Here is a 65,817-nt window from a genome sequence, read left to right on the forward strand (position 1 = left end):
CATACTACAATCTCAACATAGTTTTACCATGGCGACACATACTACAATCTCAACATAGTTTTACCATGGCGACACATACTACAATCTCCACAGTGTTTTATCATGACGGCACATACTACAATCTCCACAATGTTTTACCATGGCGACACATACTACAATCTCCACAATGTTTTACCATGACGACACATACTACAATATCAACATAGTTTTACCATGGCGACACATACTACAATATCAACATAGTTTTACCGTGGCGACACATACTACAATATCCACAGTGTTTTATCATGACGGCACATACTACAATCTCAACATAGTTTTACCATGACGACACATACTACAATATCCACACAGTTTTACCATGGCGACACATACTACAATCTCCACAATGTTTTACCATGGCGACACCTACTACAATATCAACATAGTTTTACCATGGCCACACATACTACAATAGCAAGATAGTTTTACCATGACGACACATACTACAATCTCCACATAGTTTTACCATGACGACACATACTACAATATCAACACAGTTTTACCATGACGACACATACTACAATCTCCACAATGTTTTACCATGGCGACACATACTACAATCTCCACAATGTTTTACCATGACGACACATACTACAATATCAACATAGTTTTACCATGGCGACACATACTACAATATCAACATAGTTTTACCATGGCGACACATACTACAATATCAACATAGTTTTACCATGACGACACATACTACAATATCAACATAGTTTTACCATGGCCACACATACTACAATCTCCATACAGTTTTACCATGACGACACATACTACAATATCAACACAGTTTTACCATGGCGACACATACTACAATCTCCACATAGTTTTACCATGGCGACACATACTACAATATCCACACAGTTTTACCATGACGACACATACTACAATATCAACATAGTTTTACCATGGCGACACATACTACAATATCAACATAGTTTTACCATGGCGAGTCATACTACAATCTCCACACAGTTTTACCATGGCGACACATACTACAATATCAACATAGTTTTACCATGGCGACACATACTACAATATCCACAATGTTTTACCATGGCGACACATACTACAATCTCCACAATGTTTACCATGACGACACATACTACAATATCAACATAGTTTTACCTTGGCGACACATACTACAATATCCACAATGTTTTACCATGGCGACACATACTACAATAGCAAGATAGTTTTACCATGGCGACACATACTACAATCTCCACAATGTTTTACCATGGCGACACATACTACAATCTCCACAATGTTTTACCATGACGACACATACTACAATATCAACATAGTTTTACCATGGCGACACATACTACAATCTCCACAATGTTTTACCATGGCGACACATACTACAATCTCCACATAGTTTTACCATGGCGACACATACTACAATCTCCACATAGTTTTACCATGGCGACACATACTACAATATCAACATAGTTTTACCATGGCGACACATACTACAATCTCAACATAGTTTTACCATGACGACACCTACTACAATCTCCACACAGTTTTACCATGACGACACATACTACAATATCAACATAGTTTTACCATGGCGACACATACTACAATCTCCACAATGTTTTACCATGACGACACATACTACAATATCAACACAGTTTTACCATGGTGACACATACTATAATCTCCACAATGTTTTACCATGGCGACACATACTACAATCTCCACAATGTTTTACCATGACGACACATACTACAATCTCCACAATGTTTTACCATGGCGACACATACTACAATATGAACATAGTTTTACCATGGCGACACCTACTAAAATCTCAACGACCTATCAACGGTTTAAAAATTGTAATTGTTTTCTCTGTGATCCAAGCGTTTGTATTGTAAGTGCGTGCGTTTAGGAGACTTCGGCATGTTCGTATAGATTTACTTGAGATAGCACGAAAACTATGCCGACTTCATATGTGCAACCTTAGCGATGTATACTGGCGAAGCTTATTACACCGGAAAATGGAATAAAATAAATATTCAAATGAGATCATGATGTCTACTGGAAAAAATCCCCATAGTCTCATTAACCTGCGCCAGTAGTCTTCGAATGTCGGATCAATTGGGACATGTAAAATCGCAGGTAGGGGAAGCAGGTATGTTACTATCTAGAAAAGGAAAATTAACATATGAAGAATTGAAATCATCATGCGTATTGTGCAGCTTTGTTGTAAGTATCGATCGAAATAAGCGGCTGATGTTGATGAGTCTGTATAGTGTCCCTGATTTCAAATTCTACATGGTATAACCGATTGATTAAGTTTTTTGTTGTCTAATGATATCATATATCATCATTACATTGTATATCTATACAGGAGAAAATGGAGGACTACAGTGTCAGCAAAATAAAGTTAGGCAGTTATTTACTTATTGCTCGGTGTAAGTATATCCCCTTTCATGTATTTAAGCGTTAGGTCTGACTCGCCCTGTCAGAGATGCTCGGCACCAGATGTACTCATCAGCATACAATATAACCGAATGTTGAACAGACGAACGTGTAAATTACACGGAGCGGTCTGACGTTAAGTGGTAGATCAACACTTGTAGGTCTGTAAAACGGATTAAATATTTAACACTTCCCCAAGCCCTATGTCAAGTCTATCGACCTGTACTTCCAGTACCTATACATGTACATGTATATATATATACCATATATACCAGGACACGACTATTGCTAGGTTAAAGAGTCATGTTTTCTATTTAATATTTTTTCATTTTCAATTGAATTTTTTATTTCAATGGGTCCCTTTTTCACCATTTCAAAGGAAGAATATAATCGTGAAATATAGATACATCTTAAATAAAATAACAGAGAAAATTACAACACGTCTCATTATTTCCGCGAAAAAATCATCCTTTTGACTTCAAACGTTTCTAATACTAGAATTGTGCAACTTTTTTTTTTTACGTTCGCCTAGCTTCGATAGAGATATAAATACTTTTTGAACAAAAAGGATTATGTTTCAAGGGTTGTTTTAACTAACGTAATTTTATCTGACAATTACTTTCACCGTATCCAATTTAGTCTGGTATTGTCTCCATCCAACAATATGGTCATTTAAGGACGGCGGGGTATCATTTTCGCGATTTTTTATCATTCCCAAAGAAAGCGAAAATATAGCCACTTGGAAATTATAGGGTTACAAATTTTTTTTTTTTTTAGACAAATTTGCTTTTGATAAAAAAAGCTGAGTCACATTTATAGTGACTGCTATGATCACATTGATCATAATGTATATATTAGTACTAGTAAATAGTATGAATACGTTGTTAAAAGTATATTCTCCATGGTTAATAAACCCAGATATTGACCTCATCAAAAGGCTATTACTGTATAGAGTATACGTCGTTGAATTCCTACATACGTGTTGTATAGCATTCCGTGGTTACACTTTCTATAAGTAAGCAATGATGAAAATGGCTGTACAGGTGCTACATATTTAATAAGACGAACGATTATATTCTTTAAGTTCAATAGATCAATTACCGTTTACTTGTAAATTGTCGTGAAACACGTTGCTTTAAAATTGTCACCAGGAATAAGAATGAAGAGCCTTGATGACAAAATACACATGGCTACCTCGAGTTTATCAATATTTTATAACTGAGACATCTACCGAGGTATACGTGTACATTTTATAGGTGTGTTGTATTACCGAGGTATACGTGTACATTTTACAGGTGTGTTGTATTACCGAGGTATACGTGTACATTTTACAGGTGTGTCGTATTACCGAGGTATACGTGTACATTTTACGGGTGTGTTGTATTACCGAGGTATACGGGTACATTTTACGGGTGTGTTGTATTACCGAGGTATACGTGTATATTTTACGGGTGTGTTGTATTACCGAGGTATACGGGTACATTTTACGGGTGTGTTGTATTACCGAGGCATACGTGTACATTTTACGGGTGTGTTGTATTACCGAGGTATACGTGTACATTTTACAGGTGTGTTGTATTACCGAGGTATACGTGTACATTGTACAGGTGTGTTGTATTACCGAGGTATACGTGTACATTTTACAGGTGTGTTTTATTACCGAGGTATACGTGTACATTTTACAGGTGTGTTGTATTGTTAGTGTACAAACTAGCTGACACAGCCAGAATTAAACTGGATTAACGATTTATGGTCTTAACGCTTTAACCTACAGGATAAAGCTAAGGAAATTACCATTGTTTACAGGGTATTATAATCTCCTGCCGTTAATGTCGTCGTGTAGAGCTATACCAGTGGGGGTCTCACCCAGTGTTAAAACGAACTGCAGAAATATCATTTCTGTAATAAGGCGGTGTTTTCCTACTTTATGTGGAATGGAGGTAGTAGAGATTTAACACGTGAATTAGCTGCTGAGGATTAGATCATTGAACACAATACATTATATCATACGTTAGATCGATTTAAACTTGACTGATGTTACTTTAATTCGTTGAGTGAAAAACTGGATAAAAAAACTGGATAAATAACTGGATGTCGGTCAGGATCTATAGAGGGAGAGCGCCGTCAAAACTACTAAGGATGACAATCGCCATCCAAAGACTGACGAGGAACAAAAGGACGAATATCTACCGATTATATATGTAAGTGAAAAACATGATTCTGAGGACGAACATCTACCAATTATATATGTAAGTAAAGAACATGATTCTGAACCAAATAGCTACGACGGCTGTTAATCATTGGCAATTACAAGAAAGTTTAAATCAGAAAGGATATGAAATAATTTTCCATCACGTGTCAAGTTAGTAGGTTAGAACACATCGTAGAAACGTTAGACGGATTTATTTTTGGCATACTCCAGTTTTTACACATCATTTAACTTAACAGATAAGTACAAGGATGACTTCACACATTATCTGTTACAGACATAGTCATGTGTAGTTAGTGAAGTCATGTTTTAGAGCAATATTTACAACATTAAAATAAAATTACCGTTAAAGACATATGCTAAAAGCTAAAACCATGTAAAGAAGACTGTACATGTATTTAAAATATTGATTTTTTGAAATTTTGCATTAGTGTATACTGTAACAGTAACAATAGATAGAAAACAAATACAATGTGTAAACATACATGTACTAATTATAACAGGGATAATTTTGAATACTGCGACTCCTTAATTCACATTATCAACGAGAACATTTATCAACGGCCTTAACACGTTCCATATCTACCTTACCAATAGGGCATGCCTTTTTAAAAGAGTCATATATAATTTATCTTATTCGATATATTATTATTTGCTCTGATAGGTAATCCGTTCATATCATAATTTTCTCATACCAACAGGATTGCTGTTACGGTAATGTGCATAATCAAGAATGTTATTACCAAAGCTTAAAGATGGTTTCACGCGTTATTGCGCGCTAGTTTTGTTTTCCTTTTAGCTTTGCGTTCATACCAATTTTGTAAAGTAACTCGCTTTTAAGTGATAAAATGAAATATTTTTTTCTTTGATTTATTTATGTTTTTAAAGACAAAAAAGTAAATGTTTAAATTAGTTGTTTATTCATTATTTATAATAAGAGATAATAAGCACGTGCTGATAAATCCGTTTATCGCCAGGTAGGAAAGGTGACTGTAATATTCCTAATGGCTCACCAGCACAGAAAGTGTCATTAGGGTAAGGAAATGATGGAAACACAGTGTTCCAAAAGGAAAAATTATCAAAGTGTGAATTAAGAAGCATATTGGCACAATTGAGTGCATAATCTAAAATAGCGTAAATGGCCATTTTAAGTCAGATCTTGTACAATAGATCGTACACGTAGCACAGTTCGTTAAGTGCTTTAGACACCAATACAGTGCGAAGAAAATTCTGAAACCGAGGCATATTTCTCTTATCCCAGTTGGCTCCGTGCCACCGACCGTGAACGTTCCACGCAGCAATAGAGCATGGCCCTTGTTCATTTTGTATGCGTTTAACGCACGATACAGATGACTGACGATCTGGTTCACCAATCTCTCCTGGAAATAGTTAAGAATGGTATCAAACTAGTCGTCATAGAGTCTGCGATGAGGGAGAGAGAGAGAGAGGTACGTGAGATGAAATATCAGTCTTACTTTCGGATGAAACTTCCTGTCGGAGGAAAATTTTCACGTCTGCTCGGGGAATCGAACTCCGGCCGTCTGGGTGTAAGCCAATTGCGTAACCATTGTGCCACCGAACACCGACCACCCAAAGTATATTAACGTGGTTTAGTTTGGATGTATTTGTAAGACAGGTTCACGTGTTTCTCTGAACTTGAGCCAATTTGTTGCGGTCAAAGTGGTTTGACCTATTGGACCGGGGTTATTTAATTGTGAACTTGTGGTCATATTTTGCTTGCAATTGAGCCTTGGCAAAACCTTGATGATACGTTATTAAATTAATCACCAATCAGGTCGTCCTCTTAATAGGAAAAGGGTCCCATCTTATTGTTGTGTCTCGATATAAAAAAGAAATACCAGTAAGCATCCGAATCGCCTGTATCAACGCCTGTATACGGATAAAGACGTTAACACTATTTTATACATTTGAAGTTAAAAGTAATTTGAAACGCAAAACGTGTTGCTTGATAAATAAAGCATTATTGTAACACCGTCGTTAGAATTTACAGATCTGCAATACACAACCACAGAAATATTTACAAGCGAGCAGGTCATTTCCAATGTCAGGGGATCTAATCAAAGGAGAATGGTTCCGGTGTAAGGAATGGTTATTAAGCGACGAAATACCATTGATCGGGTAGCAACCAACAATGTCAATCTAATCGCGTTTCCAGTACGGAGGAGTACAATAGCTGTCGTATTACAGAAATAGGCGTGATTCATCCCCGGGAGGAAACTGTGTTCTGTTAATTGATTTGGTACATCGATAACTGGCCTGTAGCATGATTTAAACAAGTTGTTTCTTTGATCAGTCAAATCAGTTAGGCTTACAAAATTCTAAAAACTCTCCCGGATATAGAACCAACCCCGGACTACATCACAATTGTCTACATATTAATTATCAATAGAAATTGTTTTAGTTTTATTGAGTTCATCGCATAAATTGTCTTGTTGAAGCGAGTTTCCCTTGTAGTAGCTTGTGTCTACCACACCGGACAGCACGCAGAAAACCCGTCGTATGCCATCCAGCGTAATCACGGCAAAATGTCTTGTCTAATGACAAAACCACAACAGCACAAGACGGTTCGTGACTCAGCTTCGAGGAACAACACACGACCTCGGGTAGGGATCGAATCTTCGTTAGATGATGTTCTGACGACTAAACTATCGCGTCCCCGGTGTCAGTGACTGTCTTGTCTACATACCTCGTATTCATGGTAAAACGCGAAAACTCAAATCCCTGTTAGGCCGACTTTTTATGTTTCCATGACAATTGTATGACGTCATATATCGATAACGTCACACTTGTCTTACAACATGAGTGTCTGACATCATCTTTGATATTTCCGTACTACCTGGTGGACCAGGACAGTCGTTATACGGATTAATTATTTTCTTTTCGTTTGTATTTTAAGGAGTGTCGACCTCTTGTCAACATTCTCACTACCAAATCCACCATTACTAAATTCCTAATGACCATAGCTGTCGTTATATACATGGCGTTAGATAAAATAAAATACACAACCAAAATTTTCAAATGTCTAACAATACTTTAAATGCATGTAACGTCCAGCTAGTCCCCAAGTCCCTGTGGCCATGATATATCCGAAGTGCTTATAGGCAACAACCAACCAATTGAAAAATAGACTTTGAAATAAATTTGCCTCTGCACCTGTGTATGAAAGATTATGTTTGGTCAGTACATTATGAAGCTCCAATATTGATATGTAGCCTGATAGGTACTTATTCATAGATATTGTTAATTTAGATTTGGTAATTCAGATTGATTTCTTTTTTGTTCAAAAGTTCAGGTCATAGTAATTAATATGGAAAATTTAGATTGTTTTGAATTTTTAATGCGGAATTTATCCAATTTCAAAATGTCTACCCTAGAAAAATTACGCTGAATGGTCCCATCTTTTCATTAAATGTTATGTGAGACCCAAACGTTTGTTTTAAATCATAATGGCAAAATTGAATTCAAGAGTTTTAATGATATATACTGCAGAGCTTTTACATTGAAGTTTATGGAAAAATAACTGGTTGGTTGGTCTCTTATATAGGGTTGTATATAGAGAGAGAAACCCTTGGATTTCGGAGCTGGCCGACTTTATACAAGTATATTTAGTATAGGTATGGTTGCACTAGAAGTTAACAAAACCCACTCGTTGTAAAGCATGACGTCATACATAACTACAAAAACTAATCAGTCGCGTGACTTGAGAAATTGGTCATAATATCTATATACATATCAAGTCTTATCGTGACCTATTGACCGATAAACTTTCGGCTTTTTAAATATAGTCTATGCTAAAAAGCTCATAAAAAACCAGTAATTCGTTTGATGATTTTTATTGATATAATTATTCGTTTTATATTTACCTAATTGGTCAAATAACTCTTCAACACGTACGTTAAAAATGTGTATGAAGGAATTTAGGTTTAATATGGGGTCTTACATTCCTATTCAACCGACGTTATAAGATTATTTTTAGACTTATAAATCGAGGGGGAGTCGTCAAATAAATCTATAAGTTCGACTTTGCATTCTTAGCGCTGTAGATATACCTATGTAGTATTATATTGTGGAACTTAATTACTTAAAAGTATCACAGGCGTCTTTGTATACTGAAAATTATTGCTATATATAACAACATCGCATACGCCTATTACTACTGTTATTGTTAATATATATGCATAATTATGCAGGCGCCTGTGCTTTTTGTAAACGGCTACTCCGTTCATAGATGCCTGTGTTTATTTAAATTAACACTCCGTTCATCAGTATCACAAGTGCCTGTGTTTAGTGTAAACTATTATCGTTCATCAATCATCACAAGTCCCTGTGTTTATTGTAAACTATTACTCCGATTATCATTGTCACAGGCGCCTGTTTATAATGTTTTTATCACTCTCTTAAAAATATCACAGGCGCCTGTTTATAATGTTTTTATTACTCTGTTAAAAATATCACAGGCGCCTGTGTATATTGTAAACTATTTCTTATTTCAACAATATCACAGGCTACTGTGTATATTGTAGACCATCACTCCGTACCGTGATATCACATGCGCCTCTGCACCATACCCCTCACCTAGCGGTTATAAGGTTTGTGTACGATGATATGGGGCACAGATTTTAATATATTGCAATGATCACCAATCTTGGCTCAGAAAAAAACCCTTCACTCTAAAATATTATTTCTTCAATACTTGCACTTGAAGCTGTTACGTAATTTACTATCAAATTACAGTTGTACCATAGTTCTCCGTGCTCAGATATGAATGTTTCTCCATAGAATATTTTATCACAAAATCAATTAATTTGAATAAATTCAGGCTCAATTTTTATCATGTATTAACGAAGATTTACATATGAAAGTGCTAATTGTTATGCAAAGAACGTATAGCTGTATGTGAAGCTATGTTTGTACAAATTATACAACAAATGTTGACAAATGATGAGGTTTTCACATCGATTAAAGGGATCCTTAACCCACACCTCATTTACATATTCGATCTCGTGTGTCTTTTTCTAAAGCTCCTTAATATGTTTAAATCGCCCTTTACTGCCATGTGCTCGACATGTATACGGAGGTTTTAAATTGATAAGTAGTCTGTTTATACGAGCGGAGTTTTAATAAAGTTTATATTTATTTAGTCATTCGCCAGACAAAATGAACACTATCGCCACCTACTTGAGTAAATCCAATGTCTGGAATTTCAATTGCCCGGCTGTTTGACTCGACAATGGAGACTTGTGTGGTCGACAGTGTACGGGACTCTCAGTCAATTCAAACATATAGATGTCAAAAAGTTGCATGAATATACAGCAGCGTTTTTAATATCTGTTATTGAGACAGATTTTGGTTGTTGAAGTATATTCTAACTATGATACGCGTCTCAAAGTTACGATAATAAGTTTCAAGTAGCATATATACATCGTTTGGCAATTGTTCTAATCGAAGCAGCATCAACATTTTGTTGTTGTTATAAACTGATGACAAATGATGTTTGAATATTATATTATCCTTAATGTAAATAATTCAGAACGGTTTTGTGACAATGTTTCAAAGTATTGTACAAAATATTGAAACGAATCCCCATTATTCCAGATTATGGTATACAGGATGATTAAATTGATATAATTCTTCATTTACACTTCTAAGTTCAAATGTAAGTGTGCTGTTATTGGATTTGTATACGCGACAACACACAAGATTGGCAGTTTTAGACTAATATCTTGTTTTATTTTAAGCACTTTCAGGGAAACAATTGTACTGATTATCATCATAATCATTACAAATTAGCTTAATATATATTATAATTGTATAGGACCTATAAGCTCTGGACAGGGTACGTATCAAAGTTGTCGGTATAAGCAGGACCATTCCAACAACACTGTGTATTACCCTTCCATCACACGGATGTCACACTTAATTATAAAGGTTATTAATTCGGAGCAATTAGTCAACGATCGAATTCACTGGACTTTAAATTGAGATATCCATTTATAGGTACTTATAAGTTAGAGTATGACATCAAAAGAACTTTAAACTTCGGAGAAGAGATCGTCCATGTCTCGAGGTTTTACAAGTATTTCCCATATCGCTGTCCATCCAGTTGGCTTTTGCTTGGCCCTATAGGTCCAAAGTCATCAGTGAATGTTGACGGGGTATGTTTAAACGAGCACATTCAATTATAAACGTTTAATGTATACATTAAATGCCAGGCTATTATATCGATATCCCGGTTAATTCAACCGTTCGGAATACACACTATACGTATACATGTATTAAAGATAACATATGTGACCGGACTTGTTTGGTTACCTAGAAAATGATGTCGGTTTATTGTGTAACCTTTATATTTATTTATAATTCCAGGTAGATGGGATCATAAACATCCACAAACAATAGCCACGTGTTTAAATGTGTGAAAAGGCCCGATTTTCCGCCGAGGGAAACAGAGGACCCTGAAACAACCTAAGGACATTACCTTCAGTGATTGACATTGAATCTAGAAATCTCCAGATTTGTTCGTGTTTGCTTACACTGTAAGAAGAGATCAAATTTAATCTTATCAAGAATTTTTATACACTCAGATTTATAAGTCACCAACGTATGTTATAGACATTGTGTAATTCACTGTAAGGCTACACAGACATTCACTGTATTGTTAGTTTAACTGGTAAACAATGATATGATTTTAATATTTTGAATAAATTCTCAAATTTAAACCTTTTTATATAAAGGACAAACGGGACCTCACGATCAAAACACAGTCCTTTTCAAAAGTTACAATATAAATATAGTTTGAACGGACGATTAATTTCTTGATATGTATATTCTCAGGTTTAGGTGAACAAAACTATCATCAATCTGTTTTATAATATTTACTAATATCTAATATCTTGTGTATAGAGAAGGTATGATCGAACACTTACACCAATATATTATATTACCTCCCAGTAGTATTTCGTAGTCCAGTAGATTTATGATTGGAAATCCTGTGGCCAAATGCCAGCTATACAAATTGTAAATAAATCGTGGTGTTTAGAAAAATGGATAAAGCTTTAATCAATTATAAGAAAGCTGCTCATTGTAAACTGTCGAATCCTCGAGCTGACGGACCCGCACATGCGCAGTCTGTTGATTTTGCTCTCAGTAGAGTTAAAGGACATCGGGCAGTACGTACATGTGTCAGGGGGACTCTGGATAGTTTAGTTAAATGTCCGATCTGTAACACTCACATAGTCGTGCCTGAGTCTGCCACCAACATGGATCTAGACAGGGCTAATATGAACTACAAATCTACAAAGAGCAGCAATGCATACGTCCCCAAGCTACTCCTGTCGGCGGAAAATGGTCTCCGACATTTGTGTGACACGTGCAGTAACGACGAACAGGAAGTCACATGTATTGAATGTGATCAGAACCTCTGCTTTGATTGCACGAGAGTTCATTTAAAAACAAGTGCAACGAGGCGTCACCATATAACAGGGCTCGCTGATTCTGCAGGTTCTCCAAGGCGTGAAAATGGAGAAACAACATCTTTCACGAAGGATTTGCTCACTTCGTTGAATGGTTTGACGTCTTCAACGTCGGCTCTTAATTCGGTGCTCGCGTCCGAGAGACCAAAGACAGTACATCCGGTGACTTCACAATTGCGTTACAGCGATCTGTATCAAAGAGGAAACTCGCCAAGACCAACTGAGAAAAGAAAGCGGTTTGAATTTAAACAGCTTAACCCAAAAGGATGGGGGACTGACTTTACTCTCGTCACAACGTTTGACGTTGGAAGTTACGTTCTGAGCATGTGTGCAGCGTCACGTGATCAGGTTTGGATATCAGAAGCTATGTCATCTGCGATACATCTATACAATATCGAGGGACAGAGACTTAGAAGTGTCAATGTCCACAGTGAGGTGAGGGACATGGCGCTCAATAAAGCTTCTGACGAAATTTTCGTCACCTGCTTCGCTAACAAAACTATCAAGGTCATCAGTCCGGAAAACAAAATTTTCACCTTTCTAACTCTTCCCCTACATCCGGCGGGAATTGCCATTAACAGTTACGGGGATGTCGTAATATGCGGTGTTGAGGACTTCCGGAGGCGCTATAGACCGGAACAGAGGAATCGTCTGTTAATTTACTCGAGGGAAGGGAAACGGAAGAGGGAGATTGAACACGATCAAATGGGCGAACGATTGTTCAAATATCCTGAGTATATCGACATCAACATAAACGGAGACATGTGCGTGTCGGATATAGAGCGCGAGAGTCTCATGATCTTACGAGAAGACGGGAGACTGAAGAACGTATATAAGGGACCTCCGAAAGGAACATTGGACAAAACCTTTGACCCTCGTGACGTCAAATGTGATAAAGAGGGGAATATTGTGGTTTGTGATATAAACAATAATGCTCTTCATCTGCTGGACATCAGTGGCGATTTCACACGGATTCTTCTTTATGAAGAGGATGGGATATATTGGCCGGATATTCTGGCGATTGACCACCGAAACCATATATGGGTAAGGGAACTATGGCAACAGTCAATCAAGGTCTTCCAGGCTCTTGGTACGTACTAAACAATATAGGTAAAATGTTAAATCTCACAAAAACCAGCAGCAACATATATAAGACAGAATAGTTGCGGAACTCTTGTTTAAAGTCGACACAGCTGTCATTTATACACTCGACTACATCTTAAAAGGATCACTGAAAAAAATCATCCACGTGTTCAAACTCTGAGTTATAAATGTACATGTTATTAACTTGTTAATATTAAGTATATTTATGTCGATAAAAAGACGATGTAGGCAAGCTAGTGGTGTAGACTGGCTACCAATCTCGAAGTGTGTCAAGAATTATAGCTGGCAGTTTTATATTAAATTACTCCCCCCTATAGTTTGAAAATTGAAGATTGTAGAATCAAAAAGACATCCAACATTGTAGGTCTCTTATCATAATCAGTGTTCTAGAGACAGGGACCGGGGCTGTATTTTCTAGGCTCCAAATATACTTTATATACTATTGTAATCTTATTAATCTAATTTAAATCTAGATGGTCATTCTCACTACGTTACATGAACATTTAACAACATCCCATATGGGGTCACGTTCTGATGACCTTTGAGATATGTGTATGTCACTATCAGGGCGAATTGTCTATTTGTCGATGAAATTGAAGCAAACCATTTCGGCACAGTATTATTTAGCTATATGCTTTGTGGAACGAAATGACTCGAAACAAATTGCCAGATTATGCAAGATATGCTCTCTAGTCATGCTTATTCCCAGATACAAAATTCACTTCCCCGATTCTGGAAGTAGTCATTTGACTAATCCAAAAGGTCACCCTGACGTGACCCATAATGGGATGTTGTGAGATCTTCATGTAACGTAGTGAGAATGACATCTAGATTTTAATTAGATTGTAATCTTATCTTCATTGTCAACCGCACATTTTTGTATATCTTGGGCTTCTTCTGAGAAATACGTCACCAAATTGTAAACGCTGATTAAGCAATATCAAAACATTTGTCATACACAAGGTGTTTTTTCATGGATGCACGTAATTTCTTTTGAGTTTCTGTTCACTAATCACGGACTTTTTTTCCTTTCCGTTTACGAAATATTTATTCAAATATTAAGCATAGGTCACCCTACATTTGTAGGAAGGGTGTCTTTATTTTTATCCTCTGACCAGAGTTATAAGCAACAACTGCACAGGTTACAGTGCCGTTATTGGTCTATAGATAATGGGGGACACCAATGCTGAGTTATATATCCCTGTCTGACTTGTAACCTATACAATACTTACCAACCCGAGGTTTATAATGGTATTACTCGCTGCTAAGTTGTCACTATATTACATATCAGTTACAGACGCGCTTAGCAAAATTACGTAATCTAACGAAGACAGAAAAGTCTCAAGGAACATGAGGGTTATCGATATTAACTTGATTATGTCTACTACATGTCGTTATAGGGTTATGAATGCAATTCGATCAGTGTCCATTTGGTTCTTCTCCTTCGTCTCCATATAGAGTGAACACTGCTACTCCCAATTGTATACATAATGTATTGACAATATAGGCATATATGTATTATAATGACGACACAAATTCAATATGGCAGTTATTCAATATATCTGGCATTTAACATATGCACTTAATGATTGTACTGTAATTGGAATCGTGATATCGCTATACATTAACAACGCTCTTATGATAGTTTTCAGCCCCAGAACTTTCACTGGCCTCGGCTACAATGCGTTGGTCGAGGTAGATTGTTACCTCACTATCCATTAGCACTGTCCACGGATGCCCAGTTACTCGAGATTACTCTCTGTAAAATGTCAAATAAGAACAATATATTTGTTTCGTTTAACTTGTTTAACCTATTAACTTTAATGTAATATTTATATTGATTTTTTTGTGAACAAGAAATGCCTTCTGTATGACCGAAGCAGTTTTTAAATTAAATGTACAGTATTATAACTATTTATGACATGAGCATGTACATTTGTATCTATATATTGAACACAGGAATCTGACACAGTTCTTCAATTCATAGTCAATACATGTAAGAACAAATGCATACACATGTACAGCCCATGGGTTGAGAAATTGTTCCAGTCCCTGTGATATTGATGGACGCGTTGCCTGTTGCCTCCTTTAGATTTTTGCTGTAGAATATACTTTTCTGTGATAATGTCTGATGTGATATATGAAAAAAAGACTTTCTTGACGTATATTTAACAGATGTGCTTGTTAAAAATGTTACTGATGAATTTATTTGATAATTTATTATGTTGTTGTTTTTGTCATTTATGTACACGTGAGTTGATTAAAATGTTGGTATAAAGTTTTTGTGTTTCCAGTTATTATGATAGTTATTATACATATTAACATAAGCATTTTGTGTAAGTACATCGTGTACATACAAATGTACTAGAGTAATGGGTACATCGTGTACATACAAATGTACTAGAGTAATGGATACATCGTGTACATACAAATGTACTAGATAATCAGTACATCGTGTACATACAAATGTACTAGAGTAATGGGTACATCGTGTACATACAAATGTACTAGAGTAATGGGTACATCGTGTACATACAAATGTACTAGATAATCAGGACATCGTGTACATACAAATGTACTAGATAATCAGTACATCATATACATACAAATGTACTAGAGTCATCAGTACATCGTGTACATACAAATGTACTAGAGTAATGGGTACATCGTGTACATACAAATGTACTAGATAATCAGTACATCGTGTACATACAAATGTACTAGATAATCAGTACATCGTGTACATACAAATGTACTAGAGTAATGGGTACATCGTGTACATACAACTGTACTAGAGTCATCAGTACATCGTATACATACAAATGTACAAGAGTAATGGGTACATCGTGTACATACAAATGTACTAGAGTAATGGGTACATCGTGTACATACAAATGTACTAGATAATCAGTACATCGTGTACATACAAATGTACTAGAGTAATGGGTACATCGTGTACATACAAATGTACTAGAGTCATCAGTACATCGTGTACATACATTTATTACATTTTTACCAGTGAAATATCAAAAATTATTCATTCTATAAAAGTGATATTTTTCACTAGTGAAAAATATCACTTTTGCTGATTTGACCAATCAAATTAATGATTAGAAAATACCAAAATAATTGACCAATCAGAAAGCCCGACATATATGTCAGCACCTGGACAGGGGGAACTACTTTTTTGTATGCAAACTTTCGCTGTAGGCCTAGTTAGCATACGGGGTAGGGTTTTCGTCGATAAAAAATGTAATAAACAGAATATCTAACAGTGTCTTCAGTAATACCAAATATATTTCACTCGTTTGGCTAATATTTTGATATTTTTCAAAATACCAGAGTGACTCGTGCTGTGAAAAATATCAAAATATTAGCCCCACTCGTGAAATATATTTGGTATTTGTATTACTGAAGACACTGTTAGATATCCTCTATATATTTACATTTTGTGTTGCATTTGCCTATATGTCGTTAGTAACCCAAATTGTATTCATGAGACTGTAAACTACAATTTACAGTGATTCGGTCTGTGTAGGAATACAGCTCCATGTGTTGTAGGTTAAAACAATGGCCCCCAGTTACAATCGGCCTAGAGAGCTTTCGAATGCTGGCATTTATCTACATAAACCACCACAAAAAATAAAGCAACACGAGTTATGAGAGTAAAATTTATTAATAAAAAAAAATTGAAGTCGATACAAAATTATTAAAAGCGCTATTCTTGATCTATACGAAGTAATCAAATTGTCAATGTCGTCACACACACAGGGGCTCGTTGCCGAATTTTCAGAAATGTAAGACACGACAACATTAAAAATCCAGCAGTTATAAAAAAAAATCTTGTGAAAAATCGGCAGTATCGACATGGTTTCCGGTTGTGTATGCATACTGAATTATATTTATGTGTTTATTCACTGATGTAAAAGGCCTACCTTTCTCCAAAATCGAGGCCCTGTGAAGTTGAACATCGTCTGCTAAGTTAGCGACTCTGATGCGAGGGGTTAGACTGGAATCGGTTTCGAAAGAAATACCCTTGTAATCGCTTTCACCTGCTGTCAAGAAGACTTTCATTTAGAATTTAAGAGCTGATATTTCTCCAAAAATAACCCAGTCGATAGAAACATAAGTGTTTCCGAGGAATCGAGTCTGTCCTGTGTAATAACCGTTCAAAGCCGCATCACTTCCAAGTGTTAACATATATCATTGCGCCGAAAAACAGCTTTATTTTTAAACGATCGGAAATTATCCAATTGTTAACAATTTGACGATATCTACAAACGTATATAAAATATAATATAACGCCAAATTTGTTTAAAAACCATTTTATGTGATTGCTATTAATAACGACATCAGGGACTATATTATTCCTTCTGGAAATTTCGGCTGTTCCGGTATTTGAACTTGATGATGTCAGTGATAGGGGAAGCGGCAAATTTAAACGCGTCTTAAGCTACAGTAAATAAAAACAACTATGAATGTAAATATAAGCATTGAACTGTTACCAAATGGTAGTATGCAGTCGATATGAATACAATTTGGGTGACAGATAAATAGAATGTCCCCCGTTAGGATTTGAACTGTTACCGAATGGTAGTATACAGTCGATATGGATACAATTTGGGTGACAGATAAATATTTCATGTTGCCCTAACGGGCGACATTCTATTTATCTGTCACCCAAATTGCATTCATAACTGTATACTACCATTTGGTAACATTTCAATGCTGAAATGTGCTAGAGTAATGGTTACATCGTGTACATAAAAATATACTAGAGTAATCAGTTCATCATGTACATACAAATGTACTAGTCATCAGTACATCGTGTACATAAAAATGTACTAGAGTAATCAGTACATCATGCACATACAAATGTACTAGATCAATCAATACCTCGTGTACATACAAATGTACTAGCAGGTGCGTAGCTAGGCGTACGCCAGTATGCCCAGGCTTCCACATCATTTTGTCAAGGTAACCTTTTTTTTTTATTTGATTATTTCAAGAATTTATTATTTTAATGACATCGCATTAAAATATTTATATTCCTGTGGGTGAGTTTCCTGTCAAACTCTACGTCAACTTGCAAGGTAGGCCTATTTATCGGTGTCTAGATTATATAACTACCTGTCCAGCGTCCTGACTAATTATTGCAATCAAGGAACCTAAAATGTATCCGAATGTCTCCAGGTGTCTAGAGATTCTTCTATGTGTGCCTATTACGTCTGCGACTGCGGAACCTTGACATACCGGATATCACCATGGACGGAGAATGAATGTCCTCTCTAGCATTGTTAGATTTAGACACAGTGGTTACCATGTTTGTCGAAATATATTATCATTACAAGATCTACAACATATCACAAAACATTAGTCATGGCTTTCACGGTATGTTTTGTGAATATATTTAGTATTATTGAATTTCTCAATTATATCCCTCAGAAATCCAAGGGGGAGGGACCCAGTACCCCCTCAGCGAGATGCGAGATTCTGCCCTCTCTCTCGTGCTCTCCCCCTGGTTAGGTAGGAAAGCATACGTCCTTCCTTCCGTCAGACCTTCGGTCCGTCTGGGCTTCCACTTCTATTTAGGTCTGGCTACGCGTCTGACTAGAACAATCAGTACATCTGATAATTAGTACATTGTTTATATCCGCTCACCTTTTAAACAATTACCAGGTAAATAGACAATACAGTGTATGAGTAATATTATGAGGATGGTTTTGAAAGATGATGCATCTATTCATTTATGTGCATCGTAACTTAACGTCCCTCTTGCATGTTGTATAACATGACTCTTCTGAAGTTGTGGATTATCTCTGGCAGTAACACGGAACGCGACAGCAACATCAGTACACAAACAGAGAAAGTCACATGCAACACGAATGTCACACCTTGTATACCATAGAATCACAGACCGCGAATGTCACAACACGAAATACGGACGTCACAGCAACAGGGAACACGAGTGTCACAACACGAAATACGGACGTCACGGCAACATAGAACGCGAGTGTCACAACACGAAATACGGACGTCACAGCAACATAGAACGCGAGTGTCACAACACAAAATACGGACGTCACAGCAACATAGAACGCGAGTGTCACAGCACATAAATCCCAGAATCAAAGAACGCGAATGTCACAACTGGAAACGCGTACGTCACAGAAACACAGAACGCGAGTGTCACAAAACGAAATACGGAAGTCATAGCAACACGGAACGCGAATATTACATCAAAAGCACATAAATCACAGCATCAAAGAACGCGAATGTCACAACTGGGAACGTGTACGTCACAGAAACACAGAACGCGAGTGTCACAACACGAAATACGGACGTCATAGCAACACGGAACGCGAATATTACATCAAAAGCACGTACGTCACAGACACACCGAACGCTAATGTGACAATTTGCAGGTAACAGTAACACGGAACGCGAATTACAACATGAAACGCGGACGTCACAGTAACACGGAACGCGAATTACACTGTACAACATGAAACGCTACGTCACGGTAACACGGAACGCGAATATCATTTAATAATTTGTTAGATTGTATTTATTGTCAATATAAATGAAATCTGGGTAACAGATAAAAACAGAATGACGCGGCGCCATGGATATTCATCTGTCAACCTGATTGCATTTGACAATGAATGCAATCTAACAAGCGTTACATTGTTATATTTACATTTCCTTATGTTAAATTCTGCCTTTCTGAAATAAATACGTTCTTAATTTGCTTCCATTTCCTTGAATGTTCATTTGAAAGAATAGCAATTTTAAATCAACTTCCTTTCTGTGATTGAATTGCAACCAATCTGACACACAGTACAAAGCCTTGACGTGACAATGATCACCATAGCGCCAAAATGACGTAATATTAACGCAATTGTTCTGATTAATTGTCCTCGCATTGTTGATTCATTCGTAGCGTATAGGGAAGCATTTCCATGATGTTTATCTAAATGACGTAACTATCAGGTCATATGAACTTGACTGCATCTATACTATCATAGATGTAGCCCAGATTAAAACCGAGGAAATGGGAGACCTTGGTGCCAAGTGTAAATAATGGACACAGTAACAGCACCGAAATACGACGGTAGAAAAGAGTTTTTATTGTAGACATCTGCTTTACTTTGATATAAACGACTTTAACAATTTAGAAATAATACATGTACAATACTTTAAGAGCTCAGTCTGAGATATGTGTACACTTACAAAATGTATGTTATAAACGAAATTAACAGACAACTTCATTGATTTTACTGTAAAAAATCAACAGTTGTGGTTGTTATATGTGGTTGACATTCTAAGACTGTCCCGAAATATGTTTATAGAGAGGTGTATCTAACGTACATGTAACTAAACTGTGGTTGTAATATTTGTGTCATTTGTACATGTATATGTACTAAATGTTATGGTCACTTCACAGGACTGATGCTTCGGTTACAGAGACGTGTCAAGGGAGACAACTCGATTATATATTTCAGAAGCTTAGCAGGACACAAGTACATTGTGTTAAAGCGTCTCATTTACATAAGGTTTGGTATTTATCGTCGGCAGCCTCACTTCATCAGGCAATTTATGCACAAAAGCGGTTGCGATGGAAACAAACCTAGCACCAATCGGTTTAGGAGATACTATATCTTTACGTACATATGATATTTAGTCTTTGAACGAGCTGTCATCTGACATCTGGCTACTTTCCTTCAGAAATAACTGAATGATGCTTTATGAGGCTGCGGTATACATGTGTTGTCTCCTTGTGATGGTGCGGAAGTGACGACGAATTTATAACGCTACGTCACTGAAGTAGCCAGCATGGCACGGAACTGACGACGGATTTATAATGCTACCTCACTGAAGTAGCCAGCAGGGCACCAGACCCGGTCACATTGTCAAGATGGGAATCACTTGGTCTGAAGTTGGTGATTATCACGAACTCAAAAATGCCGCCGCTAGTGGAAAAGGTATAACAGGAATAAGATAAGACAGTGAGGATACTCATTACAGACACAAGTACTTGCTATATTACATTTTAGATACATGCATTTGTCCTAAAAAAATCTGTTGTTTTCTGCGACATTCTGACAACAGAAAGTTTTAGATCGGAGCGATGGGTAATGTATTGTACGAACAGATATGATTTCATCATTTCTATGCATTTGCAAAATCTACCGCTATAAAACCTATATTCACAGAAAGCGATTGTCTGTAGTCGATTGTACATCGAGCCAGTCTGTTCAAAATGTTGTTTTTGTTTGTTTGTTTTCTAAGTGATGAGTTAACACGAACTCCAATAAAGTGAAGAGCAGACACTGTCCTCTAAACAAGTTTGGTTCCTCAGTCAAAGAGACGAAGTAGAAAGAAAATGTCTATGGTGATCGGGTATGCTCAAGTTCAAGTAATTTTTATTTAACGTCGATATATTTAAAACACGGCAACACAAGCTCGTTTGGTGAGCTTTAGGATTGATGAGATGTGTCAGCATAATTTGTTTTGGAGAAAAAAGTTCCTCGGATAGCTTGCACAACTCTGCGAGACAAGTAAAAATCGTCATTGTTAAAACCTAACGGATGCAGAAGAGCTAATGTATGGGTGCGTAAATCTCCCTTTGTCTTCAGATATACTTCTCAGCAGAAAGGAATTTCATCTAGATCAGAAAAATGCATCATTTAACACGGGAGAAATGATACTTGAGGTAGAACACGCATTTTATTTCCGACCAAAATGCCGTTAGATTTGTTTTTATCTTTTACCTGACTCCTGAAACTATCTATTTTTATGCTTTCTCACTGGCGACGACAATTTTGAGATCGTGATATTCACCAACTTCAGACCAAGTGATTCTCCTAAAACACTGATCATTGCAGTAAAGTGAACAGGAGTATGGGTTACAATTCTGAACTCTCTTGAATGTCTCGGCCAGGGACGGACTGTTTTGCATTGTTTAAAGCCACACACTCCAAACGAAATATATTACATTTTGACCTCTTTACAAATTTCAGACTAAGTATATACCTAACAAATTACTGCGAATCAAAAACTGGAGGAAAATGTGTATTTACGAAAGTATAGGGGACATTTCCAAAAATAATAACTGGGGCCAACGGACCAAGTTTTTATCCAAATTAGTCCCACAATGCAACGGGCGGGTTATCAATCAACAACAACAATGGCAGAACGCCGAAAGCATGTACCTGCCAAAACGTAGACAGATTCTGCCAAAAAGAATCGTAAAAGTGACTGGAATCGGCAAAACCTCTGGATTCCTCATACATTTTCAACTTAACCGATCTGATTTTTCGGTATAGCCGTATAATATTCTTTTGGCCCCGGATATGACGCGACAGGTGGCGTTACTGGTCAAGATGAAGTATGTGATTGGTCAATGTAGCGGTAAATACAAAAAATGCAGATATACTTTTAAAAACGAAACAAAGTTAAGATAACAATAACCATTCGAATTTGATGATATATGTACATAAAAACATCAATTATCAATTATTAAAAGGTTATCACAATTCGCTCAACAATCTGAATATGCAAAAAATTTGTGACATATACGATAAACGCATGCGCACAACAAACTAAAACACATGGAAACAAAAATGGCTTCCAATGTGAATCGACTGCGGTTGAAAACGATAACAGCTTCCGCAATGAAGAGAATAATAGGAAAATGGGTCAAACACAATCCTAGAATTAAACTTGGGAAGCAGTACAATAGACTGTAACAGTTCAAACATGAAAACAACTGTAATACGGACGCCGCTCGTATTCTGCTTGATTGTTTGATAGTAGGTCATGACAATCTCGGTAATATTTACACAAACTCGGTAAGATTTCCACAATCTCGGTAATATTTACACAAACTCGGTAATATTAACACAAACTCGGTAATAGTTCCACAAACTCGGTAATATTTATACAGTCTGTACCAGTACATCGCTACTATCACTATACTATATGAACAATGTTTACACTTATTTACACATACAATATGTGTGCCGTAATATATACAGAACGTGTTATTTAACATTTAAACCACTGTATAATATCGTTATCCAACTAACCCAGATGGAATATAGATATCGCCTTGTAAACTATCGTGTGTTTGTGCTGCCACGATTTCAAAACAGTCACGTAATGATTTAAAAATAATTTCCGAGGGGGATTCCCAACTAAATCGAGTGGTCAAGCTGGACATAGGGATTGACTGTGAACATTGGGACAGCACAGAAACATAGCTGGAAAGGAACAAAACGCGTACATTCAGTGAAAATTGCAACGTTTTTACCGTGATGTCCCTTTTAAATTGAATGCAAGCTGAATAAGTGGATGCATCTATTCAAATGACACATTTGCAGTCTTATTATCACCAAAAATGATTCAAACTGATATAATTTTGTTATCCGTGCTGAAACTGCGCATTTATTAATTACAATGTAGTTCGTTACCTTATATCACCAGTAGTTTTACCAGAGACATATATATATATGTGTATATATGTCTCTGGTTTTACATTATAACCACCAGCATTAAAACTATGCCGTTTATCTTTTTTAAAGATATTTCTTGTTTTTTGTATTACTCATACATTGTCAACTTAACCGATCTGATTTTTATCGATGTTTTGTTTAAGTATCAAGTTGCATGTTGGTTTATATTGAACAATTGTTACGAGAATATTTTGCTAATATGTTCAAATGAAAGCATTATAAGGTAAGTTCACGCATACTAGATATCTAAACAACGGTCATGTATATAGTTAATGTGCAGTGTACGTTGATGTAGCCTCGTTCTCGGCTCTGTGACAAATCTCTAGGTAAAAATACGATAAAAATAAATGTGGCGAGCTATTTTTATACACTGATGTCGCAAGGATTTCCCCGGTCAAGCGTCCAGTCCAGTGGTCATTTCAATATTAGGAGAGCGTGTATGAGCATCTGGGGGGGGGGGGGGGGGGCAGATATGGTTGTTACGCCCTACCTGTATGTCAGCAAACACAACCCGAAGCTATGAAACTATTCCAAATAGAAACGTCTCGTACAAACCATGTAATGGAAACAGCAGATATAATTCTAACGAACTACCCATGTTATTTTATTGTCAACATTGCCAGTTTTATATGGCGTTGGTGTGTCTTGATGTGTACATAACCCACTCTAGCCTTTCTCTCATTCGCGGACATTCAATTAAAAGACCAAGACAGTGTCAAAGGAGAAAATCCTGGGATACCAGGTATCACTCTTGCGCCAAACTTGGGACTGCAGAGTAAGTGGAAAATATATCTATTACAATTTCAAACTACCTGCCTTAATGAATATTCAAATAAATTCTTGGCTATTACTCGCCTATATCTGTAGCAACGTCTGTTATAATTCACACGCAATATGAAGTACATTATCACTTGACCGACGACCTGTTGTACTCAATAGTAAATAAGGGGAATATCTAGTCAACTTACAATGGATATGATGCAAATGGTGTCATATGGTATTGTGTTGGTGCTGCTTTACACAACCAATGGTAAGTGGATAAGTTACATTTTCGGATACTTGGTTCTCTTAGTTTTGTTATTATATATTTTCATTATTACTTCGCTTTGCCTCAGTTATTTCGTTAACTCCGATAATTTCATTTACTGAAGAAGATTTTGATGCTTTTTGCTCTGACCGGTGAATCACTTTTTGCCGCCGTGTGAATCCATTGTGTAAATTAACGATAGTTTACAATTTTACTACAGCCTCAGACTTAATACAACAAACTTTAATATTCTTTCCCCTCTTGAAATAGTTAAACATGGAATTTTAGATTACCTGATAGTGATATACTGTGGTCACATTTGCTATATCAGCTATTTCAAAGACGAGGTGTCAACATTTTAGTTTGATATTTTTATATATTACTTTTCATTTTCTGTTTAGACCTTAGATATACTCATCTATATTACTGGATGGTTACGTATTTAACCTACTTATCATCTAATCCCAATTGTTTTATGACGATTAATAGGGATATTTCCAAAAAATACTGTTACTATTTTAATTCAGATACAGTTTTGCTGTAGTAACACTGTAGATGTTCTCACGTGTTTTTCTGTTTCATACCTGGTCAGTATCTGGCGACACCTGCCCTAACGGATGGACCCGACATGATATATCCTGCTATTTCTTCGTCGACATACCGGAAACATGGCAGGACGCCTCCGTAATACATTTCATTTCTACTTCCTACATCCAACCTTTACTGTCATTTTATTGAAAAAAAAATAAGAAAAAAAAATAAAAAAAACGAAGTCAAAATCTTAAACCATTCTAGTCAAGTAATAATCATTAAAATTAAATCTAAATCTTTATAGTTACGGCAATAGCAGAAAACAAGTTATTTCGTCAAGTGTAATTAGTTCCATCCAATGGAATAGTTATTTAAGTATTGTTTAACGTCCTATCGTGTGATGAATGCGTGTGTGTTTTGGGAGGCTGGGGTTGGGTGTATTTGTTCACTTTGTTTGTGTTGGCCCAAAGGGGCCGCGGTGGCCGAGTGATTAAGGGTGTCCCGACACTTTATCACTAGCCCTCCACTTCTGGGTTGCGAGTTCGAAACCTACGTGGGACAGTTGCCAGGTACTGACTGTAGGCCGGTGGTTTTTCTCCGGGTACTCCGGCTTTCCTCCACCTCCAAAACCTGGCACGTCCTTAAATGACCCTGGCTGTTAATAGGACGTTAAACAAAACATACCAAACCAAGTGTTGGCCTCCTTGTGATATCGTGGAACTTATGCCATCTTTATAATGCTACATCACTGAAGCAGACGACACCCAGCAGGACATCCCACTCGGTCACATTCACATTATACTGACAACGGGTGAACCAGAAGCCCCACTCCCTAAAATACTGAAGGCTAGTCAGGGGAAGTAACTACCATTTTTATAGACCCTGGCATGTCTCGGCCAGTGGACCGAATCCGAAGCCTTCCTCACAAGGGCGAACACTCAACTAAAGTGAGGCATTGCCGAGGGAGTAATTAGAAGGAATAAAGTTGCTAAAGGAAACAAATGTTTGGATCTAAAATTTAGTCGCCTCTTCCGTTACGCCTCACCTGCAGGGTAGTTTGATTTGGTTTATTATTGTTTAACGTCCTTTTATTGTTTAACGTCCTATCAACAACTAAGATCATTTAAGGAGGTGCGTGTGGCACGAATGTGTGTGTTGACAGCGTTACCTTGCAGGGTAGCCAATGAAATTACACTCTTCAAGTTTTCGTATAGCCATGTCTTTGACTGAAAGCCAATCAGTTCTTATTACATTACATTGAATATGTTTTTATCAAAGTGACTCGCTCAGGAATTTTGCCATTATATCGCGGTTCACGATTAGTTTCTCCGATAGGTCTAAACCGGCTATTAACTCTCAGGCTAAACAGAACAATCAAAACTCGTCCAGCCTCGCTAATAGACGCAATTCTTACCAGAAAACATAATGTGTCAAATTCTTATGAACGAATCAGAATGGAACAACCGCTTGATCTGTTCACCTCTGAATCTCTTTATAAGTCTAACGTTTATTATCTAAGCAATATCTTCTTCCTGTTTTAAAAACATCTTATTAAATAGACAATATGCTGACTTCATATCAACAGCTATATCACGATAAGAAGGCCACTTAATAGGTAGACGTGGAAGTACAATTAAACAGTTATCTATTTTCGCGGCTGATTAATATCTATCCCTCGAACACTTCAAAAACAGTATAGCACACCTACTTGATGAGATTTACAGTATACGTTTAGGCGTCTATTGAACGTGGATACGTAATTGTCTTGTTTGTGACTATCAAATTATACGTTAACATTATCTTCCTTTACATTGAAGGCACATTGCGAGGCACTCAACTCTCAATTGGCTGCCATTGAAACGGAGAGGGAAGATGTGTTCATTAGGGGTTACCTGCTTCATCTTCATGGTAACAACTAAGTTCAGTCCGTTATAATAAATAATTTGTTTAAGCCATATATTATAACGAGTATGTCCGGAGTTATTTTCCATCCATATTACTATTATAATATTAACAAGCCAGACAAAATATATCGCAATCCAATCATGTTAACAGAATTGATTTACAATTGTCCTGTTGACACTGCTGTGTATTTGCTGCCTAATTATCATATCAATTCTGAACATTGATTGATATTCTGGTGTAATTACGTTGTATTGTAATGATTTACAACCCATTCACAATTTGAGTCATTTTAATCGTATTTGTGCCTAGCCCACGATTCCACAGCTTCAGTAAGATACTGGCTGGATGGGACAGACATTGCTACAGAGACGGAATGGACATGGGGATACTCGGAGGAGCCGATCACAGGATATACTAACTGGTGTCCACACCAACCAGACAACTACAACTCCAACGAAGACTGTTTGAGGCTGGCGAAATTCTGTGGATTCGGCTGGGACGACGGGAAATGTGAAGCTCAACATTATTTTATCTGTGAAAGACAAGACAAAGAGTATGTAAACCGCGTAATTATTGATTTTCACATACTATACAACACATACTATACAACACATACTGTACAACACATACTGTACAACACATAATATACAACACATACTGTACAACACATACTATACAACATATACTGTACAACACATACTGTACAACACATACTGTACAACACATACATGTACTATACAACACATACTGTACAACACATACTATACAACACATACTGTACAACACATACTGTACAACACATACTGTACAACACATACATGTACTATACAACACATACTGTACAACACTTACTGTACAACACATACTGTACAACACATACTGTACAACACATAATATACAACACATACTGTACAACACATACTGTACAACACATAATATACAACACATACTGTACAACACATACTATACAACACTTACTGTACAACACATACTGTACAACACATACTGTACAACACATAATGTACAACACATACTGTACAACACATACTGTACAACACATACTGTACAACACATACTGTACAACACAAACAGTATTATCCATACAATCCATACCACCTGACTTTCACATACTGTACAACACAAACGATATTATCCATACAATCCATACCACCTGACTTTCACATACTGTACAACACAAACGATATTATCTACACAATCCATACCACCTGACTTTCACATACTGTACAACACAAACGATATTATCCATACAATCCATACCACCTGACTTTCACATACTGTACAACACAAACGATATTACCCATACAATCCATACCACCTGACTTTCACATACTGTACAACACAAACGATATTATCCATACAATCCATACCACCTGACGTTCACATACTGTACAACACAAACGATATTATCCATACAATCCATACCACCTGACGTTCACATACTGTACAACACAAACGATATTATCCATACAATCCATACCACCTGACTTTCACATACTATACAACACAAACGATATTATCCATACAATCCATACCACCTGACTTTCACATACTGTACAACACATACTGTACAACACATACTGTACAACACAAACGATATTACCCATACAATCCATACCACCTGACTTTCACATACTGTACAACACAAACGATATTATCTACACAATCCATACCACCTGACTTTCACATACTGTACAACACAAACGAAGTTACCCATACAATCCATACCACCTGACTTTCACATTCTGTACAACACAAACGATATTATCTACACAATCCATACCACCTGACTTTCACATACTGTACAACACATACTATACAACACATACTGTAAAACACATACTGTACAACACAAACGATATTATCTACACAATCCATACCACCTGACTTTCACATACTGTACAACACAAACGATATTATCTACACAATCCATACCACCTGACTTTCACATACTATACAACACAAACGATATTATCCATACAATCCATACCACCTGACTTTCACATACTGTACAACACAAACGATATTATCTACACAATCCATACCACCTGACTTTCACATACTGTACAACACAAACGATATTATCCATACAATCCATACCACCTGACTTTCACATACTGTACAACACATACTGTACAACACATACTGTACAACACATACTGTACAACACAAACGATATTATTCATACAATCCATACCACCTGACTTTCACATACTGTACAACACAAACGATATTATCCATACAATCCATACCACCTGACTTTCACACATACTGTACAACACATACTGTACAACACAAACGATATTACCCATACAATCCATACCACCTGACTTTCACATACTGTACAACACAAACGATATTATCCATACAATCCATACCACCTGACTTTCACATACTATACAACACAAACGATATTATCCATACAATCCATACCACCTGACTTTCACATACTGTACAACACAAACGATATTATCTACACAATCCATACCACCTGACTTTCACATACTGTACAACACAAACGATATTATCCATACAATCCATTCCACCTGACTTTCACATACTGTACAACACATACTGTACAACACATACTGTACAACACATACTGTACAACACAAACGATATTATTCATACAATCCATACCACCTGACTTTCACATACTGTACAACACAAACGATATTATCCATACAATCCATACCACCTGACTTTCACACATACTGTACAACACATACTGTACAACACAAACGATATTACCCATACAATCCATACCACCTGACTTTCACATACTGTACAACACAAACGATATTATCCATACAATCCATACCACCTGACTTTCACATACTGTACAACACAAACGATATTATCCATACAATCCATACCACCTGACTTTCACATACTGTACAACACAAACGATATTATCCATACAATCCATACCACCTGACTTTCACATACTGTACAACACAAACGATATTATCCATACAATCCATACCACCTGACTTTCACATACTGTACAACACAAACGATATTATCCATACAATCCATACCACCTGACTTTCACATACTGTACAACACAAACGATATTATCCATACAATCCATACCACCTGACTTTCACATTTCTGTACAACACAAACGATATTATCCATACAATCCATACCACCTGACTTTCACATACTGTACAACACATACTGTACAACACAAACGATATTATCCATACAATCCATACCACCTGACTTTCACATTTCTGTACAACACAAACGATATTATCTATACAATCCATACCACCTGACTTTCACATACTGTACAACACAAACGATATTATCCATACAATCCATACCACCTGACTTTCACATACAACACAATCGATATTAACCATACAAACTGTACCAACTGACTTTCCCGGCGGAAAATGAAATGAATATCAAATAGAGTATAGCAATATGGCCGACACTGCTGTTTATATATGATGAATGATTTTATTTTACTTTGCTTTGATTTTCATTTATTCTCAGCCAAGTCATAAAAAGACCTATAAACTCGCCATACATGAGTAATCACGCATATCATAACACTACCTTAGCATGGCTGCTCCAATCGGGAACTGGTAATTGACATTTGGAATAATCGAATTCAATTCTGCCTAGATTATTGTTTTATATATAAAATGATGGTTAGTTTACTATATTCTCTCCTAGCATCCTCCTAGACAACATTTATACTAAAATACAACAAATGTATACAATTATACATGACTGTCGACAGGGCAAGCTTGTTGGACAAATACAAACAAAGATAAAGACAACACAGAGACTAGTTAGAATTGAAATAGGCCGTTTATCATATGTAAACGACGGACTTGAAAATATGAATTATCAAGTTTGACATCCAACTTGATATACAAGAAAAACATTTGGTCCTAGGTGGGGATAAAAAACGCCACCTATTGTTCTACATATAAGAATACAAATGGACACTATTGTTCTTCACAGTGTTCGTCCTACTTGACAACATTTATACTAATATATCCAAATATGCAGTGTCCGTACGGCCTCCTTGGCGAAATTGATTCTAATATACAAAACTTAGTGTCCGTCCTCCTTGATACTAATAAACAAATCTAAACCAAACCTACCCCTTCTTCCAAATACGTACTCGGTGATCTAAGTTTTGTTAATGAAATAATCTTATGCTTCTTTTACAGCGTTCCATTACCAGATGTGGAACCTAATGAAATTGGAATCATTGGATGATGACTGACGCTGACGGACTGTCTAAATTAGATTTAACGTGATATTTTAAATACTGTGATCCATGTCTAAGGCATATAAATAAAACTCTATTTATTTTGTGTTGGTAATGTTTTCCGACTCTCTCTGATTGGTAGACAATGATAACATAGAAAAACACGTTCGAATATTTGGTTAGTCGGTTGTGAATTCTTAACGGGATAATAATGAGCAGAAACGAAACTGAAACAAGTCAAATATATATATATATTTGTACACTCAAGTATACTTTGAAATGAAAAAGTGCCTTTGGTTACTCAAATCTTGTGATGCATACCAACAGCTTATAGATAGTTCAGAATTTTATGTATGTTACCAGCTTCGAAAAGAATTTTTAGACTTCCGATGTTGTTGTAAAGACTCTCTCTTATAAATTGTAGATCATCGGTAAATGGTTCGTTGCACGTGATGCACTAAGACTAGGCGTCACGCTTCGATAAATATGAATGAGTCTCGTATGTATGACCTAAGACGGACAAGAACTATCTCGTCTAACTTCTTGTAACTTGTTAATATATTATCTCCATTCATTTTGCCACTCTGACTGTATTGTTGGGTGTCGTAGGTCATTCAAACGTAGGGTGCTGTCAACCTTATTTTTTTTACGTACAAATTCAGCGTTGTAGGTGACTTTCTAACGGTACATTTGCGTGTCATGAGTTAGCAAAAATAGGTTATTCGATGTAGAGAATGCGTGTCATGAGATAAAAAAAAACTAGGTAACAAATACAGAATGAAGTTTTATTGTCAGTTATTCAAGTAAACCCACCCATGATCGTACAAACACACGAGCTATAAATATCGGATATCCAATTGTTAACATCATTATCATCACTCCATTAACAAATAATGTACAATATATATGTCCATAGTTGTTAGAAACAAAAGGGGTTTCAAAATTGGCACACGCAAATATGATATCATTACCGGGACTTTGGAAGCTTTTTGGATTCTCTATTGGAGCATATCCATCAAATTTTAACCACATGCGTAAGTGCCATTTTTGCAAGAATAGAAGTAAAATGGGCGAATTTTGAGGAAAATAACATCAAATGATAACGTGTTGATAGAGACATGTTAGACATGGTATACGCCAAGCTTGAAGATTTGTGTTCTTTTAGCCGCTCCATGTCAAATAAATACATTATCGTTTGAAGTGGATAGCAATTTTCAAATGCAAGATTAACTGTCTATGGTCATGTCACAGCAATGCCTATGAAGCTTGAAAGACATTGATTGAGTGTGTGGATCTACAGAACTAAGTATGTAAGTGTTATTTGGCAAACTGGCTGAATCAAAATGACACTCATGAAAACTCTACTATATATTATTCTCGTTAAGCCTACAAAGTTGCAGAGAAGATCTTCGGACGAAAATCAAATACTGAATACATCACGAAATAACTTTTTAAAAACAAAATGCTGGTCAATGTTTTATTTGAGGTGTTTAACGTCCTCGCTAAAGCCAGGGTCATATTAGGATGGGTGTCAAGGTCACACCAACAGCCAGGGTCAAATTAGGACGGGTGTCAAGGTCACACCAACAGGGTCATATTAGGACGGGTGTCAAGGAAACGCCAACATTCAGGGTCATATGAGGACGGGTGTCAAGGAGACGCCAGCAGTCAGGGTCATATGAGGACGGGTGTCATGTAGACGCCAACAGTCAGGGTCGTATGAGGACGGGTGTCAAGGAGACGCCAACAGTCAGGGTCATATGAGGACGGGTGTCAAGGAGACGCCAACAGTCAGGGTCATATTAGGACGGGTGTCAAGGAGACGCCAACAGTCAGGTTCATATGAGGACGGATGTCAAGGAGACGCCAACAGTCAGGGTCATATAAGGACGGGTGTCAAGGAGACGCCAACAGTCAGGGTCATATGAGGACGGGTGTCAAGGAGACGCCAACAGTCAGGGTCATACGAGGACGGGTGTTAAGCAGAAACCAACACTCAGTGTCATATAAGGACAGAGAAAGAAGCATGGAAAGAACCCAAGTATCGTAAAAAGGGCAGAAAATATATTCTTGTATCTTCAATGCCCCCACCTAAATAACAGACGGGAGAAACAACTCACCGTAGAGGCCCAACAATTAGTCACATCTTATCATATGTTTTTGTCGTTGCTTTTGTTCTAAACCGATTTATTAACGAATTTCGTGAAGGGGCCACGTTGGCCGAGTGGTTAAGATGTCCCGACACTTTATCACTAGCCCTCCACTTCTGGGTTGCGAGTTCGAAACTCCCGTGGGGCAGTTGCCAGGTACTTTGCTCCACTGCCAAACCTGGCGCGTCCTTAAATGACTGTTAATAGGACGTTAAACAATGAGTTTTTCATTATATGAATTAAAGGAAAGTATACAGGAATCAACAACTTCTATCTACATTATAGGAAAACTGATAGTCACGCATGACTGAAATTTACCATATAAAAAAGTTGTGCTGAATAATGGCAACATAATGAATATAATTCGCGATATTGGGTTTAAGTTCTTGATGTCCGCGTTTCGGTTTGAATTATTTAGCTGCCGGCTATTTGATATCGATGTATGTATAAAACTAGTAATGACACAAAGATTAATGCATTGAACCATAATTGAATTGGCTGTCAGACACACTGAATACATTTCTATTCTTTATCTATAAATATATTATAAAATCATACCAATCAATCAACATTTTAATATATCTTGTCATTGTTGATGGATAGCTTTTTGTTATCAATAAGTTTGCGTGATATATTTGCAATAGAAGTTGTACAAAGAAATCATCCAGTCATGGGTATTTTGTGAATGAATCTAGTATATGAATATGTTACTTATAATAGGACTCGCGAATCATTATTATTGTGATTGTTACCAAGAATGTCCACAATATTATTGTCCGCTGTCTGCTGTCCGTATAATGTGACTGTGTGGGGTGTAATTCCAGTTTGTTTAGTGAGGTTGCATTTTAAAGCCGGCATCAGTTCCAATACGCCCCATCATAAAGAGACAAACACGAAAACACTCATTCGCACATTCCGCATACCATGTGTTATGTACATCAAATCGAACGTCCACGGTTTTTTTCCCTTAAAGCTAGTTTTGCCCGTTCAATATAACTTTTGATCTGTCTATCTGTGCATTGCTAACCTCTGTTTGTGTCTCCTTGACACCCGTTCTCATATCGCGTGGAATCTCAACGGAACAAAGATCAAGGTTACTGGATCAAAAGTAGAAGGCTAATAATCAAAATAAAAGTTAACAAACGAGTTTTAATTCCGTAAGATCAGCCAAAATCTCAGGAGGATGGAATCAAGAGTTACATTAATTTAATGCATATTTTGCTACATTGCAGTTGTTTTTGAATCGATATTGGCACTTGTTGATGATTCTGATATATTACCACACAACGAGGTGACTTACTGACCCGTAAATTCCCTATTTCATGTTAGTTTTAAAGATTTGAGAAGCTTTTAGAGGTTTAATAAAGTAAAGTATGTGAGTTGTGGTAAGAGCCTATTCTTCTATTAAATCGATTATAAGGAGTCATTTGTCGGCGATAAAGCATGTATAATTCTTTAAAATAATGGGAATAATGATATTCAGTACAGATATCCAGACGTTGTTTCAGGCTTCTTAATGTAAGAAGAGTGTAGTATTTTCGACGTCAGAAATCATGCTAAGAGTATAAGCTAGTAGAGCACATCACGTACTGACTCCGCCGCTGTGAGGATGACAATCATAGATTAATGAGGGTGTTAAGCGCCTGGGAACAGAGGGCCAGGGCACATATGGAGAATTGAGTCGAAAGTTAACTTTAAAACGCTTTTCCTCGCAGGACTGGAATTAATCAGAATTCGGCCCAAAATGTAATTGGGGAAGGGCAAGCATAATGTATATGAATAAGACTTGTTCAACATCATCTACGTACAATAGGGAGGGGCTACACAAAGGAGAAATGAGCTCAAGTGACCCTTTAAATGTTTTTTATAACTATACTAAGAAGGTACCCAAAGCTGATCAAAAGTACCGAATTTTGCTTAAAGTGGTGCAAGCATAAAATTAATCATTTTCTATGTTGTGAGTCTTTGTAGTCAGATGGCCGTTAAGTACCTTGGGCCTATTTTTGCGGGGGTCATCGCCATAGCAACATAGTTTTCACAAAGGTATAATGCTGATCACATTCTATAGTGTAACCAGTAGGTGTGGTACAACTCGGAGAAGTAAATACAAGAGGTCAATTTATCTTAACTATCATCTAATTTCCGATATATATTTTTACCAGTCTGTTTGATCCATTTTAGCCCCGTCCATCAATTACCTGTGGTCAGTCCGTGGCAAAATATGCATACCATAAAGAAGACATGATTTGTTTTAAATAAACCAGTGAAAATTTTACCCCATCCTCAGGACAAACATGGGTCCCAAAGCTCATGATATTCACAATGTTGGTAAAGTATCTAAAGACCATCCACCTTTCACGAATATTTGATTTCTACTATATCTGGCTCTGGAGATTTTTTTTTGTAATTTTGGCCCCGCCAATCGACCTGAGGGTGTGGGGGTATTTGCAATGGCTAGCCAACAGATGATGCCGAAAAAGAGATTTCCATATATAAAGTAATGTAAAGTTTATCCTCTCTCAAGGGGAAAATATATGAGACCACAGGGTCATGAAATTCACAGTTGTAGTGCAGTCCCTTATATCTACGACGGGTATTTGATTCCATCGTTTCTGGATTATCAGAAATATTTTTGAACTTGTGGTTAATTTGACACATTTCTGCTCCTTCCCTCAGGCCTCTAGGGAATGGTGACCATGTAATTTACGTATAAGTGATATCAATACCACAAGAAAAGCAACAGCACACCATGTGCCACTTCGTCATGTCGTTTCAGAGAAATAGTTATGTTCTGCCATACGGTGTCGGTATAAAGTTGTAGACAAGGTTAACATATTTAGATACTACATTGTAAATGGCTCATCAACACTCAAGATAATTAGGACCAAACAAGCGAGTAAATCTGGCATACAACGAAATAAACGGAACATGTTAATGATATAAAAAATAAATCACTTTGCAAATTTTACAGACCTATGTAAGTATTTAACAGTGTAGAATAAAACAATATCTTAAACAGGATGAGAGCAATATTATAGAGGGTATCATTATACTATATTTCTACCACAATACCCTGTGTTATTCAACTCTCAGACCATCAGTTAATCATTACAGCTGTTGATTAACAATCTGTTTATACCACACGTGGTATAAACTCTGTACGCATTTTGATTGGCTAACACGGTGAACTTTGACCCAAGCTGCAATTGTTATTGACGTCATCAATAATCTAATGACGTCACATCACCGGGTCCCGGACGTCACCGGTACATTTTATTTGCATACGCGAAATTATACTTGGCCACGTTTCCCTTTGATTCAAGCCGATATTATTGTGGTAGAAACAGGTCACACGACTCGAAATTGTTGGATATGGAATTTATTTCACACTCGTAAGTTATTTTTTAAAAGTTGCAAAAAACACTCGCTAAAGCTCGTGTCTTTTGTAACTTTTAAAAAATAACTTACCCGTGTGAAATAAATTCCATATCCAACAACCACTCGTTGTGTAACCTCTATATAGACGATGTCATTGCATTAATGAACGTCTGTAGTTTAGTATACGTCTCATTAACACAGATGGCCACAATTATTCATAAAATGAAACAATAATATACAAACGAAATATGTTTTTAGTTTGAAATAAAAAAAGTAGTTATGACAAACCGTCTGATATTCACAATGCTGAACTTAGTGTTGTGGTCTCTCGTATTTCTCAAAAACGGAAAAATGAGACCGAGGGAGTGCGACCACGTTATCAAAATTTGCTTATATTGTATTTAAAATCGTCTCGGCAATTGTCTTTGTAGCAAGGATAACTTCACCGATATTTGCTTTAAATGAATGAAGGTTTCTGCAATATTTTAATGGAATTAGTTCAGGTATTTATGAGAAGACAGAAATGTAAATTGTTTTCGGAATCACGACGAACAAAAGGCGAAAATTATGTGTCGTTGACACTCCATCTTACAGAGGACATATATATCGTGCCATGGTCGGTGACCACCGTTATGATGGCGAGATGGTGAAGACGTACAGCAAACTAACTTTGATCCATTGCAAGTATTTACAAACAAACAAAAATAGTCATAAGCTTTTATTATGAATAAAACAAAATTATTCTGACAGTAATGCACGCTGTTGTCTCCGGTATGTATATTTCAATGTTCCACGTTTGTGTCCATTGTTTACGTTAAGATGTGCTTAATTATTCCAATCGATGGTCCGTTCGTTCCTCGACGGTCATTATTATATTTTATCTGCCAATCAGCACAGAAAAGGTAATTGAATAGAAGGAATAAGGTATGCATATATTGTGATTCCAGGTCCATACAGGGTCAACATCTTGAATAAATTTTAAAGGTATTATACGTGTCACATGTTACATGTAATCGCTTCCTGGCATGGTCTAGCGACAATTCCTCTCGGGGCGGGTCAAGGAGACCTGAAGCGGAAACCATATATACGTTATTCATACCACATACAATTTTGCCTTTCATACATGAGTAAATCAATAAGTATATGAATACATTAAGTTCGCTTCATATATTCTTCGGTGAGTGAAATGAAAGCAAAAAAATGTCAATTGTTAAAAATTAGGTAATGTGGCTGTCAAATCAGTTGGATTCAACGATGCTTGATCAAGTAAATGAACGAATTAATATATCTCACTCATAATGGACCCTCTGTAGACTTAGAATTAGTTCCTCTATCCTTAAGTTAAAGAGACGATATCATGATTCGTTTTGATTTGGTATTGTTTACGACTCGTCGACAGTTAAAGTCCACAATCGAAATAAAAAGTTCAAAAATGTATACACCAAACTAGCAAAAATATAAATAAATGGTTGAAAATCTTATCAGTTCATCAAAAAGACACTCGTAACGTTGACATTATAAAGTAATGGCTTTAGAATTGGATGTCAGCAGTCATACTTTCTGGGAGATAATCATTTATTAGTGAGAAAGAAGCTATCAAACAAAAGCTGTCAAATGTGTCATGTATTTGTTTTAAATCTGCAAACTCTATCATGATATGTTAAACTATAAACCATATTTACAATAAGATCGATTCCCATATCTCATAAAACTCATACGAATTAGTTAAACTGTTGGTCTTAAGTAAGAGAGAATAGGTTTTTTGAAATCGATCCAAACTAATGTTGGACCATGCTCATTCAGTAGAGGGGGACGACATTGAGAAATAACAGAATACGAACTGCTGCATCAAAACGTATGTGATAGTAAGATGCTTTTTATAGGTTTTAATTATAAACTTACACTCTTTGATGTTCACAAATGAAACGATATTTTACTGAACACTGGACATCATTCCAAACAAATCCCATGAAACCTGCCAATGCCAAACATTCCTCTAAAGCAGAACTAGGTTCACCTGGATGCCAATTTGTATAGCCTATTGGTGTGTCAGATGATGCCCATTTCCAATGGACATTTGTGGCCTTAGCAATCCCGTCCAACCAGTAATTATAGCCGGAGCTATAGCCAAATGCTGTTCAAGATAGATCGATAAACAGTTAGACATTGCCCCCATTAAAAGTCAAAATCAATTATAAAGTTTTAAAAGATAAATTAAAAAAAAATATGTGAACGAATCATATATACCATTAGTATTTTGTTGTTTTGTATTTGTTTCCTTGAGAAAGGTTTGACTATTCTGTGACCAAGAGAGAAAAAACAATCGATTGTGAAATACCTTCTTCATGTTATTAAGTACGAATGCGAAAGAGTTTGAAATATCAAAACCAATGTTGAGTTTTTATGTTTTGGCCTGTGCACTCGGTCACCTCTCATATTTACATATATATACATTTTTAACATTCAATGCAAATTATGATCAATTTGTTTTGTATTACCGAGCACTTGATGTTATAAAACAAGACGTCGGCGAGTTTTCAATCCAACGTGCAACGTTTGCATATCCGGATTTGACTGATTTTTCAGGCATTTGCAAAGTTCAAGGTATGTTTCCACGAACCCGCTTACAAATCTTTGTCCGAATAATTCATATGATGTGACGGAAGCTCAATACCGGTTGACTGCCATTTTTGTTGAACGTGCGCCGCTCAATAAACATGAAGGCTATCAAACACATGCTGAGTGGTCCATGGTGTGCTATTAGAGAATGTATTGGCGAACTCTTTACTAATCCCTTGGAGCCTGATGTTTCATACTAACCTAAAAACTACGTTTTACACACTAGCATTAGTGTTTATTGACAAGTGGTTTTTACAAGAAGTGTGTTCGAGATTTCCAGAAAAGAGATGATTGGAGAATGTATTTGAAAGATTTGGCAATATAGTTTTGATATCACGAGAAATAATTTTTTATTCATTTATTCATTTTATTTAACTGGTTTGCAATGTCAAGGAGACCTCTATGAATTCTACTGGATTATTAATGTTCTAGAATTGTGAAGTGTTGGATTCACATTCTTAATTTAGAGAAACAGATGAGAAACTATTACGTAAGGACGGGTGTTTTGAATCAAGCTATTAACAGTGTGGATCCTATACACCATCTTGTACACCACTTTATTGTAATTAACTCTGTAACCTGCGCAGCTTGGTATATATCATTGTGTTTTGAGCTTAGCTGCTGGTTTTCATATTTGTGTTATTATCACGTAACAACAGCGCCGATGATGTGATATGGAGGACGTAGAAAATGCAATTTTATTCAATCAACAGCTGTGCTCATTTAAAGACATACTCCTCTGTGTGCGAGATTCATGCGTGTTGTTTTTGGGTGCATGTTTTGTGAAACTTTGGTATATCCATAGTAAAATATAGATATATAAGTAAATAAATAAAATGAATAAAAAATAAATACATAAATAAAAGAAAATTAATCTTTCAACAAAGAAGACTATTTCCCAATGTGAATTTGAGTTTGGAATGAATGCTTTAACACTTGAATGAATGCAATTCGATGCATCAATAGCATCAAATTGTTAGCAAATCTGACACAAAAATTGAAAATATACTGATACCATTCACTTGAAATAAGATATTCCATATAAAGAGCTCTGAATCCGTTTCGATGGCAGTTAAATAAAAGGACAGCACCGCACAAAAGACCTTAATTTTCAGATACATTGTACATATGTCATGTAGGAGTCTAATCACAGTGAGTGAAACTTGGCCTACTTGTCGTTATTTACCGGTAAACAGGGTATTCCTTATGAAGCTGTCTTCTGTCCCCGTTTCGATGGCTGCTAGGTGAGAGGACAGGGAAGCACAGTGTTCCTTCAGTATAAAATTCAGTAAAATTAGTAAACTAAGGAGACATACTTGTTTGAATATGATTATTTGTATTCGGAATTTTTTTTTTAAAGAATATATTTCGCTGTATCAGAAAGAATGATCTTTTGCTGAATCACAGTACTAACAAGAGACCCAGAGGGTCCGTATCGATCACCTGGATAGTTTAGGGATTATGACAAAACACTTCCCTTAAGGTCAATTGGCTGCTTGTTTAATTCCTACCAATTTATTTCATCAAGGAAAAGATATAAAAAATGACCTTTACCTTTTGACTTAATGGCATTGACCTTGAATTTAGACTAATATATTTTCGAAACTGACCAAATTTCATGTTGATTACAGCCAGGAACTAAACGTGTGGATGGACAGACAGACTCATGGACGGGCGGGCAGAGTGATTGCTAAAAGGCACTCATACAATGTATCTCCAATATTGGACCATAAAATTAAAATCCTTTCATTCCTACAAAAGAAAGATTTTAATTCACCCTATTGGGTCACACCCTTCAGATCATTGGGGGTCCTGCCTCAGCGTTTATACAAAATTAATTCTCCTTTAACAAAGCATGCTTCAGACCAAACATGGGACCAAACCTTTAGACCTATATTTCCCCTATTGGACTCCCCCCTTCAGGCAACTGGAGAGTTGCTTCACCTCCTGTACAATTGCAAATAACGTCTTTATATAGATGTTTCCAGTAAAATATGTATATCCAGCGTATAGTTCTAGAGAAGAAATCGTGTTTAGCTATCTCGCCGAAATCAACCTTCTTTACAATTGTGTAATTTTGAATCCTAACCTTCCTTGGCAATCTAATTAAAATCGAGATGGCCATTCTTACTACGTTACATGAACATCTAACAACATCCCATAAGGGGTCATGTCGGGGTGACCTTTTGGATTATCCAATCAAATTACTACTTCCAGAATCTTGGAAGTGAATTTTATGTCCGAATGAGCAAGACTAGAGTACATAGCTTGCATAATCTGTGAATTTGTTGCAAGTCATGTCGTCCCAGTAGTGAGAATGACCATCTAGATTTTAATTAGATTGCTGCTTGGGATGCTTCCAGTTATCCAGTGCAAGTTTCTATAGAGGAATTAGTTGATAGCAATATAGCAATAAATTTTCCCATTTCGGTCCTTTCACTAAGCCCCTTGAGGTCAGCAGTGATTCGTGCAGTTTTGAATCCCCACCAGCGATGTCTCTTTTAAATTAGCTAGAGTTTAAACTAGTCATCAAGAAGCAGAAGTTGCTTAAACACATTGTTAACGAACGACGGACGCTACGGTTTAGCATCAAGACCTTAGACTTTTCGGACTAGGTAAGCTATTAATTTGTAGATTGAAAATACCATCATAGTTTGTATGAAGCTCTCACCTACACTTAAAACATTTTAATATAACTCTATCTGAAGATATAAAGAATATTTATAGTTTTCCAAGAGTTTCATTTTTTAGGAAATAGAGAATTACTGATGCGTCTTGCCAGGATTTTGCTGTGTCGACGAACAAGTAGCAAGATTCCTCACTCGGTGTCCATCCAATATCGCAGTGCCTGATATATTCTATCAAGAAAAAGGAACAATCTAATAAATGTATTTCATTTTGGATGGCAAAGCCACGATATAATCTAACGAGGTAGATTAAAGTGGTAAAAGTAGAGCAAATTGTCGAGAGGAAGCCATCCTCTCGGGTTTGCGCATTGGCCATACATACAACATCCACAGTTATATTTTGCGAAATAAAGATCCTCTCTTTTGACATGTCCTCGATCAACATTTTACAGTCAAATATTATCGAGTGCTCCGATGTCAAAAAGTCTTATGTTTTTTTATCGTTACATCTATTACGTCAGAGTACCAAGTCTAAAAATAGCGTTCAAAACTGTTAGTATCTGCAAAAAATGTGAATTATTGCTTTGTGAGCTGTGGTCCAAAGATTTAAGTAAACATAGTCACTTATTTTTTTCATTTCAAGCTAAGCGTGAATTTAGCGTTTGTTTGATGTTGCTTCGTTTTTGTCCATTATTTGATCCTAATGACCTTTTACAACATTGGACCGTTAATACTTCATAACTCACGTCTATGAAATCCTTATTCGATACAATTTCTGTATCGCTTATATTCAAATATCTACATGCAATAAAGCAATACAATAAACAATTATGCGTTTTATAGCCAGTTGATATTGGTGACGTTTTAATCTTTTAAATATTTAAGTTAGAGTTTAATGTGCTTTCTTTCTTTGGATGCCCTTATCTGGTGTTGTTTGACCCATGACGTCTCAAATCTTCGTGGGCCGTGAAACAATACAATAAAATACAATACAATGAGAGTATACATTAAATCGTGACCTCATCCATGCGTATTGATATATTTTATTTATGCACAACACAGTCATTGAATGTTTTAATCATTAAAAATTGGAGACGTGACATATCAGATATTCAAACACAGGAAACACATCTACTCTTTAGTCGTATGATACGACAGTGTCACGGGGACTCTTTTTTTGAGGATTTTTTCGGGGATCCTTTTGCATACATTTGAGTGATAGAGTAAACAGGCAACTCGAGCGAAGGAAATTGAAAGTCTACGATAGTGACGTAACCATGTGTTCCGCTCGTGTTAGCAACGCGTAGGCCTACATTGATATATCTGATCAACCAGACAGCATTCATGACATTTAGTCTGAAATCGAGCTGTTGTAGCATCTTCCAACTGTCATCATGTCTTTATTCAGTAGTTGAATATGTTAACGCTTTTTATCGTTGCTAATTCAAGCTACAATTTCAATTCCAAAATCGCCGCGTTGGTATAAAAATGGCGACTCGATGGTATATGATGAATTTATCAATCCGCAAAATTTGTGCAAAGGTGCAATTAGAAAGAAACAAAATTCTTAATTGATCATCACATTGTTCATTGAACCATAAATCATAAATTACAGGATCTATTGATAGTTAATAATGGTATAATAAATGGCATATTATTGTTATGATCAACAATCTTCACGGGAGTGCAGGCTATTCCAGTTGTTGAACCCAACTGTTGGAGCTGTTGGCACGGCGGTGACTTTTTTAACCATAACTTGAGTTTGATTTACATATCTTTGAAAAAGACACTCTGTTTTTGTTGTTAAGGAACCATAGATAAAAAATCCGTGCAGAATCGGGGGAAGATGTTCGCTGTATCCCACGTCGTACGAGACGACTAATTGTTGGGGCCGAGTGTATGACCAGGGCTAGTTTCTCCTTTGTTATCAGTATAATGTGACCGGATGGAGTGTCCAGTTGGGCGTTTTCAGAATCATTTCCGCACTTTTACCAAGAGACATACACAAACTTATCGCAGCCACACCTCTACCCATCCTTAACGTTCCAACAAAATGTATGGTCATATAACGCCCATCAAAGTATCAATAGGATGTCGAACGTAAAGTTTAGAATATGAGTTTAAATGCTAATATTTTCACTGATATGATGAAAATAAGTTAGTCTATCATGAAGTGCTAAACGGATAATCACATGGCACGAAATCAGGGTGATCGCTTTGAAGAGTAAAGGAAGCGTGACTCAACCTATGGCGGACGAGAACAATGCCCTTTACCAAGGACACCATTATGGAGTGCAATTTATTCTCGTTTGATTTATTCCATTCGTCTTGCTATTTCGATTTCAGAAACAATGCGGAGAACTAATGGATATAAGAAAAAGATGTTGTGAACTTACCATACCAGACGTAGGTAGATTCTACATACTGTCTTTGTATCAGATCGGTAAGTGGAGTACAGATCTTTGTGGCTGTATTATATGCAAAAGCAAAACAGCCGTTAAACTCCTGGCTGTATGCGGCACATTTCAGCAATGACCGAGTTGTTATAGCATTAAGGCTGGACGTTGGTAAATGATTCCGAAACGTCTTCATCTCTGCCCAGTACTTATTACTGCATAATGTTGATCTGATTATTAGAAACAGCACACCTGGAAGTAAATGAGAAAACAATATAGAATTTTATAATTAGAAAGAAAGAAACACAATCTGTAGGTTGGCGGCTTTTTTGGCTTAAAGACTATCACCGGGGTTATTCAGTCAGATAGGATAGTCCCGAGAAATCAGAACACGAATACACCAAAATTACTGGTTAGTCTGTTGTCAGTATAATGTAACCGGGTGGGGAGTCCTTCTCGTAAGTATGCTTCTTTAGGTAACACTGTAAAAGCGTCATTAGTTCCACGCTATCACAAGGAGACAAAAGTTAAATATACCACAAACCCCCAACATACACAGGCATTCACCTTACGCATGCGTCAAGGGAGAAGCCGTCCTTAAATGACCTAAGCTGTTCATAAGACGTTGAAAAATACTAAACCCAACCAAACCAAAACCAGATTACCATCAATTTGCAATTAAAAGTTCAATGATCTATACATTATGTTTTCCAAAATTCAAGTGTAGTTGCAATGTAAATATATTATAATAGTCTTACGTACAATATTCATCCAAATAAAATTCTTCTATTGGTTACCATGGAAACCAAATCACATATAATGTTTTAAATAGTAAATTAGCCATCCTTAAAAACTTTATATACACTTATTCGGGTTAATCAGACAATATCTCAATTTTGAAAAATGAGAGGTTTCCATTATGTTTCGATAGTAATAATATACTGGTTAAGTATTATAAAGTATTGTTTTACGTCAGGTAATAATTATAATATTTGAATTTAATTAAAGTATGATTTGCAGGACATCAAATATGATTTTCATTTACTTTACCTGAAATGATGGATAGATCCGCCATTGCCATCCGTGTGGTAATGAGCATCCCTGCTGGCGGCGTACAGCACGTGACATGTTTAATATCGATCGATATTTTCGTAGTAGAGAATGCCTGACATGAGATCAATAAACTAAGTTATGATGACAGGAAGTCATATTGCCAGTTATCCAAGTAACAATTTAATGTGCGTAAGCAAGGATGTAGTGTCATTGTTATGAAGACACAAGAGGCCCAGTGGGCCTGTATCGCTCACATGGCTGTACAGCCACTTTAAAGTTGATTTAGGTTATTTCTGCAGGTACTCTGCTGATAACCACTTTATTCAAATAACAGTGAGGTCAGGTTTATTCATGTAAATACATTTTCTAGTCCATCATTCCAGTATACAATTGGCCTAACATCAGGTCTCCTTGCTATCGAAAATTCATTGTTTGAAGAATTTAGCCTACTTGACCTAAGTGACCTTGAATGTAGGTCAAGGTCTTTCATTTGCTTAAACTTGGTAGCCCTTCACCCCAGCATACAACAGGCCCAATATCAAACCCCTGGGCTTCTTGGTTTTTGAGTAGAAGTTTGAAGTTTTTAACTCTATTTGACCTACAATGTATGTGACATTGAATGAGAGTCAAGGTTAATCATTTGAACAGACTTGGTAGCACTTTCCCCCAGTATGCTACAGGCCTTATTTAAAGTTGCTGTGACCCATGGCTATTGAAAAGAAGCCGTTTGAAGATTTTAGCCTATTTGACCCGTGTGACCTTGAATGAGAGTTAAGGGCATTCATTTGAACACACTTTGTAATCCTCCAACATGCTACATGCTTAATATCAAGTCCCTGGACCCCTTGATTATTGAGAAGAAGTTGTTTAAAGATTAAGCCTTCTTTACCCATGTGTCTTTGAATGAATGTCAATGTCATTTATTTGAACAAACATGGAAGTCCTTCATCCTAGGATGCTACAGGCCTAATATAAAGTCCCTGTGTCTCTTGGTTATTGAGAAGTCGTTTGAAGATTTAAGCCTATTTGACCAATGTGACCTTGAATGAATATCAATGTCATGCAATTGAACAAACTTGGTAGACCTTCAACCAAGCATGTCGCAAGACCAATATCAGATATCTAGGCCTCATGCATTTTGAGGAGATGTTGCTTTAAGGAAAAAGATGACGCCGGACGGACAGACGGACGACAACCGCCAAACCACGGCCTGCGCTCACTTGCTCTTTTGGCAGGTGAGCTTAAAATGGTTTGATTTCTGAGTAAAATTTCGTGATTTTATACTTTCAAGAAAATACAATATCGAATGTAAACATGTTTATATTAATATGTTAGACATTGTAAAAGATACACTGTCCCATGCAAAACATAAAGTGGATATCCAAAAGCAAGATAAACTGTCTAATAAAAATGCCACTAGGAAAGCAAAACTCAAAGTTACATTTGACATGTAAGTGCATTTTTTGTCGAACTAGTTGAATCAAAATACCAGTCAAGAAAATACCACTAAATACCATGGCCGTTCAGTCTATAAAACAGCAGGGTGCTCCTTAATACTGTTTAATTTTTTGTTGTTATCATCGCTATAAACAAATTCATTAACGAATTACACGGGTTTACATAAAGTGAGCGCATCAAAAGTAAAATGAATAGGAATCAGCCACATCCTATCTACATTATAAAAAAACAGAGATAGTAACGCATGACTGAAACTTACCAGATAATAAAATTGTACTGAATACTTGTACCATTAAGAACACAATACACGTCATCAGGTTTTTGTTTTGTTGTTTACGTTGCGGCTTGAATTATTCAGAGGTCGGATATTTGACATTGTATGTTTAAAACTAGTAATGACAAAAAGATTAATGGTTGGTGCCATAACTCAAATGGCTGTTAGAAACACACAAGTTGATTTATTTTTTAATCATAATTTATAGATCCATATAGAATTCTATAAATCAATCGACGTTTTTTTTTTATATTTCTCAGTGGATTGTTTATGGTCCTGAATCAATTTCCATGATGTATCTACAATAGGCATTGTACGTCTAAAATAGTGATAATGAATGTAGCCTGTATTAGGGTTCGGGAATAATTATCTTTTTATTTCTAACCAAGAACGGACACAGCTGGATATGCTGTTACTGCCATAACAATACACAGACATAGATTATAAGTATCAGACTAATACACAAAGGATATTGCCAGAAGAATACAACTTACATTTCACGAGACATAATATCGGTATATTGTTTGGAAGGCATTGGGTTATGTCCCCTGGCCGAGAAATGCCAATCTCTAAATATGGTAGTTTGCTCCTTTTGGGTAACGCTCAGCATGTTAGGACGACTTGTTTGTCCGTATTCAATATAGTGTTAACAATAAGGGTACCAAGCTGGATGTCTTCGACAGTATGCTTCAGTGAGACAGCACTGTAAAGTCTGCATCAATTCATGTTATCACAAGGAGACAACCCGTAACATACTGCAGCCTCCTCAAACACACATTTATCATACGCATGCATCAGGCCCTCAAATGGCCCTTGGTCATCTATTTAATAGGATAAATAATGGATGCAGGCTGTAAACTTCTATATCTATATCAATTAATAGGACAATATTTGCAATATTTTATGCTTCTGGTGTAGTCAAAATATCCTTTCCATTTAAATATGGCTAAATAAATTTTGTGTCGTTCGCAAAGAGTGGCGACTCCGATGCTGTTATTTCGGGTACATCATTACTATAGACTACAAAGAAAATGGTCCAGCGTTCTTGGTATCAGATTGATCATGTAACCCATCATACAAATATCAAAATAAATAGTGTGAATATAAAAACGGTCCATATAAACTATCCACGGTGAACTGCGATTTTGTTTATGTATCCAAATGTCTCGGGCGTTTGTCAAAGTCAATATTTTTACTGTATTGATACTGGGTTTCCTTTTAATAGCTTGCAAATTATCGATAGATTCTTCGGGAATGGTATTTAATTAGTATTTTAATTAATTTTTGATTTTACCCATGCGCACAAACCTTCTTGTAATAATATCAGCCTTACTGTATGCACTTTAATATGATACACTCTATTTTGAGGGAAAATATGCAAATAGTTAACCAGTTTGGCTTGAGAATATCTATGGTACTATCACGTGTTACTATATCTTCAATTTTAAAATCATATAGTTTGGGATGCATGTAATGATAAAATTCAATAGTGTAACTCTGAAAATACAGCAAAAATTGGGATGTAAAGACCCGACGTGAAACAAAACCTAAAGAAGGTTAATTGATAAAGAATTTAATCACAACACACACTCGCCAATAGTAAAACAATCACCTTAGTCGCCTCTATGGCTCTAAAACAAATACATTTGATATTAACAAGTGTATTATTTTCATGTTCCTCATCCAGCATTGCTGATTTTGCTGCCTAGGTCAAACATCACCTTTAGTCTAGGTCAAACAACACATTTAGATTGTCAAACATCACCTTTAGTCTAGGTCGGACAACATATTTAGATTAGGTCAAACATCACCTTTAGTCTAGGTCAAACAACATATTTAGATTATATCAAACATCACCTTTAGTCTAGGTCATACAACATATTAAGATTATATCAAACATCACCTTTAGTCTAGGTCAAACAACATATTTAGATTATGTCAAACATCATCTTTAGTCTAGGTCAAACAACATATTTAGATTATATCAAACATCACCTTTAGTCTAGGTCAAACAACATATTTAGATTATGTCAAACATCATCTTTAGTCTAGGTCAAACAACATATTTAGATTAAGTCAAACATCACCTTTATATTAGGTTAAATAGCATATTTAGATTATGTCAAAACTCACATTAAGTCTAGGTCAAACATCACCTTTAGTTTAGGTCAAACAACATATTTAGTCTAGGTCAAACATCACCTTTAGTTTAGGTCAAACATCACCTTTAGTTTAGGTCAAACATCACCTTTAGATTAGGTCAGACATCACCTTTAGTCTAGGTCAGACAACACCTTTAGATTAGGTCAAACATCACCTATAGTCTAGGTCAGACAACACCTTTAGATTAGGTCAAACATCACCTTTAGATAAGGTCAGACAACACCTTTAGATTAGGTCAGACAACACCTTTAGTTTAGGTCAGACAACACCTTTAGATTAGGTCAGACATCACCTTTAGATTAGGTCAGACAACACCTTTAGTTTAGGTCAGACAACACCTTTAGATTAGGTCAGACAACACCTTTAGATTAGGTCAATCAACATATTCGGTTTCGGTTAAACAACACATTTAGTTCAGGTCGAACAACATCTTTAGATATGGTCAAACAACTCCAGCAGAAAGTTAAATAAATTACAAATTAAAACTTTTTTCAAATCACTTGTAGCAAGAGATTAGGCTGTAAAACCTCGATGGTTTGTATCTACAACATAGAACAAAGCTTCCTATCATAATCTAGACACCATAAAACATGTGTCATGGCAAATGTTAATCATGTACAGATTCAAATGTAAGCGATGCAGAAACTATTTCAAATAAATATTTTATTCTGAAACATTATGAGGTGGCGTTTCATTGGAAATGAGAACGTAAACCAGAAAACATGTATACCTGGGAGGGGTATATGGAGTGGGGATGTGTGCCAACAGGGCATTTAGCATTTACATAATTTACAAAAGCAAGACACATACGAAGTGAAATAAACAGGTGTTCGCCCTTCAGAGATAACGGCGTAGATATAAAACGTTAAACAACTTTAGCGTAAGTCGGTTTGTGTAGACAACATTCAGGTAGGCTTGTTAGCAATTTACTGATTGTAAGTAACAAAATGTGTTTGCGGTTTACGTATGTTTTCAGACCTAAATGTTGCTTCATTGAAATCATTATTCATTTTTTTTATGTGTTTTTACAGAGTATTCAACATGGACATGATCGGTGTGCTAGTCTTTCTGTTTGCAGTGGGTTCCTCCTATGCGTAAGTAATACAATATTTTTAAGAATATATACCAGTGAGTATTTCTTTCAAAATTACATATTGTATCTACAATAATCGCGTTATTGAACAGAATAGCAAGTCTAAAACGTCTTTTCATAACTCTTTACATATACTTTTGAACTACAATGGTAGTTGATAAGTCCCACTGATGTTTACAAAACGTATATATTAAGTGATAATGTGATGTATTCAGAAAATAAATCAGATTACGAAAATATTTATGATTTTCGAAAAAATGCACCTTGCAAAGAAAATCAGAATTACTGCCATATATCTCGCATGAATAACAATAATTTATACAAGTTTATATCATTTAGGATGAAAAGATTATATACAGTTAATTTGTAATTACATTTGTAACGGCCTTTTACTTAAGCCTTGATGCCAATAGTTTTTTTTAATTCCATAGAGATATGGAATCCGCATAGCAAAAGTATGCAAACATCTTTTTATGGAACTAAAAAATATTGACATTCGTGCTCATGATTAATTTCTGAAACTATTTCAAGTTCAAAAAACGTTTTATCTACAATCTTACTTATTGTGACGTCGCATTTTTTGCGCCATTTACGTTTTGTTCAAAGAAGTATCTATGTAGGTATTTATCAATATATAATTACAATATTTGAGAAATGATTAACGATGCGGCCTTCGTTATTAATTCAATTGCAAAATATCCTCGTCCTCGTTGTATATCCTGCAACAATACACGAGTCAAAGTTGATTATTTCTATTCTACCATGTACTGTTTAGTTCTGAGATCGACCTCTTTGAAGTTTCTAATAGAAAAACAGCAAAGAAACCCCGTGAAAACCTTGTAATTTATTTCTTGAGTATTGCATTATTTGTTGATGAAATATACAGGCAATACAGTACTACAATCAAGAGCATCTATCATATGGCATTGATTTTGAAAATAAAAAAAAGAAAGAAAGAAAAAAAGGGTGGCCTTCGTAGGATTCGGATAAAAATTTATTGAAAGACTAACCCATTAGCCCACTCGGCTATTGTAACCTTTTATGAAACGGGTGAATTTTAGATATAGCAGTGACTCACGACCGTGTATTATTGGCACGAGCGTGTATTATTGGCACGAGCTTGGGTTATTGGAAAATAATACATGGTTTTAAACCAATCAAAACTGGCGTTGCATAGCAAACATGGTAGAATATAGAGTATACCATCATACGATTCATATATAGATGATGTGTTTGCAGTAATAAAGGTTTTGAGTAAAATGTGACATTTTAACGTCAAATCCAAACCGTAAAGACCATAAGGACCAAACAAACGAAGTATATAAGAATATATTGGTTCACTCACGTTTGTAGTTTAAAATGATAATTAGGGCAATCTAATTAAAATTAGACTTGTAATTTCCGTTCCTCTACGATACACTGCAATACAAGATCTAACGACACCCCGAAGGAGGTCATCTCAACATGACCTTTGAGATTTAAATATAAGCCAATGTTAATTGTTCAATGACGTCATCAGTCAACCAATGACAAACAGCCTTATACGAGTCTTCGGTTGCGTCTCCTTAGTATTGAAGACTCAAACCAGCGCTTGATTTGAAAAACGCAAAATTTCACCAACTTTGTTAGACTACTTAAATGGCTACGCTAATTATCTGGGTGTTACATTGAAAGAAAAACAGAAAACGATAAGACCTATATATTGTCTAAGTAGACAGGACGGACTGTGTTGCCAACTGGATTTCGAAAACCGTTACCGTACACGTTATTCCCTACCAAACTATCTTTTTATATGACGTTGCTGTCTTCACTGTCTCTCTCTCTTTCGTATGATTGATGAAAAATCTCACAGGCACTACCCGTTTGTAAAAATATAAATATGTTGAAGTGTTCTCGATGAGGTGGAGTGGGTGAAGCCATGTTGTTTACCGTTGCTATCGACCATCGGAATACCTCGGGAACGTTACGTAAGTATTTATACTTCCGAAGAATGAAATCACACCGAAAATTTCATAGGCGACGCGCTGATTGGCTGAGCTCAAAGGTCATGCTGAGATGACCTCCTACGGGGCGTCGTTAGATCTTGTATTACAGTGTATCGTAGAGGAACGGAAATTACAAGTCTAATTTTAATTAGATTGATAATTAGGGCTATGGTTATTCTGACCCTGGGATACAGCCCGACAGGTTTTATATCGTTAAATGTTTCGATGTGTTCGACGCTATGCTTCATTGTAACAGCTCTATAAATTACGCATCAGTTCCATTCTTTCCCGCGAACATACCACAGCCTCCTAAACGTGCACTCATCACAAAAATGCATCTGACACACTGGGGCGGTCGTCCAAATGACCAAACGTTAAACAGCACATCGTATCCACGCAGGGGAGGGACGTCCTTAAATGACCATAGCAATTCATAGGACAGAATAAAATGTTCGCAGAAACTGTATTTGCTTTAATCTGTGCATTTGTGCGACGTAAAAAGAATTGTTTTTTTAATTTTAAATTTAAAATCGGTAAAATGAATAGAAGTGAGAATGCCGCTTTGCGGTTAGATATACCATTTCATTACCAGGTCCAAACATCAAATGATTGCAAGGAATAAGGTAATGTGGGTGGTAGTGGATCAGGTAGCTTTTACTATTATTGTTATTATACCCCCGCAACGAAGTTAGGGGTATACTGGAATCAGGTTATCCGTCCGTCCGTCCGTCTGTAGACACATTTTGTCCGGACAACTGATGGGCTGATTCCAATGAAACTTCACACACATATTAATGAGCATGTGTAGATGTGCATGCCACTTTCTTTTTCTCAAAACTATGGTTTCTATGGCAACTGGTCACTATAGACAGGTTTTCCGATAGGAACCATAATTTAAAGTTTGTCTGGACAACTCCTCATAAACCAAAGGGCCGATTTCAATGAAACTTCACACAACTATAACGGACTATGTGTAGATGTGCATGCCACTTTCCTTTTCTCAAAATTATGGTTGCTTTGGCAACTGGTCACTATAAACAGGTTTTCCGATAAGAACCATAACTTTAAGATTGTCCGGACAACTCCTCATAAACCGAAGGGCCGATTTCAATGAAAATTCACACAAATATAGAGGACCATGTGTAGATGTGCAACTCACTTTCTTTTCCTCAAAATTATTGTTACTATGACAAATGGTCACTATATTACTGGGTTATCTTAGTTAGCCTCTAATTAAGAGTTCCAATTCACCATTGTCTTGTGCAGATTGCAGGGGTATTAGTCAGCCATCCTGGCGACAGTTCTAGTTACATTTTTTAACAACACTGAAAAGGCCATTAAGGAGGCCATCAAATTGTGAGTAAATGGGTAGGACCAAAATTTACATCAATCGAACGAAATGTGTAAAATGGGTTATTACACTCATGTTTAGAGTTTAAAATGATAAATAGATAAATATTACTTGGGCTAGCTATGTTTTGTGGAAGCGATCGAAAACTTATAGATAGTTCCAAATTTACAAACCGTAATTTTCTCCTTAGTACTTATTTACTTTGATGTTGATTTGATGTATACGTCGGAACTAACAAGAAACAATAAGACACTTATATTATAACACTATAATAATTGATAATAACTTTGTAAATCGTGTATATAAAGTTAACCCCTGTCTAGAAAGTCTGGGTTGAAAGACGCCACCAATTTTTTTATCGTTTCATTTTCGCGCATGGGTATAACGGACCGGTATAGAAGAAACCGTCATGAAGTCAATGTTTTTTGTTTTGTTTTTCACAAAAAACATGAGGATCCCCCAGACATGTATACATTGAAAGGCTGCCAAGGCTGGAGCCGTGGTTCAGCCTACAAAATATAAACAATATCCCCAAACCGGCAGGCGATCACTCGCGACACCACTGACACAATACTTTCAATACACATAAATATAAAGGGGCTGAATTGCTCCATAATTTACATAAAGTTAATCTGGAATAAAACCAAAGAACAGAGTCAGTATTGAAGTTTTGATTTTTGAGAGCTTTAAAGGAAAAGATACAAAATTAATGAAACAGCCGGCGATCCCGCCGATGCACCATGCCATCGTTTACTGTGTTCTTCCGCAGTTTGCGTTGTTTGTTTTAGTCATCCAATAACATCAAGTACAATTATTCGTGTTAAATTAGATTGATTTTATGTGATGGGAAAAAAAAACAACCCAAAAAACCACAATTTACGGAAATGAAACGGGGACTTATTGTCCGGCGTTCTGTTTCATTTAACTGATTATTGTGTGGAAAATCAGCAAGTGAGACGATGTCTTCATACTGTATTCATAGTGTTTTCATGGTAAAATATTTGTTGTTTCATATGAGGAATCAACGCTCAGATTATAAATATCATCATATACCAATTACACAGCTAACTCTCATTCTCTCACCCAGTCTACCACGAAATGATAAATTATTTTAAGCGAAGTACAGTCATTTTTTTTCTTCCTTTATACAGGCAGGTCGGGAACTATTCACATACACAGATCCTTGGAGCTATGAATAAAGTGTTTGATGTAGTAGACGCTAATAAGGATGGTTTTGTGCAAGCGAGTGAACTGGAGGAATCATGGCTCCACATTGATAGTAACCGTAAGTTTACACTAAAAAAACCAGGCGTCACTGTCGTTTAATTCTACTATTTATTCTATTCACCACATGTATATATGTCTTGGTTTTAATTGTAACCAATAAATATTATTATTTCATTTCATATTGATGTAAAGTGTTCCAGTTCCGACGATTTATATCTGCCTTTGTATGTACATGGGAAAGGATTTATAACAGCTCTAAGCTTGTTTTCCCATCCCATAAAAATATTTGTATATATCTTGGCTATCTTGATTATTGAATAAATATTGTTTAAACTAAAAACGACCCCCCCCCCCCCAAAAAAAAAACCCAACTAAAATACACAACTAGATTTTAAGGACGTACCCAAAAAGAAACAATCTCAAAATGAAATATCAATATTGCAAACACATCGCTTCATGTGTAAATGTCTATGGCATATACAAAATCAAAAGTAATGATGGCAAAAATTGTATCGATATAAGCATTTCATAGCGGGAACGTATAGAAATGAAATAAATGGGAAAAAATATAATAATGATAAACCCAAAGTTAGTATTTGCATTAAGAAAGTTTATTTTAACTAATTTTGTTTTTGCCTAATGTCAAATCCCTGTGACCGTTTCGAAATTTAGTGGACTGTCTCGGAATGACATTTCGGTGTGATGACATATTTAAATAATCCCTCAGTGACCTCATCATTTGTTGACACTTTCTTTAAAACACTTAACTGTGTTATGGATATACATCGGCATACATATTAACACAGCAATGCCATGCTATTACGAAGACTGAAGCTCACGAACGCCACGGCCACTGACGGGCTGCTTTTTTTTGCGGTGCCACCAAATTACAACACACACCACATCTAGACACAGTAGTATAACACCTCGACTGACGAGAGAAACGAAAATGATTCGTTATGAAGATTGACATTTGCGACATAAAATGTAAGTTCTTCACTAATATGTGTAATGGTGCATCCGTTATTACTACTGTCTCTGTTTTTTAGTATTTCGTTAGCATCGCATTTTATAGCATGAAGATAAGACGAATGGCTGTAAACAATTGTGTATAAATACGCCGCTAAAATCTGTTTGTAGACGATGACCTGGTGAGTGAAGCGGAGTATGAACAAAGAGGTGCCCAGCATGCCTTTCGTGGTATAGTGTTTCAGGAAATGGACAACGATGGCGATGGTTACGTGGGCCGCAGTGCCATATTGGGGGAATATACCATAATGGATACGAACAGTGAGTGTGTATATAAAACTATCGCCGATAATCGAGATGCTACCGACCATTCTTACAACATTTCGCAAGAATGAATCCTATTTATGTAATTTATTCTATCAAACTTTTACAGATATTTGAAAATATATTTTTTGATAAATTTGGCAGATGTCAAATCAAATTCGTGTACTTTTTAGATATGGTTGTTTTACAACCTTCTTTATTGGGATAGAATATACCCAGATGTATCCTACTACTTATCTAAAGTCCACTGACACGGCCGACACATTCGGCATCGGTTGCTTCCCCTGTTGCATAGCTTTGACCTTTACCTTTCGTTTTCACAACGCATCACTTAAACCATTTACTCTGCAATACAGTAATCATATTGACCAGATATGATCTATCGGCTGGTAATTTCAAATCTAGAGCGATCATTTGTTTTTATCTTCTTTTCTCTATTTAAACAATAATCTCTGATGATCATCATTTACTGATTTGATTGAAAACTTATCAATGTAGCCTTAGCATTTGCTAAAATCAAATATTTGCTGCCGCTCAAAAACCAAGAATACCATTGAAATGCAATAGTGAGTTCCTTTTTATTGAGATGAATGACCTTTTTGTGTGTTGATTAGTCGTTAAAAACATGAAAATTACAACCAATATACTTTGTAGAACCGTTCACCTTACATTCTCAATAAAATTTGATATTTAGAAGGATAAAATATTCTTTTAGTTTTCTACATTTTCTAATGTTACTATATTGAGAATTCCAGACCTGTGAAATACAATAATATGTACTTGTTCTAATGGAAATGAACATTAAAGAACACCTTTCATTTTAGGCGACAACACCGTCAGTCGAAATGAGTTCGACACATTTTATGCAGAGGTAAGTATCGTTATATTCGGATAGGTATAGCTTACCAAAAGGATTTTCGGCTATATTAATTTCATATACTTGTCGACCAAAAGAGGAAAAAATAACCTCTTTCGATGTTCTCGGCTTTGTATTGTATTATCATAGTTCATTTATCGTATAAGGATATTGTTAAAAACATTTTGCTGAAAAAATGTGCATTTGTGGTGTCTTCTTCATTCGATCTATTCCAGATTTTCCCTCATTCGAAGTTGATGCCTAAATTAGGCTTGGCATTACTCACAATTCAAAGAAGGAAAAAACAGCTTTATGACTTAGTGTAGAGCATTTGACTCTACTGGAAGTTGTAAATATCTTATGTGTTTTTAGTACAATCTTCTATCTTCGACACTACTTATCACTGAAAATTCATACCTGGTGGCATGTGTTCACCTTGGTGATCATGCGGCTGTGTGAAGTGTTATTAGCAATCACTCTGACCTCATCATTATTCATCATCTGTGTATGTAAATAATCTAATATCCGGTAGGGAATTGTAATTCATCTCATTGTCCTGTTGCTTAAGCATTGCATCTTAATCTCTTAGCTCCACTGTGAGTCCTAGAAGGCATTAAACAATGAAAATATCATATATATTATTGATGTGTCACCTTTTTTCAATTTGTCTTTTCTTAGTTAATTGAAAAAGCCGTACATAATTACGGACATCTATTAGGCTGACAGACGGCAATACGTTGATGTGAGTGTAACATTATATTGATTTGATTGGTTATAAGTGTTGATGGGACGTTGAGAATGTACTAACAAACTAAATACCTTCAGTGATACAAACACATCGTCTTCCATATAGTGGTATATTCTTTGATAGTGCTCTCACACTGTTCATAGTATAATGTGACCGGGTGGGGTGTCCTGCTGGATGTCTTCGGCAGTATGCTTCAGTGAGGAAGCACTATAAATCGGCAAAAGTTTCGGCCTATCACAAGGAGACTTAACACGAACATACCGCAGCCTCCCAAAACACACATACGCACTCACCACACGCATGCATTTCGCACGCACGGGAGGCCGTCCTTAAATGACCTTAGCTGTTAATAGGACGTTAAACAAAATAAACCAAACCAAACCAAACACTGTTCATATATACCTACATAGTTTCATGACAATAGTTGAGTAATATAGTGTAGTTGCACTTATCTACTGTAAACTGTTTCCTCCCACAGTAAGAACCTTTGAGCGTTTCCATACCGGCCAACATGAGTGATTATACTAATTTGATATAACTTGTTTCACAGTTGTTGTAAAGTGTTGAAATTGTTGTAAAATAAATAAAGTTTACAGATTTACTTTCATTATTACAACAGTATCACGTTTCTCAATCGATATCATTTAAAGATCTACCGTAAAAGTCTGTAATCACATTGCCTAGAATATTGAATTAATTATTTTTCATTTTGCAGGAGACTAGCTGTCGGATGCGTTCTAATTTGATGGCTGTTTCGTAATTAATAAAGATATATAATGCTTAAAGCCTTTTGATGTCCTTTGTTTAAAAGAATTATACAACAGCAAGTCAGCATTGGTTCCGTGTCATCACATGGAGACAGACCTTTACCACACGCATGCCGCTTGTACGAAGGGTAGGAATAGGACGTTATCCATTACTAAACTTAACCAACCATCAAAATTCTTATCATTCCGTGAATATGAATTAACCGTTAAGTCTATTGTATGCTTAAAATTGTTTCCTTTCCACCAAATCATTCGAAACTGAAACTTAAAACAAAACCGTTTTTGAAAAAATTCTTACTACGCTGATCATGACAGAAGCCACATGGTGAATATCTGATTGAATCTGTTCAATTGTCTAAGTAGGATTTTTTTTCATTTGTTAAATGCCAAATATACCAATAATTGTTCCATGGTTACTATATATATATATTATCTACATGTATACAGGGAGTACACTTTACAACCTTGTACGCGACGAATCTTAAGCTTATTACCATGTCCAGAATACCCTATGTTATTCATCATAACAAGTGATCCTAAACCAATTATGGTTTTTGTATACCTGCAAATGTATCTATACCACATGTTTGATAATGGTTGAAAATATTTACAGTATTAGAGATAAATGGGGTATCTTAGAAGATTCCTCTGTACCACATGCTCTGTTAGTACCTTATCTACATGTCACAAACTGATAGCATAACCTATATTTTGATAACTGACCGCGATATAAACTATGTTTTATACTTTGCAACTATATACTTGTACAATGTAATTGTGATGTATGACACTTTAATAAACAAATTGATTGATTGATTGATTGTTAATACAAACTATTACTACCGTCGTTTTATTTACTCACCTATAAACTATGGTAATAATGTATAGTATTGCATACCTTAACTTTATTCAACCTCAGCGTATTGTTATTTGTCGTTATGTAGAATCAAACCTGGCCATGGAATATCGGAATCACATATCTCTATGTAAGGTCAGTACGCTGGAAATTAGAAATCACATAAGCTGAATTATTCGGAAATGATATTGTATGAATCATAACGTAGCAGCCATATCATACCTAACAGTGATATAATGAGTGATTCATTTAAGCATTGAACTGCTTTCATTTGGAAGTTATGGGCTGATGAATGCCAACTGGACAAAGGCAACTTTAATGAAGCGCGCTATATATTTACATTTGACAACGAATTTGAAAGACTATATCCAGGAATTTTACTCTGATAATGAATGAACAACTTATTATCGTCAAAGACGGAACAGCCTTTTCAACAGTCACTTTCGTTATCGCCGACGTGACAATTATGACGTCACTATAATAATGACGTCATAATAAAGATTTGGAAGTGAGCTTATATATAGATATATTTTGACAAGTGAAATGTCGAAAATTATTCATTCTATCAAGTGATACCACTTTTTCTGATATTTTTTTTTTACTGATTTGACTAATCAAAACACTGTTTACAAACGAAAATTAGGAAAATTAAAAATTGACCCAGCGTGCTTTGCTATACCTGTATACCCTTTATCCAATCCTTATAAATACTCAAATTTTATGAGATAGAAATCCAAGAATCACCTGGGTAAAAGACAAATGCCAGTGACAGGCTATGGAAATTGATGGTCTGAGTCCTAGGGAGTATCAATGGGTTTTATACTCTACAACACTGAGGATACTTGAACGTCTTAATACATACTTAAATCTCATCAGAATATCAAAGTGTTACCTCCCTTCTGTCGTCGTAAAGCGTAAATTCATTCAACTTGTTAATGAATGACACTAAATTTTACTAAACTGTATTTGCTCGTAGAACCTCTATGAATATTTTAAAATCGTGTATTTGTCTGTATATAACTCTTTTGCAAGGATTGAAATGAAATGAAAACGAATATACATAGAGAGTAACTACCAATACCTGTCTATATTTAATGTCCGATGGTTTTATAAATACAACTGAGAATACCGACAGGATAACGTAAGCGGCTAATTCAGACTCATAATCGATAAACAAGTCAAACATACAACCAAAATAAAATTGCATAGAGACCTTTGAACAAGTCAAAGAATTATATGACCAGAAATTCCAGAAGGGTAAGCGTCTCAGTTCATTGTGAACATCCGCCAAAAGTATATCATAATGTCGATCATAATTAAGGATTAGTATGGTCATATGTGGCCAGTAGTAGACTTGGGTGAAGTTTCCTTTAGTTCATAAGTCATTGGTTTTAACAAAAAAGATACGTTTTCCTTTCAATTACATTCAAGCTAAGGTTCATGCCTCTCTTGCAGGAAAGGAGCAAGGATTGCTTCTGCTGCCTCTATCTTAAGAGTTTATATTCCCGTCACCATTCGTAAAACCGTAATGGCAAACAGTTCGAATCGCAGTGCTACACTCTGTATAAAAATATCACTGCATTGAAAGAGGATATGATGCGTTTAATATGACAAGCATGATTTGTATGACAGAGTTCTAATTAAAACATTTGCACCGCTGACCAATGCATAGGAAATATATTCCTTGAATCTGAGAGCATTACTTTCACATAAGTCGAATGGAAAGAGGGCCCTTTGCAGCAAAATATTTCAATCACTAGAATTAAGGTAAACTGAGCAGATTTCTGAAAGGAAATCCTTACTCTACAGTTCAGCTATTCCTAAGGGACGACATCTTTCTCACTATGTTCAGATGTCTTCATGACTAGTAGGAGCGTTTGTCTGAACCTCCCTTTATACCACATTTGAGTATTTGAGTACTCTAATTCACAATCTTCACTTCGTTTCAAGGTCAGGACAAAATACAAATGCTATAAATACAGTCAAATCTATATTAAATCCATATTGCGTGCTACAGACATTTCTAAGCGTAATGCCATTTTATGTTGCATAAGGAATCTAGATATTATAAAAATGTTGAACAAAGCATTATTTCAAATGTTTTGCCGACATTTACAAACAATTTAACTAATTACATGTCAACAGCAAGGGATATTTTAATCAATAAATTACTTCTGTTAAAGCAAGAGTTATGATGTGTAGGTTTGTGAAAATAACACTGGCCTTGTTATTTAGATGCCCCTTAACAGGTGTAAAAATATACCAAATACAAACACCGCCCCGCGGCGCAGTGAGGTTCCCTTAAATACATATTGCTGCCTCTGGATGCCTTTGTTTTAGGTATGTACATAAATCAACTCTGACCTGACTTACCCTTTGTCTGACACAGAAAAGTAATAACTCGCAAGTAGGATCATGGTTTTTAAAAGATTTACGAAAGCAAAAAAAACGGAACGAATGAAAGCGTTACTTAAAAGTATATTCCCCAAGAGGCGGGTCCAAATGAGAGGCAGGCCTCAAATGGGAAAAAGTATTTGTAATATTTTTTGAGCGCATATACAAAATCGTTGAAATGTCGATGTCTGTCTTCTTAGTTAATACTTCTAAAGTGAGTCATAATTACGTCTCTTGTCTGCTTCCGGCCATTTTACAGAACACGATGGGTGGTGGTGACTGAGGACGGGACTCGTGACTGGCATCATGCTGCTGCCACCGATGCACGGAGGTCTAATCTTGGGATCTTATCTTTTCGCCTCTTTTAAAATGTATCCCTTCACAAGGAGACAAACACGAATTCACTACACAAATCCCTCTCGCACATAGAAGACCATCTTTGAATGACCTGAGCTGCTCATAGGATATCAAACAATACTTTAGCCTTTCCTTCAGTTAGATTTTCGCATATTATCGTGAAATAGTTTATGTGTTTCTAGATTACCTTTGACGACATCAAAAAACCTTACAACATATGTATTCTAGTCCAAACAAATATTTCTGATTTTAATACCCCGACTTATTTTTGAAAAAGTAATACTAAAAGCCCCATCATGGTCCATATAAAGACAACAAATACCTTTCAATTATCACAATAGCAATAGATAAAGGATGCTCGGTATGAATGATGGAGCGATTATGTCGCTTTTATGTCGTTTTTAGAAGTACTGTTCCGTTGAAAAAGAATACAAGCTTTACCATAAAGCTATACAGGTGAGGGGTGGTCGTCAGACCAATTTCGTTAGTTTTACCATGAACACACTAGATAAAATCTTATCGATTTGATGACGTTGTTACAATGTAAATATTTACGTCTGACTTGCACGCGTTAATTTATTCCGTACAATGACCCCTAACACTAGGTAAATAGGTGCAAGTTCATGCAGTAATTCTACTTTGTATTGAACCAAAGACATGGGGCCTGTTTCATCCGTACATTGACCACAGAACTGAGTAAATAGGTGTAAGTTCATGTAGTAATGTAGTAATTCTAATTTGTATGGAACCAAAAACATGGGGCCGACTTCTCCCGTACATTTACCACAAGACTTGTTAAACAGGTGCAGGTTAAGATAGTAATTTTAGTCATTTGTGTGGAGACGAAAACAAGGGATCGACTTCTTCATGGACCACAGACCTCGGTAAACAGGTGCAGATTCGCGTTGTAATTATGATAATTTGTATGGAAACATTAACGTGCTAAACGGTGAAAGTCTTCAGTGGTTGTGTAAATGTTTTGAAAGCTTTTGTTTGTTTGTTTGTTTGTTTGTTTGTATTTTACGGTCCATCGACAATTAGTGTCATTTAGGGCAAAACAGGTTATTACCATTTTGTTTTATGACTTTAAAATCAGATAAAATTGGCCATTGTTAAAAGCATTCGTATTGTATATTTAGATCATTATGATAAATACGTTAATATATATATATGTATATATAACGAATAGATTATATGAACTTTGTGATATATATTCAACGTTAACTGTTATTCAGTATATCACCAATCCCTCAACAGTTATTTTTGGTAAAAGACATCAAAGTCTAATGAATAGATTTCCTTCAAGTAGCTAAATATTGTTTTCTAATCCACGTAACTGGAAAGAGTTTTCATATCCGGGACTCGAAAGTATTTATCACGAATGTCAATGAAATCGGAAAAATAACCAAGTTCTTAATATGTTCATATCTGGATATTTCTTAATTAACTACAAACATAATTATACGTTCTTTATACCGCTTTAGTACAGACACGGGCTCCTACAGTTTATTTTTTTCTCTTTGTTTTCATGGGTTAGAAATTGTGATATTAGATTTCCTTCATGTTCAATGAATTTCCATTTGTAGATAGTTGTGTCTCCGATTCTCCCGTCCGCTATCTTAACATGTCAAAGTCTGTTTGATATTTATTAGCTTGTTTCCAGTGATAATATCCCCTTGACCTTGATCCTGACCGAGAAACTAACAGCACAGTGTGTCGACAGATGCAGTTTGATTAGGACTCAAAGACCAATTGTTCTGTCCTCCTTTTCTGAATCCTTATTCTATAAGATGTTTGTGATGAACTTAATTTGTAAAATAAAATAAAGCTTGATTAAATTACTGAAATAATTTGGTCGTTACCATTGTTCAGCGCTATAGTGATCATTTAACTACTTCTGTTTTAAACAGAGTTCGAGCAAGCTTTAGTGGTCAAATATGGAAATACCTCTATCTGTCTGTGTTTTAGGTTGTACGAATCAAGAAGTTCACCGTTACTTTGCTCAGAAACTCCTTTATAGCGCTCTAGCGACTTCATTACTATTATCATTATATGCATTTAATCAAAAGTTTTATATGATGAATGATAAGGTTACTGCAAACGTGATACAAATTCAGGGTTACAGCATTAAGGACAAGGTTACCGTTATCATTTAAAGACAAATTGTTTTGTTCCTCAATTACGCTCTTGAGGGGATTTGTATCCCTTGTGATGCTTTGATAACGTTCGCGATATGGAATCTGTACTTTGTAGTTTTTTGTTACCGTTCTTGTTATCTTGTAATCCTTATGCGAGTGTTTAAAGGAGTTGGTTTCCTGCCCAACCACAACATTGTTTAATGATGCGCCAAATGATATGGCTCGTTAGTGTATTCATGTAAAATATATAGAGGATATCTAACAGTGTCTTCAGTAATACCAAATATATTTCACGAGTGGGGCTAATATTTTGATATTTTTTACGAGTGCGCAGCACGAGTGAAAAATATCAAAATATTAGCCACACGAGTGAAATATATTTGGTATTACTGAAGACACTGTTAGATATTCTGTTTATTACATTTTTTATCAACGAAAAACCTACCCCGTATGCTAACTAGGCCTACAGCGAAAGTTTGCATACAAAAAATGTAGTTTCCTCTTTCCAGGTGATGACATATATGTCGGGCTCTCTGATTGGTCAATTATTTTGGTATTTTCTAATCATTAATTTGATTTGTCAAATCAGCAAAAGTGATATTTTTCACTAGTGAAAAATATCACTTTTATGGAATGAATAATTTTTGATATTTCACTGGTAAAAATGTAATAAACATTGTTATACTTTGATGAAACTTCAACATTCCTATTACGTCAGTGTTTACAACCTCCGCTTTGTTTCTGCACTGCATTTTGTATTTCAAGTGTTTTTGGTCGTTTTCGATGTCTGATGTCTGAAAATTGATGAGAAAATCTACTGTCCTATCTACAGCTATGGTAATTTAAGGAATGCCATGTAATGTCGAATTCGCCTGAAGATAGTTTTGTTCTGTTTTGTATTGTTTAACGTCCTGTCAACAGCTAAAGTTACGGGTTCGAATGTTTTGGAAGGCCGAGCTATCAGATTGAAATGGATTTTGATGATGCGGGCCGGTATAAAAGTAAAATGTTTAAGTCCTATACAAAAGGAACACAGGGGGTAGACAATCAACATGTGCATTAAGGAATAGATACGTAATCATGAGTACAAAGCTTTACTATATAATTGTTTTTATTTT

General features: G+C 36.0%; 3 protein-coding genes across 5 annotated transcripts; all 3 read left to right on the forward strand.

Annotated features, from left to right (window-relative positions):
* The first annotated feature begins 4,325 nt into the window (after positions 1 to 4,325).
* Positions 4,326 to 15,560, forward strand: LOC117317809. 2 transcript variants are annotated; one of them, XM_033872749.1, is made up of 2 exons: positions 4,326 to 4,724; positions 11,072 to 15,560. In XM_033872749.1, the coding sequence occupies exon 2, from the start codon at positions 11,749 to 11,751 to the stop codon at positions 13,276 to 13,278; it is 1,530 nt and encodes a 509-aa protein (XP_033728640.1). In that variant the 5' UTR covers positions 4,326 to 4,724; positions 11,072 to 11,748; the 3' UTR covers positions 13,279 to 15,560. The 2 variants fall into 2 exon arrangements, with proteins under 2 accessions (XP_033728640.1, XP_033728639.1); XM_033872748.1 differs by having other exon boundaries at positions 4,326 to 4,676.
* A 9,021-nt stretch (positions 15,561 to 24,581) lies between these two features.
* LOC117318175 (perlucin-like) lies at positions 24,582 to 31,626 on the forward strand. Its single transcript, XM_033873199.1, has 5 exons — positions 24,582 to 24,828; positions 25,418 to 25,509; positions 27,174 to 27,264; positions 27,571 to 27,814; positions 31,476 to 31,626. The coding sequence occupies exons 1-5, from the start codon at positions 24,768 to 24,770 to the stop codon at positions 31,522 to 31,524; spliced, it is 537 nt and encodes a 178-aa protein (XP_033729090.1). The 5' UTR covers positions 24,582 to 24,767; the 3' UTR covers positions 31,525 to 31,626.
* Positions 31,627 to 50,498: 18,872 nt separating this feature from the next.
* On the forward strand, positions 50,499 to 58,972 carry LOC117317802. 2 transcript variants are annotated; one of them, XM_033872735.1, is made up of 7 exons: positions 50,499 to 50,543; positions 50,666 to 50,728; positions 55,215 to 55,348; positions 56,431 to 56,580; positions 57,408 to 57,454; positions 58,118 to 58,181; positions 58,903 to 58,972. In XM_033872735.1, the coding sequence occupies exons 2-6, from the start codon at positions 50,676 to 50,678 to the stop codon at positions 58,160 to 58,162; spliced, it is 429 nt and encodes a 142-aa protein (XP_033728626.1). In that variant the 5' UTR covers positions 50,499 to 50,543; positions 50,666 to 50,675; the 3' UTR covers positions 58,163 to 58,181; positions 58,903 to 58,972. The 2 variants fall into 2 exon arrangements, with proteins under 2 accessions (XP_033728626.1, XP_033728627.1); XM_033872736.1 differs by having other exon boundaries at positions 50,529 to 50,569.
* The last annotated feature ends 6,845 nt before the right edge of the window (positions 58,973 to 65,817 follow it).

The sequence above is a fragment of the Pecten maximus genome, chromosome 19 (assembly GCF_902652985.1).
Source record: "Pecten maximus chromosome 19, xPecMax1.1, whole genome shotgun sequence".
Lineage (NCBI taxonomy): Eukaryota > Metazoa > Mollusca > Bivalvia > Pectinida > Pectinidae > Pecten > Pecten maximus.

Bases quoted from the DNA above. Each gene is read 5' to 3' on its own strand.
- LOC117317809 (XM_033872749.1), top strand. From the start codon at position 11,749: ATGGATAAAGCTTTAATCAATTATAAGAAAGCTGCTCATTGTAAACTG.
- LOC117318175 (XM_033873199.1), top strand. From the start codon at position 24,768: ATGGATATGATGCAAATGGTGTCATATGGTATTGTGTTGGTGCTGCTT. The intron at 24,829-25,417 runs GTAAGTGGATAA...ATACCTGGTCAG, and splicing joins GCTGCTTTACACAACCAATG to TATCTGGCGACACCTGCCCT. The intron at 27,815-31,475 runs GTATGTAAACCG...CTTCTTTTACAG, and splicing joins TGTGAAAGACAAGACAAAGA to CGTTCCATTACCAGATGTGG.
- LOC117317802 (XM_033872735.1), top strand. From the start codon at position 50,676: ATGGACATGATCGGTGTGCTAGTCTTTCTGTTTGCAGTGGGTTCCTCC. The intron at 55,349-56,430 runs GTAAGTTTACAC...ATCTGTTTGTAG, and splicing joins GCTCCACATTGATAGTAACC to ACGATGACCTGGTGAGTGAA. The intron at 56,581-57,407 runs GTGAGTGTGTAT...CTTTCATTTTAG, and splicing joins TACCATAATGGATACGAACA to GCGACAACACCGTCAGTCGA.